The sequence below is a fragment of the Triticum aestivum genome, chromosome 1B, assembly GCF_018294505.1.
Source record: "Triticum aestivum cultivar Chinese Spring chromosome 1B, IWGSC CS RefSeq v2.1, whole genome shotgun sequence".
Taxonomy (NCBI): Eukaryota; Viridiplantae; Streptophyta; class Magnoliopsida; order Poales; family Poaceae; genus Triticum; species Triticum aestivum.
In genome coordinates this window covers 514,411,701-514,483,789 of record NC_057795.1, presented here as the reverse complement: position 1 = coordinate 514,483,789, position 72,089 = coordinate 514,411,701, and the positions used below count along the sequence as shown (strand labels likewise).

The window sequence follows — 72,089 nt, the reverse complement described above, 5'->3', positions numbered from 1 at the left end:
TTCTGTGTTGTTGTCACTTCTGATGTGCTTGATCTTGACGCCATAGTTCATCATGGCACGATTAGCGAAGCGTCTGAAGACATCCTACACTTCAATCTTATAGAGAATTATATGCACCCAGGTATATCTTGAGTAATCATCAACAATAACGAAACCATAGAGACAAGCAGTGGTAGTAAGAGTAGAGTAGTGAGTATGGCCTAATAAGTCCATGTGAAGTAGCTCGAAGGGTTGAGATGTCGTCATGATTGTCTTTGAAGGATGCTTGGCCCTAGTCATCTTCCCAGCTTTACAAGCACCACACAGATGGTCTTTCTAGAACTTGACGCCTTCAATGCCCACGACATGCTTCTTCTTTGCGAGAGTGTACAAGTTCCTCATGCCCGCATGTCCTAGCCTCCGATGCTAGAGCCAGCACTCTGAAGCTTTTGCTAGAAGACATACGGCAAGCTGTGGTCCTGCTGAGAAATCTACCATATACATATCATCTTTTCGATACCCTTCAAAGACTAGAGATTTGTCAGATTCCATAAGGACAAGGCAACGATATTTTCCAAATATCACAATCATGTTCAAATCGCATAGCATTGATACAGACATTAAGTTGAAACCAAGGGATTCAATAAGCATCACTTTATCCATGTGTTGATCCTTTGAGATTGCAACTCTACCAAGACCCAATACCTTACTTTTACTAGTGTCAGCAAATGTGATATGACTTTTATCAGACGGCCAAAGTGTTGAATCCCGACTTCGATCACGAGTCATGTGGTTGGTGCAGCCACTATCCATAATCCATTCTGAAGCTTGAGGTGTCATAGCCTATAATATAGTTTGGGGGATAGGCTTCACCAAGAGAGTTGTGAAGCAGAAACATTTGACGAACAAGCGGAACATAGAAGTTTAGATCTTGGTTAGGATAGATAGGATGAGTGTCAAGGAATCCTGGGACAAAATACATAGTAAGACCATTTGGACATTTTATCTTGCGTCCCACAAGATGTTTAAGGTCCCCAGCATAAGCATCAAATGCCTTTGACTTCCGGCTGGAGACCTTTCCCTGCAAAAGAGAGTTATGTTTTCTTAACCACCCTCATCTTCAGGGGTGGCTTAGAAGCAATGAGTCTAAGTGCAGCATCTGAAAACTTCCGCTTTGAAGCCCTAGCAAATAGCCTTGCAGGAGGAGAATAATACTCATAGGAATAAGCAGAAAAGTTCTTAGACTTATGAACATAGCGGTTTGATGAAACACGCTCATATTCAAAGGTCTGAGTGTGATTTCCTTGCAAAACATTGGAGTTAGGGTGACTCGGGTGAGTCCTCTGTCTGTATGAAGCCTTTGGACCATATGAAGCCTTTGGTATAGGGTTTGTCTTCTTCCCTGGTGGTGTCATGATGACATTTAAGGTAAGACTTTCTAGACAACGCTTGGGTACCCAGATCTTCTTAAGAGGTGGTCCATTCCTACAGTTAGTACCAATGTACCTGGCAAACACTTCACCATTCTGATTCCTGAACAGTTTATAGTTTGCATCAAAGGATTCATCAATGATAATTGGGTTAGCACTAGTGAAGCCAGATAAGGTAGATGGGTCCACTGAGGGTCCCTTAGCAACAACCCATGTGGTTTTGGGGTACTGCTCAGGCATCCAGTAAGAACCATCAACATTCATTTTCCTCTCGAACCCAACACCCTCTTTCCTAGGGTTTCGGTTCAGAATCTTCTTTTTTAGGACATCACATAGTGTCTGATGCCCTTTGAGACTTTTGTACATTCCTGTCTCAAGTAATGACTTCAACCTGGCATTCTCATCAGCAATAGTAGTGGTATCCTCAGCTGAGGGGTTAGTTACCACATTAGCAGTTGAAGATATTACAACAGTAGCAGCAGTTGAACATTCAGCAACAGAGACAGCATTATCACGCTCAATACATTTTAGACATGGTGGTTCAAATCCTTCCTGAACGGAACTGATTTGTTGAGAGCGTAGTGACTCGTTTTCCTTTTTAAGATCTTCTTGAGCCGATCTCAATTTCTCAAGTTCCTGCTTCCTTTGAAGATAATCATAGGAAAGCTTTTCATGAGAGGTTGAGAGCGATTCATGACGACTTTCAAGTTCTTCATACTTAACATGAAGATTTTTAATGTCTTCAATTAAGGACTGAGATCGGGTCATTTCCGCGTCCAACAGGTCATCACTTTTGTCTAACAATTGTTGAATATGTTTCATGGCATTCTGTTGTTCAGTTGCAATTTTAGCAAGTGTTTTGCAGCTAGGTTTAGATTCACATTTAGAGTCATCTTCACTTGATGTTTGAAAGTAAGCATCGCGTGAGTTTACCTTGGCACCACGTGCCATGAAGTAGTAGGTGGGAGCAGAGTCATCCTCATCCTTGGCATCAGCGTTGGTGATGAGGCCATTGTCTTTAGTGTTGAAGATGGACTTGGCGACGTATGCAGAAGCTAGAGCCAGGCTTGCTACTCCAGAATCAGATTCCTCTTCGGACTCCACCTCTGCCTCCTCAGATGCAGACTCCTCCTCTGAATCCATCTCCTTGCCAACAAAAGCACGAGCCTTGCTAGATGAGCTCTTCTTGTGTGATGAAGACTTGGAAGAAGACTTTGAGGATTTCTTCTTCTTCTTGTCATCAGAATCATATTCCTTGCTCTTCTTCTTCTTCTTTGTCTCATTGTCCCACTGTGTACACTCAGAGATGTAGTGACCAGGTTTCTTGCACTTGTGACAGGTTCTCTTCTTGTGATCACGAGAGGAAGCTTCATCATTCCTTGAGCTAGATCTTGAAGACTTTCTGGAGTCTTTCTTCTTGGTGAACTTTTGGAACTTCTTCACGAGCATAGCGAGCTCCTTTCCAATGTCTTCAGGATCACCAGAACTGCAGTCAGATTCTTCTTCAGACGAGGAGATGGTCTTTGCCTTCAAAGCACGAGTACGGCCATAGTTGGACCATAGATATCTCTTTTCTCAGATAGCTGGAACTCATGTGTGTTGAGCCTCTCAAGTATGTCAGACAGATCGATAGTCTTGAAGTCAGGGCGTTCTTGAATCATTAGGGCCAGGGTGTCAAATGAGCTGTCAAGAGATCTTAGAAATGTCTTGACGATTTCGTGCTTGGTGATCTTAGTGGCGCCGAGTGCACGAATCTCATTGGTGATATCAATGAGGCGATCAAATGTGAGCTGGACATTCTCATTGTCATTTCTCTTGAAGCGGATGAAGAGATTGCGAATTACACTGATCCTTGAATCTCTCTGTGTTGAGACGCCTTCATTGACCTTGGAGAGCCAGTCCCAGACTAGCTTCGCAGTTTCCAGAGCACTCACACGACCATACTGTCCCTTGGTCAGATGACCACAGATAATATTCTTGGCAGTTGAGTCCAGTTGTATGAACTTCTTGACATTAGCAGGAGTGACACCTTCACCAGTCTTGGGAATGTCATTCTTGATGACATACCAGAGATCAACATCAATGGCTTCAAGATGCATACACATCTTATTCTTCCAGTAGGGGTAATCAGTGCCATCGAAGACAGGGCATGTAGCAGAGACTTTGATTATCCCTGTAGTCGACATAGCTAAACTCCAGGTGGTTAAACCGAATCACGCAGAACAAGGGAGTACCTGGCTCTGATACCAATTGAAAGTGCTAGTAATCGACTAGAGGCGGGGTGAATAGGCGATTTTTATGAAAGTCTTCAAACCAGGGGTGTTTTGAAGACAAACAATAAAAATGAACCTATTGATATGCAGCGGATGGTAGACTACACTAGACAATCCATAGTCAAGTAAGCAATGTAGTGAAAGCACGAAGACTATGAGCAGCTAGGTAATATGGATTAGGATGGAAGAAGGTATGAAGCCAAACAGACAGCAGTGTTCACGCAGTGAAGTCAATCAGATCAGGCAAGTAGGCAAAGACTTCACAAAGACAAACTATAAGTAAGGTGAGAGAGGTAGGATAGAACCCGTTGCTCGGAGAGGACAAGGGGTTTGTTGGACCAGTTCTAGTTGCTGTGACAACTGTACGTCTGGTTAGGGAGGCTGAGATTCAACTCAGAAGACCGTGTATTCTCCTTATTCCCCTTGAGCTAAGAACACTTAGTCCTCGCCCAATCACTCTGGTAAGTCTTCAAGGGAGACTCCCAAACCTTCACAGACTTCGTCCACTGGCAATCCACAATGACTCTTGGATGCTCAGAACGCTACGCCTAACCGGCTGGAGGATTCACAATCCTCAAGTGTAATAAGTCTTCAGATCATGCGGAAAGAAAGACTTCAGTGATGCCTAACACTCTTTGTCTCTGGGTGTTTTGGGCTTTGTCCTTGCAAAGATTCTCTCTCAAAGGCTTCGGACGTGGGTTGCTCTCAAACGACAAAAGCCGTGCACTAACTCTGAGAAGCCACCAATTTATGGTGTAGGGGGTGGGCTATTTATAGCTAGGAGGCAACCCAACCTGATTTGTCCAAAATAACCCTGGGTCACTAAGGAACTGACACGTGTCCAACGGTTAGATTTCAAACACACGCGGCAGCTTAGCTTGGGCTATAAGCCAAGCTGACTCATCCAGCTATGGATAAGATTTGCTCTCATTGTCTTCGCTCGAATACATAGGTTTTGGTTGAGCATCACATCAATCACTCTAACTTTATTCACTTGGACCCCACTTAACAGTACGGTGGTTCCTATGACTCGACAAAGAAGAAAAGGAAACTACGAAACAACTATGTATTCGCACTCCATAGTCTTCAATGTGAATGTCTTCACAGACCACTATTGTCTTCACACATTTTTAGGGGTCATCTCTGGTAGGTAAACCGAATCAATATGGACTACTACCTGTGTTATCCTGCAATTCTCACAAACACATTAGTCCCTCAACCAAGTTTATCACCAATGCTCCAAAACCAACAAGGGGTGGCACTAGATGCACTTACACCCACGCTACTACTATGGCATGTCCCGGGGTGCACGGTGGAGACCACTTAGTAGTAGCGTGGGGCTTATAACCCGCGCTACTACTATTAACTTGGTAGTAGCGTGGGTTTATAACCCGTGCTACTACTATGGCTGGTCCTGGGAGGCCCGGTGGAAATCACTTAGTAGTAGCGAGGGGTAAAATCCCGCTCTACTACTATCAACTTAGTAGAAGCGAGGGGTAAAAACCCGCGCTACTAGTAAGTAGCAGTAGCTAGGGGTATAAACCCGCGCTACTAGTAAGTGTCTGCCTATAAGCTTTTCCCTAGTAGTGGGTCTACTGTCATGCCCAAGATGCGACCCTATCCTAAAGGAACTCGAAGGTCCCACCAAGGATAGAAGCGCATCTTGAAGACGCTTTTGCAAGGTGGATATCATTACATCGACATTACATAATAGATGGGGATACATACATAAGGCATACAATGCCACACGAATACAACATCATCTTACATAAAAGCACCATCCGACTACGGATGAAACACAAACAGAAACTCAAACGACATCCACCCTGCTAGCCCAGGCTGCCGACCTGCAACCTATCCCCTGATTGAAGAAGAAGCAGAAGAAGAACTCCAAAACAAGTAAACATCGCTCTCACGCCCTGTTCAAGAATTCATCCGATTAACCAGTTAGCTTGCCGATTAATCCCTACTTGTAGGGTCACCGAGTAGCCTATAAACCGATAAATCATCCGATTAATTGATTGAATGGCCGATTAACTTGCTGATTAGCCGATTAATCCCCTACTCACCAGCCAACCGAGCAGCTACCAGTTAACGATTTCCTCAACAATGCTCTCACGTCATGATCATCGCTTAACCTGCACCTGCAACTATTGTTGTAGTAATCTGTGAGCCACGAGGACTCAGCAATCCCATTACCATGGGTATCAAGACTAGCAAAGCTTAATGGGATAGGAAGGGGTAAAGTGGTGAGGTTGCGGCAGTGACTAAGCATATATATGGTGGCTAACATACGCAAATAAGAGCGAGCAGAGAAGCAACAGAATGGTCGTGAAGCTAGCAATGATCAAGAGGTGATCCTGAACTCCTACTTACATCAAACATAACCCAAAAACTGTGTTCACTTCCCGGACTCCGCCGAAAAGAGACCATCACGGCTACACACGCAGTTGATGCGTTTTAATTCGTATCTGGTGTCAAGTTATCTACAACCGGACATTAACAAATTCCCATCGGCTAAATAACCACGGGCACGGCTCTCAAAAGTTTATACCCTGCAGGGGTGTCCCAACTTAGCCCATCACAAGCTCTCACAATCAACAAAGGATATTCCTTCTCCCAGGAAGACCCGATCAGTCTCGGAATCCCGGTTTACAAGACATTTCGACAATGATAAAACAAGACCAGCAAAGCCGCCTGATGTGCCGATAAATCCCGATAGGAGCTACACATATCTCTTTCTCAGGGCACACCGGATGAGCAAGACGTCGGGTTAGCATAGACCCTGGTTGCCCAGGGGGCGCCGGACAGCGCTCGGTTTGGACCAGCACTTAGAGAAGCACTGGCCCGGGGGGCTAAAATAAATATGACCCTCGGGTTGGTCGACCCAAGGGAAGGGTATAGGTGGTAGTGAGGCAAATGGTAAAACCAAGGTTGGGCCTTGCTGGAGGAGTTTTATTCAAAGCGAACTGTCAAGGGGGTCCCATAAATCACCCAACCGCGTAACGAACGCAAAATCCGGGAACATAACACCGGTATGACGGAAACTAGGGCGGCAAGAGTGGAACAAAACACCAGGCATAAGGCCGAGCCTTCCACCCTTTACCAAGTATATAGATGCATTAATAATATAAGAGATATTGTGATATCCCAACATAATCCTGTCCATCATGGAGCAATCTTCAACTTCACCTACAACTAACAACGCTATAAGAGGGGCTGAGCAAAGTGGTAACATAGCCAAACAATGGTTTGCCAGGAAGAGTGTAAAGGTTAGAGGCTGACATGGCAATTTGGGAGGCTTGAAGAACAAGTGATAGGTAGCGCAGCATAGCGATAGAACGAAGCAACTAGCATAGCAATGATAGTAATGAGATCCAAAGTGACGGTCATCTTGCCTGAAATCCCGCTAGGAAAAAGAACGAGTCCATGAAGAAGACGAACGGGAGTAGTCGAACGAATCCTCACAATCGCAACATCACTGGAACTAAGAAGCAACACTGAAAAGAAACAAACAACATGGTAAATGCACAAGCATAAACATGGCACGATGCATGAACAAGTATGATGCATGTCCGGTTTAATGAGGCATGGCATGGCAAAATGCAACAAACAATACTACAAGTTAAGTGGAGCTCAATATGCAACGAGTTGCATATTGACAAAACACCACATGCGATTATTTAGTTTGATCTCGTTATAAGCTACTCAACAATATTAAATGTTGTTAAACGTGGCAAGAGGTGAAGCATAATGAAACTAACTATCTAGGCAATTTTAAATGAGGCTGGAAACAACAAACAACAATTCCAGAAAATCCCCATATGCATATTTTGGATTTGGTACTGTTCTGCCTTAAACCATATTTTATTGTTGTTAAGCAGTAAAATAAAGTGCACCAAGTTAATCTATGCATTTTTTCACCCCATTTACATATAAAGTTTATTAAATTCGGAGTTACGATTAATTAGTTATGAAATAAATCATTTTAACATGCTATTATGCAAAACAAATGCAAACAACAATTTAAACATTTTAAACATGGATGAAAGTGGCATATTATTAATCTACACAAAATTCTAAGTAATTTACATGTTTAAACCATTTTAATACGATGCACCGTTCATGAGTTATTATATGCATGATGCTTAGGGGTTTTTCTGCAAATCTGTAAAACCTGGATAATAGCTAAATTTGCAGCAGTAAAAAAACACGAAATGGGCCGAAACTACTGGGCGCAGGACATCAGCAGCAGTAGCAGAGTCGGGCCAAGCCCAAGTCGGAACAGAGGAGTGGCGTTGGGGATCTGGTCACCATGGGCCAAGGCCCGGTCGGTGGAGAGAGAGGCCGGCAGGGGCGACGCTGGGTCTTGGCGCTGATCTGGCCCAAGTGCGCGAGGCGCACGGTTAACGGGGATGAGCGGGTGAGCTACTGCTGCTTGTTCGTGAAGAACGGAAACAGCAGCAGGTTCAGGGCGACGGACGGCGGGAACGGCTGCCGGCGACGTGGGACTTGGCGCGACGCTGGAGAGGAGGCAGGCTGCGGACTCGCTATGGCTCGGACAGGGGAGGCAGAGAGGCCCGGTGGCGCTGGTGGCCTCAGGCGCGGTCGAGGACTTGGCGACGCGGACGCCGGGGTTGGGGTTCTCTACCATGGGGTGTGGTAGGAGGAGCTCGGGGAGGCCGCGGCATGGGGTCGGTGGAGATCGACGCTGGCGTGGCTCAGCTCCATCGGCTCCAGTCGGTGGTGAGCTCCTGTTCAGAGAAACAGAGAGGAGAGATCGTGAGGGAGAGAGGGAACCGGAGGGAAGGGGAAAACGGAAGAAGGACACGGCAGGGTGGTGCAGCCTGGTCCTAGACGCCGGTGGTGGTGCTCGGGCGGTTGGGGCCTCGGGCGCTCGCGGCTGCAAGAGCTCCTGCTCCTGCGGTCGCGGACGACAGCAGCTACAGTAGGTGGACGAGGGGATCCAGGGGAGGCGTTGGTTGGTGAGGAGAGATCGAGAGGTGGAGGGCTATGGATTGGAGGCCGAGAGGATTTTTGGATCAAGGGTGCGGCCATCTGGATCGATGAGGAGAGCAGGTGGGAATCGGGAGGGATCCCGAGGTGGGAGATGAGTGCGGCGGCGGCAGGGGCAAATCTCCTAGAATTTAGGGTTGGCAGGTAGGTAGGTGGTCTATTTATAGTTAAATGAGGGGAATTTTTGGGACATCTGATTTTAATCGGACGGACGGGAAAAACAGACTAGGGGAGTTCAATAAATAAACCGAAGATATTTTAGGAATATTTGGGGATGATCTGTATGCAACGGTGATGAATGAGCGGTACGGGTTCGGGCAATTTCGGACACGCGCGAGGGGTCTGACAAAGGGTCACAGAGACAAAGGGGTTTGATGGGCTAAGAGGAGAGATAGAAGAGAGTGGCCCGGTTGAACTGAGAGAAGGTCAACAGAGACAAGAAAGAAGTGGCAACTACAAGCAGATGCAAGTTTTATGAAAACATGCAGATGCAATGCGCATGATGCTATGAGATGAAATGCAAGACATGAACAAAATGCAAAACAAAGACAAAAACCCAACCACGAAGGAAATATCAAATCACATCTCCGGAAAAGGCAAGAGTTGGAGTTATGAATGTGGAAAGTTGTATCCGGGGCGTTACAACACTCCACCACTACGAGAGGATCTCGTCCCGAGATCTAGGATGGCACCAGAGGGAAAAGGAAGAGGAAGATAAGAGGTAAACTAAGTTGCTTCTTCGACAAACGAATGAAACCATGAACCTTGAGAGGTTGAGCAAAATGAAAGAAAGAAAACAACAAAGATGAAAAAAGTTGAAAACACTCCATTAGAAAAGAGGAACAAGGGATACCACGAGTACCAAGAGGTTTAGTGATAAGATAGATATTGAAACCCCTCCGGTTAAAACTATATAGAGAAGGAGTAAGATTGATATAATTTGGGCAGCACTCCGACTGATAGAAGAAGGAAAACTTGATAAGATGAAAAGAACTTGAAGAGAAGACACAACACTCCGGTTAAATGGATAAGCACGAAAAGAACACGATCCTCACAATTCGAGATGATGAGTGAAAAGAGCAACATCACAATGCCTCCAGAAGAAAGAATAGAAGATAGATCATTGGAATAACAGAATGTAGGAGAAAATGCCAACTTCTGCCACAAATGAGCTGGGAAAGCACCCTTCCAAGAAGGTTATAACAGAGTTGTTGGAAAACCCAACAACGAAAAGATTAAACTTGTAGTGGGCTTATGGAAACATCTCAACACTTGAGGTGAAATTCTGCCACTAACAAAAAACAATTGCTTGTTTGAGATCAAAGAAGAGATGAAAACTTCTTTCGCCGAGAGGATAGGAGAAAACTCGGATCATTGATAAGCACCACAAATAGCAACATTCCTTAGGGAAGGCTTTAGGTGAAATATGACACAAGATAACTCCAATGAAGAGATTAATGGATTTAAAATACCTCATTCTTGACGACATGTGAATCCCGAAACGCGAATGGAAATTGTCAAGAATGATATAACACGATATCAAAAGATAAGGTAGAAAGAATTGCACTTCTAAATGCAAGAAGAAGAATACTTGAACGCCTCAAAACAAAACATGTGTTGAGCACCATGTTTAATTTTGAGTATAGCTTGGCGGGTCATAACTTCGAGAGAAATCTTGAAGAACAATTGAAGAATGAAAAGAATCCTTAATGAACCACCATGTAGAGCCTCCATGAAGAACTCCAGTAATAAAAGGATGATAAAAAGAAAGAGAACTTGAAAACACAAGGTGAACGATGATTTAGAAGGAGCTTCGCAATGAGATAATGCGGAAAACATGGAACTCCGAAAAAGAAAATGATTATGAAGAAGAATTGGAGGTTGAAGAGAACCCGAATTGAAGCCTTGCAATGATTTAGATGGAGCTACGAAATGAGTAAACTTTGAACTTTGGGCAAGAAAGATGAATAACTTGGAACCAAGAATTACTTTCTGATGAACAAACTCCGGAAGAAGGAATTAATCACTTGGATGAAACAAGAATAAAATTATGTCATGCCTATCTTTCATAAATTTAAATTGATGGCAATCAACAGATTTGGCATACTACTTATTCTCGTAGACAGGATTAAGAGAGATATAGCGCTAACTTGAGAAGGTATTGATGGAACAACGGTGGGATTTGGAAACAATGAATATTTGATATGATAACGAAGGAACTGAAATCTTGAACGAACCACCGTAAGAATTGAAAATGAAAGTAGCAAAGGCACAATTCACCGGGAAGAACTGGAAAACGAATGAAGATACTTGAGGGGATTTAGATACATGAGAACGAAGAGATCATGAACTGATTAGAGGATATTTGAACGATGCACCGATAAGATTTGGAGAAGAGGGCTGAAAGCTGGAATGAATAATTATGAGGTGATGGGCTCTAGAGAATCAAACTGAAAAGACTCCTGAATTGCTCCAGATGGATGAAAAAAATTCTCACAATCGAAAACAATTATGACAGGATGGCATCAAGCTAGAACCATGAATCTTGAAGAGAATGGAGCAAGATTTAAGAGAAACTCTTCTTCAGTCTTCACATGTTGAGAATGATTATGAGAACCACCATGACAATTGTTGAGGCACTCCGGAATGAAGATTGGAAAGGTTGAACCAACGATGAAAAGCATTTGAAAGATCTTGGAGAAAGACATATGGTTGATGATAACCCATTCTTACGTCAAACTTTGAAAAGAATTTTAGAAGCTCCGGGAAAATTAGAAGAGTCAGGTAAGATCCTGGGAAAAGACCTGTGGGTTAGGGCCCACTCAAAAGAAACACCGTTGAACGATTTAAAAGAGAGATTGCACTGGTTGAATTAAATGACTTGAATGAGATAACAACCTCAAAAAAACTTGAACGGATTGAGAATGGAAGCACGAATCTTCTGAGATATCTTGAGCACTCCAGGACCAATGAATAGCGAGAAGTGAATGATTAAGAGGTGCATCGGCATGAGAAAGCATTAGAAACGAGGAAAGGAATATGATGAATATCTAAAGCTTGAATTGGATCCACCAGAGAAGAAACAACAATGAAGGATGATGAACTTGAAACTGTTGAGCATCTTCATGGGAAATCACCGGATAAGAACATCGAAAGAAAAGAATGAAGAGACTTCTCTCAAATAAAAGGATACATGATTAAGAAATCTGAGTCCTTGAAGAAAAAGGGTGGGAGAGCGGGAAAACATAGGCAACTTGGGACAGATGAAATAAACACCGTTGGGAAAACTTAGAATTGATCTTGCGGATGGGAAAATGATGGGATCCACTTGAAGAGAAGCACACCGGTTGGAAAAGAGTTGACATGACAACCTCAGTGATCAAGAAGGATTAGTACTCCCATAGAAATATGAGAACACCATTTAGAAAAGGTATGGAATCCACACTTGACATTGAAGCAACTCGAATACCACAAATAAAACAAAACAAAGGATTTGGCTTGCAGAATAAGCCGGAACAAACATATGATAGAGATTTACCCAATCCCATATCATGCATCTGTCGGAAAGATATTCTAGGAGCTACTTGAATTCCCACCTATAAAACTCCCGAAACTTTCTGGTTATGCAATCTGGTGTTGGGGATACAGGGGAAGCAATATATCTCACCCAAACTAACAATCCCTACATCCAAGTTGTATCCATCCGTCAACACATAACCAAGAAACCTTCGGAAATCATGTACCTCAATGTTCGAAAAGCATCCGTTATACGAGCTATGGCAATACTACAGAACTCCCCAGTACTGGGTGGCATCGAGGTTATCTCACCAACAATTGCATAAAAGAGATTTTCGATGTCGGCAAAACTCAGGTATTCCAGAACTGCAACGATAAAATTGTGACGACAACACCTTGGAGCTCAACTCCCCGGGACACTGCCACGACCCCTAAATATCAGGAGGCACCAAGAACAATGTTCTCGTCACAAGAATATCAGAACAATCCCAAGATACCCGCGTGATCCTAAAAAAATGTGAAAAATTGAGGAGAGGAAAGACAAAACATCTATGTCGAGAGTCCTCACCAGAGCGACGAAGGGGGGCTGAGTAGGAAAAAGAATCCTACTCTCCAATATATATAATCCTAAGACCCAAAATAGTTTTCTTCTAGACTCAACAACGGCCAACAATCAAGGGGGCTCCTATGGTCGGTCGAGGCTCTGATACCAACTTGTCACGCCCAAGATGCGACCCTATCCTAAAGGAACTCGAAGGTCCCACCAAGGATAGAAGCACATCTTGAAGACGCTTTTGCAAGGTGGATATCATTACATCAACATTACATAATAGATAGGGATACATACATAAGGCATACAATGCCACACGAATACAACACCATCTTACATAAGAGCACCATCCACCCTACTAGCCTAGGCTGCCGACCTGGAACCTATCCCCTGATCGAAGAAGAAGCAGAAGAAGAACTCCAAAACAAGAAAACATCGCTCTCACATCATGATCATCGCTTAACCTGCACCTGCAACTGTTGTTGTAGTAATCTGTGAGCCATGAGGACTCAGCAATCCCATTACCATGGGTATCAAGAATAGCAAAGCTTAATGGGAAGGGAAGGGGTAAAGTGGTGAGGTTGCAGCAGCGACTAAGCATATATATGGTGGCTAACATACGCAAATAAGAGCGAGAAGAGAAGCAACGGAACGGTCGTGAAGCTAGCAATGATCAAGAGGTGATCCTGAACTCCTACTTACGTCAAACATAACCCAAAAACCATGTTCACTTCCCGGACTCCGCGAAAAGAGACCATCACGGCTACACACGCGATTGATGCATTTTAGCTTGTATCTGGTGTCAAGTTATCTACAACCGGACATTAACAAATTCCCATCTGCCACATAACCGCGGGCACGACTCTCGAAAGTTTATACCCTACAGGGGTGTCCCAACTTAGCCCATCACAAGCTCTCATGGTCAACGAAGGATATTCCTTCTCCCAGGAAGACCCGATCAGTCTCAGAATCCCGGTTTACAAGACATTTCGACAATGGTAAAACAAGACCAACAAAGCCGCCCGATGTGCCGACAAATCCTGATAGGAGCTGCACATATCTTGTTCTCATGGCACACCGGATGAGCAAGACATCGGGTTGGCATAGACCCTAGTTGCCCAGGGGGTGCCGGACATCGCTCGGTTTGGACCAGCACTTAGAGAAGCACTGGCCCCGGGGGGCTAAAATAAAGATGACCCTAGGGTTGGCCGACCCAAGGGAAGGGTATAGGTGGTGGTGAGGCAAATGGTAAAACCAAGGTTGGGCCTTGCTGGAGGAGTTTTATTCAAAGCGAACTATCAAGGGGGTCCCATAAATCACCCAACCGCGTAAGGAACGCAAAATCCAGGAACATAACACCGGTATGACGGAAACTAGGGTGGCAAGAGTGGAACAAAACACCAGGCATAAGGCCGAGCCTTCCACCCTTTACCAAGTATATAGATGCATTAATAATATAAGAGATATTGTGATATCCCAACATAATCCTGTCCATCATGGAGCAATCTTCAACTTCACCTGCAACTAACAACGCTATAAGAGGGGCTGAGCAAAGCGGTAACATAGCCAAACAATGGTTTGCTAGGAAGGGTGTAAAGGTTAGAGGCTGACATGGCAATTTGGGAGGCTTGAAGAACAACTGATAGGTAGCGTAGCATAGTGATAGAACGAAGCAACTAGCATAGCAATGATAGTAATGAGATCCGAAGTGACGGTCATTATCGGTGTCAAAATCAGCGGATCTCTGGTAGGGGGTCCCGAACTGTGCGTCTAGGCGGATGGTAACAGGAGACAAGGGACACGATGTTTACCCAGGTTCGGGCCCTTTTGATGGAGGTAAAACCCTACGTCTGTCTTGATTAATATTGATGATGTGTGTTACAAGAGTGGATCTACCACGAGATCAAGGAGGCTAAACCCTAGAAGCTAGCCTATGGTATGATTGTTGTTCGTCCTATGGACTAAAGCCATCCGGTTTATATAGACACCGGAGAGGGCTAGGGTTACACAGAGTCGGTTACAATGGTAGGAGATCTACATATCCGTATCGCCAAGCTTGCCTTCCACGCCAAGGAAAGTCCCATCCGGACACGGGACGAAGTCTTCAATCTTCTATCTTCATAGTCTTGGAGTCCGGCCGATGATGATAGTTCGGCTATCCGGACACCCCATAGTCCGGAACTCCCTCAGTAGCCCCTGAACCAGGCTTCAATGACGACGAGTCCGGCGCGCATGTTGTCTTCGACATTGCAAGGCGGGTTCTTCCTCCGAATAATTTATAGAAGATTGTGAACACCAGGATAGTGTCCGGCTTTGCAAAATAACTTCCACATACCACTGTAGAGAGAATAATATTACACAAGTTCGATCTGCTGAAGTGTTTTGTGGCGTGACGTCACACCACTACCAAGCCTTTACTCAAATTGTTTTTATTGTTCCACCTCAGCGCGTTTAGCAAAGCGGTTTCCTTGGCACGTCTTGTCGAAGCAGAGATCATGTTCCCCTTATTCCGGGATTCCCATTAATACGGACGTGGGTAACCCAACCGCGCCATTGATTGTGACGCTTGGGAGATAAAAGAGTTTACCAGGCCGGTGGGGACACATGTTTTTGTCCGGCCATATAAGGGGATAAAGATCGAACCCTTTTTACCTGCGCCTTCTTCCTCCTTGGCTTATCCATCTCCGCGAACTCGAGCTCCAGCGCCCAAGTCCGCACTTCTCACCTCAACCTTCTCCAACTATGTCTGGAGCGGGAGGCAAGTGGATGGCCTCCTCCGTCACGGAGGGGCAGATCCAGAAGCTGCACGACGCCGGATATTTATCCAGCGACACGCGCACCAGCTCCCCGACGAGGGAGAGCTCATCCCCACCCCCAGGCCCCATGAGAGGGTAGTATTTCTTCCCCATTTCCTCCGCGGACTGGGCTTCCCACTTCATCCCTTTGTCCGGGGGCTCATGTTCTACTACGGCCTAGATTTCCATGATTTGGCCCCGAATTTTATCCTCAACATCTCGGCGTTTATCGTCGTGTGCGAGGCCTTCCTCTGTATCCAGCCCCACTTCGGCTTGTGGCTCAAGACCTTCAGTGTCAAGCCGAAGGTTGTGAAGGGCAGCCAAGCGGAGTGCGGAGGCGCCATGGTGGGCAGGATGTCCCACGTTACGTGGCTGGAGGGCACTTTCGTGGAAACCATCAAGGGGTGGCAATCGGGGTGGTTCTACATCACCGAGCCGCGTGACCCTAATTGGGCAGCGGCCCCCGAATTCAGATCCGGCATCCCTACACGGCTCACCTCCTGGAAAGAGAGTGGCCAGATCTGGGGGGATTCGGAGGAGCTGACCGGACTCCAAGCCTGTATCCAGAAGCTGGTGGATAAGAAGCTCAAGCTTGTCAACGTAGTCCAGGTCATGCTCATCCGCCGGATTCTCCTGTGCTAACAATGGGGCTTCAACATGTGGGAGTTCGATCCGGCGCAGCACCAGACCCTGAGCGGGCTCTTTGACACTACGTACGAAGATGTCTGGAAGGTGCTGTTCAAGGGCGCCGAGGCTCCCGCATCCGCTACTGAAGATCGCAGATTCCGCTCGCAGCGTCCAGCTGACGAGGTAAGTGATTTTGCCACTCATTTTCCATAGTTTGACTCTATGCGGGATCTAAACTCCCTTTACCTTTGACAAGACTAGCTGGCGAAGGCCAAACGAACTATCTGTCCAGCCCCATTGCCAGAGGACCCAGCGGACGCCCGCCTAACGGGGCTGCTGGCTCCGGCGAAGAAGGCCAAGAAGAAGGCCACAGGGACTTGGAAGAGTTCCCGTTTTCAGGTGCTATCGGATGATGAATCCGAGGCCAACTCCTCCCACCAAGGCGAGGAGGAGAAGAAGAAAGCCTCTCCCCCAGCGGGGGGAGGGAAGAAAAGGAAGGCCTCCCCAACAAGGGAGGCCGAGGGGTCCAAGAAGGGAAAAACTCTTCCCCCGGACTGCTCCGCCAATGCCAGTGACGACGACGAGGACTAGCCTCCAAGGGCCAAGCCCCTGGCGAGATCGTAAGTATCCGGACTCTCAAATAACTTCAAGGTTTTTCCTTTTCGCCACATAATGTCCTTTTAATGCCGCATACTACCCTGCAGTCCGCCCAAGGATGATCTTCCCGCTTCGTCGAGCGGGTCCTTAGGTGCGTCGGATATGGATTCCCTTCCGACTGCCTCCACCCCCCGCGCCGCGGACGATGCCGAGGTGGGACCCCAGGAAGGGACCCACCAGGAGGCGGAGGCCCCGGAGGTGTCACAGGACAACCTCCCAGACTTTGCACCGGACTCGACCCCGGAACACACAGTGGCTCCGGAGTCCAGTGGGCGACCCCTTCGCGAGAAGGGCAAGACCGTGACGTCGGCTGCCTCCGTCCAACCGGAGGTGCCGGATAATTTGCTGGAGGCGCTCAACGGCGCCTCCATTGAAGAGGAACACCGCACTGTTATGAGTGCGGTGATTCAGAAGGTGCAGCTCGCCAAGAGCGGGCTGACCGAAGCCTGCAGGAGCCTTCTAACGGGCTTTGAGGTAAGAATTTCAATATGTATAAAATGGTACTGCATAGACAGTAGCCCCTGATGCTCGGTTCGGTGTTTGGGAAGAAAAGCCGGACTGAGGATCTAAAGAGATATACGCAGGAGTCATAAAAAATATGTCAATATGGGATTGCAGGCTGCGCTGCTGACCTCTGCCGCACTGACTGCGGATGTCAATACTTTGAAGGAAAACCTCGAGCGATCCGAGAACGAGCTCGGCCATTCCAAGAAGCAGCTCGAGGACAAGGAAGGTGAGTGACACCTTATTAAAATTGTACCTTACAGAAAAGGATTTTGGTTGCAAAAAGAATGACAAGGATAACGTGGGTATTGCAGGGGCCACTAACGAGGTGGCGACCCTGAAAGAGGCGGTGGCCGTGGCCGAACGTAATGCGGCCGCGGAGCGCACCGAGCGAGAGAAGCGGGGGGCACGGGTGGCGGAGGTACAGCAAGAGCTCCAGGATCTCGTGAAAAAACATGAGAGCCTGGAGCGTGACTCGAAGACTCGAGAGTCTGAGCTTGCAACGGCTCTTGAGAATGCCAAAGCCGCTAAGGCCGAAGCCTACAAGGCCCTCCAGAAGATTGAGGCGGTGAAGAAAATAGCAGCGGGTAAGGCATTTTTCATGCAAAGTAAGCATGTGAGTGTTAATTACCTGTTTCTTACCCGAATTCGGAGCTCTCCAGGAGCGTTCGTAGATCTTCCTCGCTACGTGTCCGATGCTGCTACATTCTACCAGGACGAGGAGGGGAGCTCGACGGAGAAGGTCTTCTGGTCTTAGTATGCTGAGGCCGGACATCCGGTGCCCCATAGCGACCAGCTGAAGCAGCTGGTCGAGCTCCACAAGGCGGCCGAACAGGCCATGAAGGGCCTCATAGTTCGGCTGTGGCCTAAGGAGGCCATGCCTAGGAGCTACTTCGGCCTGGTGCAGCGGCTGGTGGATGCGTGCCCGTGGGTTGAAGTCATCAAGCACTCCGCCTGTATTGAGGGTGCCCGTCGGGCCCTTGCCCGCGCAGAGGTGCACTGGGGCAAGATGGATGCCCAGAAGCTTGTGACGGACCCGCCACCAGAGGGCAAGGATCATCGCACGCCCGAGATGTATTTTAAGAGTGTGATGAAGGGCGCCCGTACTATTGCGGGGGAGTGCTCCAAAGATGTAATTTTTGAGTAGAATCGCATTTTGTTATCCTGTGCGCTGAAAACTTAGTTCATATGCGCTAAGCAACGCTTTTTAATTTAAAATATTACCTTCTGTGCGGCTGTTTATCAAATCTGAGAGATGGCAAGTCGTCGGCTTCAGCCCCCATGCCACGAGTGTTGGGGTGTTCGGGATAAACTTGAGCACTCTTGTTCCCATTTTTGGGTCCATCTAGGGAGGCGCTCAACACAGCGAACAAGGCAACCGGACTTATAATGCTTGAACACTCTCACTTAGCCATAGAATTCTATAATTTTAAATTTCGGCGAAGCCCCTAGTCTTCGGAAGGCCGAATTTGGGGCGCTATCCACGCCTGGGCCGGACAAGATCCGGCTCCTCGCTCTAAGCGGCATAAGTCTTTAAGGACTCGCAAAAACCTCTCGAACAGCGACCGGCTCTCGCCTCATCATGACGGTCAGTTTTAGCTTTCTCCACTGAGGCGTTAACCCAGCTCAACTGGGGCGCAATCGCAGTGGTTCTCCCAGTGCTACCTTAGCCGATACAACGGAACGTAAGGTACCAAAACATGGGAGCCGGGCAAACCCAACTATTGACCCAAGACATGATTCGGAGCCGATGCATATAATGCTATAAGTTCGGGGTGCCGCACTTGTGAAAGTGTTCGGACTTATCACACCATGCTACGGGGAACATAAGCCCCTGGTGTGTTTTTGGTCGTACCAAAGTGTACGGATGCGACATGTCGTAAATGAACATATGTATGAAAAAGAAATGCAATTATAAGCAAAAAGGTGCTGCATTGTTTTATTCAATAAGTGTTGCTATGAATGCAGAACGATACAAATAGTGCGATAAGCAAGGGATGGGACTGTTAAACATGTCCCCCTCTAGGGGTAGGCTGCGGATTGGTGTATAAAAATGCTCATAATGGAGACCACTTGTATATTCGTTGTAGCCTTTATCCTTCTCTAGCTGTTGCATCGTGAGTTCGGCAGGTCTGCTGCCGGACAGGGCCTCTAACGAACGGAGTCCTGTGGGTAAAAAATAAAAGGTAAAAAGAAAAAAGAACGACAGACTTGAGAGCCCCTGGTGTGGTTGAGCCGCAGTCTGGGTTAATTGTGGTCGTGCCCCTCTCCCCATGCCCATGGTATCTTCAGAGCGTAATGGTGTACGCGAAGGACCTGTTTGGTCGTTTTGCAGGGGCTGGGGTTGGGGCCGCACTGCTACGCGTGCTCGGAACGTTCCAGGTGGTCTTGTTGTAGGTTACTCTGGGCGCGCTTAGCTATGTCCGGCCGCTTAACGGCCGGACTCGAGAATTGCCTTAAGAGGTTGCATTGTACTTCTGCCGCGAGAGCCGCTGTATGTTCCTCCGTTCGGAGAGAACGTTCAGTGTTTCCGTTGACCGTGATGACTCCTCTAGGGCCTGGCATCTTGAGCTTGAGGTATGCATAGTGCGGCACCGCGTTGAACTTTGCAAACGCGGTATGTCCGAGCAAGGCATGATAGCCACTGCGGAATGGGACTATGTCGAAGATTAACTCCTTGCTTCGGAAGTTATCCGGGGATCCGAAGACCACTTCCAGTGTAACTGAGCCTGTACAATTGGCTTCTACACCTGGTATGACGCCTTTAAAGGTCTTCTTGGTAGGTTTAATCCTTGAGGGGTCTATGCCCATTTTGCGCACTGTATCCTGATAGAGTAGGTTCAGGCTGCTGCCGCCGTCCATCAGGACTCTGGTGAGGTGAAATCCATCGACGATTGGGTCTAAGACCAATGCGGCGAATCCGCCGTGGCGGATGCTGGTGGGGTGGTCCCTCCGGTCAAAAGTGATCGGGCAGGAGGACCATGGATTGAACTTTGGGGCGACTGGCTCCATCGCGTATACATCCCTGAGTGCACGCTTCCGCTCCCTTTTGGGTATGTGCGTTGCGTATATCATGTTTACCGTCCGCACCTGTGGGGGGAAACCCTTCTGTCCTCTATTGTTCGGCGGTCGGGTCTCTTCCTCGTCATCACTATGCAACCCCTTGTCATTGTTTTCGGCAATTAACTTGCCTGCCTGCTTGAATACCCAACAGTCCCTATTGGTGTGGTTAGCTGGCTTTTCGGGGGTGCCGTGTATCTGGCACAAGCAGTCGAGTATTCAGTCCAAATTGGACGGACCCGGAGCAGTTCTTTTGAATGGCTTTTTCCGCTGACCGGGTTTAGAGCCTCTGAATCTGGCATTGACTGTCGTATCCTCACTATTGTCGCCGTTGATGCGGCGTTTGCTTTTGTTACGATGCGACCTGCCATTCCAGTCCTTGAAATCCGGACTGCTAGAATTTTTGCTGAGGTTGTTGCTGCGTGCTAGCCAGCTGTCCTCACCCGCGCAAAAGCGGGTCATGAGTGATGTAAGGGCTGCCATGGATTTCGGCTTTTCCTGTCCCAGGTGCCGGGCAAGCCACTCGTCGCGGATGTTATGCTTGAAAGTTGCAAGGGCCTCCGCATCCGGACAGTCGACGATTTGGTTTTTCTTGGTTAAGAACCATGTCCAGAATTGTCTAGCCGATTCGTCTGGCTGCTAAATTATGTGGCTTAGGTCATCAGCGTCTAGTGGTCGCACATACGTGCCTTGGAAGTTATCGAGGAATGCGGCTTCCAGGTCTTCCCAACTCCCAATTGACTCTGCTGGCAAGCTGTTAAGCCAATGCCGGGCTGGTCCTTTAAGCTTGAGGGGGAGATATTTGATGGTGTGAAGATCGTCGCCGCGGGCCATGTGGATGTGAAGAAGATAGTCTTCGATCCAAACCGCGGGGTCTGTTGTGCCATCATAAGATTCGATATTCACGGGTTTAAACCCTTCGGGGATTTGATGATCCATTACTTCATCTATGAAGCATAGTGGGTGTGCGGCGCCTCTGTACTGGGCGATATCACGACGGAGCTCAAAAGAGCTTTGTCTATTTTGTTCGGCCCGGCCGGACTTACTGTGTCCGGCGCGACGGTTGTCGTCACGTACCGTGGGGCGCCCACGCGATCCATAGATCGATCTTGATTGTCTTGCCTTATCCTCCAATATATCTCGCAGGTCCGGAGCGTTCCCCTGTGGTCTTGTGCTTTTCGAGCGGTGCCAGGGTACGGGTCTAGTGAAGGGCCTAGAGGCCTCTCTGTCGCGACCACGGGGTGGTCGGTCAGCCGTATTGTCTCCTGGTGATGCGGGTTCATACACTTCCTCCTCTAATCGGGGGAGCAGCTTGCGTTTAGGGTAGCTTTTGGAGGGGCGTTCGAGCTCATGCTCTTCGGCCGCGAGGACTTCAGTCCATCTGTCGGCTAGCAGATCTTGATCAGCTCTAAGCTGTTGCTGCTTTTTCTTGAGGTTGTTCGCCGTGTCCATAAGCCTGCGTTTAAAATGCTCTTGTTTGACGAGATCCTCAGGCACGACGAATTCATCGTCGTCGAGGCTTGCTTCATCTCCGGAGGGAGGCATATAATCCTCTACCTCTTCTTCTGCCGCTCTCTCATGAGGGCTGGCGTCTCCATCCTCCTGCGCTGGATCTTGCTGGAGTGGGTTGTCTTCGGCACTGTCCGGTGTATTGTTATCTCCGGTGCCGGAATCTTCATTCTTGCTGTGGTGGGATTTAGAGCGGCGCCGCTGACGCTGGCGCTTGGGCTGTTTCTTGGAGGGGTCATCCTCCTCTGTTCCTTCGCCATTCCCATCCTTTGGGATATCCACCATGTATATGTCATATGATGAGGTGGCTTTCCAGTGCCCGGTAGGCGCTGGTTCTTGTTCGTCTCCGGCATCCTCGTCCATACCGTCGATGTCTTCGGATTCGTAGTCTAGCATGTCGGTTAGATCATCGACAGTGGCTACCAAGTGGGTGGTGGGTGGGCTTTGAATTTCTTTGTCATCCGCATCCCAACCGTCTTGGCCGCTGTCCGGCCAGGGCTCTCCTGATAACGAGAGATACTTCAGCGAACTCAGGATGTCGCCGAAAGGTGAGTCTTGAAAGATTTCCGCTGCGGTGAACTCCATGATCGGCGCCCAATCGGATTCGATCGGAGGGGCGCGGGAGGTTCGGAGTCCGGCGAGGAGTCCGGCACCTCAGAGTCACGAGCTTTGTGAGGGACAAGGTCAATGTTCGGCTCTATCGCCGTAGAGGTTGCAACCCCCGAGGCGGTGTCTAGCCATCCGTCCTCGATCTGTGCAGCCGGCTCCGAATTGAAGATCGGAGCGAGTTCGAGTGCGGCCTCCAGGGTACTGTCCGGCTGCAGAGCTAAATCATGCCCGCCGTGACAGTACGGCACGCTCGGTTGTGGCTCGAATACATCAAGGATCAAGTCCCCGCGGATGTCAGCCGTGAAGTTCAAGCTTCCAAACCTGACCTGACGGCCAGGGGCGTAGCTTTTGACCTGCTCCAGATGGCCAAGCGAATTGGCCCGCAGTGCAAAGCCGCCGAATACGAAGATCTGTCTGGGGAGAAAGGTCTCACCCTGGACTGCGTCGTTGATGATGGTCGAAGAAGCCATCGAGCCTATCGGTGACGACACAAAGGAACTCTCAATGAAAGCACCAATGTCGGTGTCAAAACCGGCAGATCTCGGGTAGGGGGTCCCGAACTATGCGTCTAGGCGGATGGTAACAGGAGACAAGGGACACGATGTTTACCCAGGTTCGGGCCCTCTTGATGGAGGTAAAACCCTACATCCTGCTTGATTAATATTGATGATGTGTGTTACAAGAGTGGATCTACCACGAGATCAAGGAGGCTAAACCCTAGAAGCTAGCCTATGGTATGATTGTTGTTCGTCCTATGGACTAAAGCCATCCGGTTTATATAGACACCGGAGAGGGCTAGGGTTACACAGAGTCGGTTACAATGGTAGGAGATCTACATATCCGTATCGCCAAGCTTGCCTTCCACGCCAAGGAAAGTCCCATCCGGACACGGGACGAAGTCTTCAATCTTCTATCTTCATAGTCTTGGAGTCCGGCCGATGATGATAGTTCGGCTATCCGGACACCCCCTAGTCCGGAACTCCCTTAGTCATCTTGCCTGAAATCCCGCTAGGAAGGAGAACGAGTCCACGAAGAAGACGAACGGGAGTAGTTGAACGAATCCTCACAATCGCAACATTACCGGAACTAAGAAGAAACAACGAAAAAGAAACAAACAACATGGTAAATGCACAAGCATAAACATGGCACGATGCACGAACAAGTATGATGCATGTCTAGTTTGATGAGGCATGGCATGGCAAAATGCAACAAATATTACTACAAGTTAAGTGGAGCTCAATATGCAATGAGTTGCATATTGACAAAACACCACATGCAATTATTTAGTTTGATCTCGTTATAAGCTACTCAACAATATTAAATGTTGTTAAACGTGCCAAGAGGTGAAGCATAATGAAACTAACTATCTAGGCAATTTTAAATGAGGCCGGAAACAACAAACAACAATTCCAGAAAATCCCCATATGCATATTTTAGATTTGGTACTGTTCTGCCCTAAACCATATTTTATTGTTGTTAATAAGTTAAATGAAGTGCACCAAGTTAATCTATGCATTTTCCACCCCATTTACATATAAAGTTTATTAAATTCGGAGTTATGGTTAATTAGTTATGAAATAAATCATTTTAACATGCTATTATGCAAAACAAATGCAAACAACAATTTCAACATTTTAAACATGGATGAAAGTGGCATATTATTAATCTACACAAAATTCTAAGCAATTTACATGTTTAAACCATTTTAATCCGATGCACCATTCTTGAGTTATTATATGCATGATGCTTAGGGGTTTTTCTGCAAATCTATAAAACCTGGATAATAGCTAAATTCGCAGCAGTAAAAAAACACGAAATGGGCCGAAACTACTGGGCGCAGGACATTAGCAGCAATAGCAGAATCGGGCCAAGCCCAAGTAGGAACAGAGGAGTGGCGTTGGGGATCTGCTCACCATGGGCCAAGGCCCGGTCAGTGGAGAGAGAGGCCGGCAGGGGCGACGTTGGGTCTTGGCACTGATCTGGCCCAAGTGCGCGAGGCGCACGGTCAACGGGGACGAGCGGGCAAGCTGCTGCTGCTCGTTCCTGAAGAACGGAAACAGCAGCAGGTTCAGGGCGACAGACAGTGGGAACGGCTGCCGGCGACGTGGGACTTGGTGCGACGCTGGAGAGGAGGCAGGCTGCGGACTCGCTGTGGCTCGTACAAGGGCGACAGAGAGGCCCGGTGGCGCTAGTGGCCTCAGGCGTGGTCGAGGTACTTGGCGACGCAGACGCCAGGGTTGGGGTTCTCTGCCGCGGGGTGTGGAAGGAGGAGCTCGGGGAGGCCGTGGCATGGGGTCGGTGGAGATCGACGCCGGCGTGGCTCAGCTCCATCGGCTCCGGTCGGTGGTGAGCTCCTGTTCAGAGAAACAGAGAGGAGAGATCGTTAGGGAGAGAGGGAACCGGAGGGAAGGGGAAAACGGAAGAAGGACACGGCAGGGTGGTGCAGCCTGGTCCTAGACGCTGGTGGTGGTGCTCGGGCGGTTGGGGCCTCGGGCGCTCGCGGCTGCAAGAGCTCCTGCTCCTACGATCGCGGACGACAGCGGCTGCAGTAGGTGGACGAGGGGATCCAGGGGAGGCGCTGGTTGGTGAGGAGAGATCGAGAGGTGGAGGGCTATGGATTGGAGGCCGAGAGAATTTTTGGATCAAGGGTGCGGCCATCTGGATCGATGAGGAGAGAAGGTGGGAATCGGGAGGGATCCCGAGGTGGGAGATGAGTGCGGCGGCGGCAGGGACAAATCTCCTAGAATTTAGGGTTGGCAGGTAGGTAGGTGGTCTATTTATAGTTAAATGAGGGGAATTTTTGGGACATCCGATTTAAATCAGACGGACGGGAAAAACAGACTAGGGGAGTTCAATAAATAAACCGAAGATATTTTAGGAATATTTGGGGATGATCTGTATGCAATGGTGATGAATGAGCGGTACGGGTTCGGGCAGTTTCGGACGCGCGCGAGGGGTCTGACAAAGGGTCACAGAGACAAAGGGGTTTGATGGGCTGAGAGGAGAGAGAGAAGAGAGTGGCCCGGTTGAACTGAGAGAAGGTCAACAGAGACAAGAAAGAAGTGGCAACTACAAGCAGATGCAAGTTTTATGAAAACATGCAGATGCAATGCGCATGATGCTATGAGATGAAATGCAAGACATGAACAAAATGCAAAACAAAGACAAAAACCCAACCACAAAGGAAATATCAAATCGCATCTCCGGAAAAGGCAAGAGTTGGAGTTATGAATGTGGAAAGTTTTATCCGGGGCGTTACATCTACCTACACTATAATAAGACCGCACGCCAACTTTCATCCCATTCCAAGAATATTTTTATGCCACTTACAAAATAATATTCAGAGCTGCCGCGGGCGCGTGTGAGTGTGGTTGGACTCGGAACGGACAATGGAAAGAACTGGGAGACCCAGATGAATGCAAGTTTTGAAAAACATGCAGATGAAATGCACATGATGACATGGCAAAGTGCAACATGCAAGCGAATGACATGGCAACGACGGCGAATAACTGGAAGACACCTGGCGCATCGGTCTCGGGGCGTTACAGAAAATTAGAGACATTTGAAGTGTGCCTCTAAAAATACTCCATAAAAGTGTGTATTCAATATAGTAAATAATATAATTTATTCTTAAACCTAGCACCAACAACCGCACCATCCTCCGGGAGATTGGCCTCCATCATCTCTCCCAAGAATGTGGTGATCAGATGCTCTAAAGTATCGTGCCTTGGATCAAACGCTTACTTTTTGCGGATGATGGCTTAATCTTCATCGGCACAAAGATCCAAAGTGCTCACAGACTATTTGCGGATGATGGCTTTGATCTGTGTCGCAGCAATGACAAACTGAAGTCAAGGAGATGGTCTTGCGATGCAAGTTCGTCATTGTACTCATACTATCCCGATAGAGAATATGGTTGGTGTCGTGGAAATATCACGTCAGATGTCCTTGTGGAAGGACTTAGTCGTGGAGCCATCGCGACGGGTTAGCTTAAAGGGGTTAAACCGGACAAAGGACATGGGAGTTTTATACTAGTTCGGCCCCTTACGATGAAGGTAAAAGCCTACGTCTAGTTGTGATGGGATTATTGGGGTTTCGATTACCAGGGAGCAAACACGCTATGCCTGGCTTTCGAGTTGTTGTTTCTCGTCCCTGAACCGCCGTCGGGTCGTCCCTTTATATACACAGGTTGACGCCCGGCCGGTTTACAGAGTTCTGAGGCCGGCTCATACAAGTGTCCAGCTCGGTCTCTGCCTCCCTAACTTACAGTACAAGATATATGACTATGGTGGTTTACAGTTACGGGCCCTAATCCGCCCTTGGGCTTCAGGCCTCTAAGCTTCATTAGTAAAGCGTGTAGGACCTTGAGAAGAGGTGTCTAGAGGGGGTGATTAGACACTAAGTACCAAAGTTGCAGTTTTTAACCTTTTTAAGTTTAAGTGGAGTTTAGGCACAAGTTTAACATTCACAACACACATCAAGAAAGCATGCAAAGAGTATATGAGCAGCGGAAAGTAAAGCATGCAACTTGCAAGAATGTAAGGAGAAGGGTTTTGGAGGATTCAAACACAATTGGAGACACGGATGTTTTTGGCGTGGTTCCGATAGGTGGTGCTATCGTACATCCACGTTGATGGAGACTTCAACCCACGAAGGGTAACGGTTCCGCGAGTCCATGGAGGGCTCCACCCAAGAAGGCTCCACGAAGAAGCAACCTTGTCTATCCCACCATGGCCGTCACCCACGAAGGACTTGCCTCACTAGCGGTAGATCTTCACGAAGTAGGCGATCTCCTTGCCCTTACAAACTCCTTGGTTCAACTCCACAATCTTGTCGGAGGCTCCCAAGTGACACCTAGCCAATCTAGGAGACACCACTCTCCAAGAAGTAACAAATGGTGCGTTGATGATGAACTCCTTGCTCTTGTGCTTCAAATGATAGTCTTCCCAACACTCAACTCTCTCTCTCTCTCATAGGATTTGGATCTGGTGGAAAGAAGATTTGAGTGGAAAGCAACTTGGGGAAGGCTAGAGATCAAGATTCATATGGTAGGAATGGAATATCTTGGCCTCAACACATGAGTAGGTAGTTCTCTCTCAAAAATAGGATGCTGGAAGTGTAGGCTTGTTCTGATGGCTCTCTCTACGAATGAAGAGGAGGTGGAGGGGTATATATAGCCTCCACACAAAATCTAACCATTACACACAATTTACCAATCTCGGTGGGACCGAATCAACAAACTCGGTCAGACCGATTTAGAAAACCTAGTGACCGTTAGGATTTTCGATGGGACCGAAACGCAACTCGGTGAGACCGATATGGTTACGGTTAGGGCATAACGTAATCTCGGTGAGACCGATTACACAAACTCGGTAAGACCAATTTTGGTAATTAGCTAACCAGAGAGTTGGTCAGGCAAACTCGGTGGGACCGATTACTCAAACTCGGTGGGACCGATTTTGGTAATAAGTTAACCAGAGAGTTTGCATTGTAATCTCGGTAGTACCGATTACACAAACTCGGTAAGACCGATTTGGTAATGGACATACATAGAGAGATTGCAATCCCATCTCGGTGAGACCGAGATCCCTATCGGTAAGACCGATTTGCCTAGGGTTTGTGGCAGTGGCTAAGACATCCAAACTCGGTGGCGCCGGATAGAAAGAATCGGTATGGCTGATTTTGGCTTTGGGTTTAGGTCATTTGTGGATGTGAGAAAGTAGCTGAGGGTTTTGGAGCATATCACTAAGCACATGAAGCAAGAGGCTCATTAAGCAACACCTCATCCTTCCTTGATAGTATTGGCTTTTCCTATAGACTCAATGTGATCTTGGATCATTAAAATGTAAAAATAAGAGTCTTGAGCTTGAAGCTTGAGCCAATCCTTTGTCCTTAGCATCTTGAAGGAGTTCCCACATCCTTTAGTCCATGCCACTCCAATGTTGAACTTGTCTGAAATATACTATATAAAAGTGTTAGTCCAACAAGAGATATGTTGACATTAATTACCAAAACCACCTAGGGAGCACTTGTGCTTTCAAAGCACCATCTTCCTGGTATTCACGGGCTTCAATATAGTTGAGGGTGAACCGGCCCCTCGTAGGCGGTTTACACTCAGTAGTTATATCCCCACCATTAGGCCCCAGATTGATTTGAACCAGTTCATGTCAATCTTCAATATTTAGAAAAACTCTGTGAACATCTTCTTACACTTTTTGTAAACCGGCATGATGTCTTCTCCTATAAACTTTGTTAAACCGCCATGACGTCATCCTCTATACACAACAGCGGATCATCATGACATCATCTCTATATAAAAAGATTAAAAAGATTCCCTTCATTAATGGTATCCCGAAGATTGGGGAGACAGCTGCGCCCTCTTTCGCCGCTTCAAGCTCCTCGATTCTCGCGCCTGCCACTTATCCTCTTTCTTTATAAATAAGGCCGGGGGGTCTTTCCATTCTCTCCCCTTGCCTCTTCGTCTCGTCTTCCTCCTCGTGACCCGACGAACTCAAGCGTCGCCGCCGCCGTCGTCCTTCAACTCTGCACCGACCAGGCCGCTGCATCAACCTGAAACGCTCCAGAGATCCGCACTCTCCTCTGCTGCTCCTGAGAACCCGGTGAGTTTTCCTCCCTTAACCCTTGATCTCCATTAGGGCGTCCTGTTCATCTGTGTTCATCTATGTTCATCTGTGTTCGTCAGTGCTTCTCTGCCTTTCCCTTGGCCATTTTACTGAACTTAGCTAGACTTGATAGCTTCCTTTTGCGGCTAGATCTATAGTTTTAATCTGCCATACTGCAGTATCTTGTTGTTTCTGAAAAAATCCCGTATGGACCTTCTCTGTTCTGCTTAACGCCATTGTAGAACGAAGAAAGTCTTCTTTACTGAATCACGGTAGATCCAAAATTATATCATCATTGTGTGAAACTTGTTTCTGCAACACTTAGCGAATTTCAGCTCTATTGCTTCCCTCATAGGCGGTTTAACTCGTAGAAAATCATAATCCACCTGGTACCATTAGCCCTCACTTAAACCGCCATCTAACTTGAGTAGCAATAGTCGGTTTAACATGCATAATTACCCGGTTTAACTCTGGTTGGTATACATCAACTTTGAATCGTAAACCGGCCTTCGTGCTTTTTCAATTTACCTTCCAATATGACCAAGCAATTCGCCGCGTGCAACTGGGTTCCTTCCCGGATCACCAAAACGCAGCTCAATGGATATGTTTTGACTGGCGCTTTGGCCAAGAAAGATGTCCTCCATTGGCGAGTTCCTGGCCCTGAATGCCCTCCAGAACCTCAAGTCGGGGAAGTGATTGTGTTCATGCAGCATCTAGACCGAGGTTTTAACCCTCCCGGTTCAAAGTTTTTCCGGGATGTGCTTGCTAGCTTCTAACTCCATCCTCAAGACATTGGACCAAATTCTGTGTCCAATATATGTAACTTTCAAGTGTTTTGTGAAGTTTACCTTCAAGAACCACCAACTATTGAGCTCTTTAGAGACTTTTTCCATTTAAACCGCTGGACCGAATTCTCTGACGGCCCCAACACTGAACTTGGCGGCGTATCAATTCATAAAAGGAAAGAAGTTGACTTCCCTCATGCAAAACACCACATCCATCCAAAGGACTGGAATCAAACCTGGTTTACTGTCTGAACACTGCACCTGCTGATGAAAACCCTCTGCCGGGTTACCGTGCTCATCGGCTCAACAACAGCCATCCTCTGCCCTCACGGCTCACAGCCAGAGAACAACAATCTTACGCACCTCAACTTGCTAAGCTCCAGGCCCTTCTAGCCAATGGCTTAACTGGCATCGACCTTGTTCGATGCTGGGTTTCATGGGGTATCCTTCCCTTAAGCCGCCGCTCCGGTTTGATGTGTGAATATACCGGCAACGTCAAAGACCCTCAATGGTCTCATGAGATAGAAAAGACTGATGAGGAAGTTACTGAAGCCGTGAAGAAGATGTTGGATGAACCGATCGCTCAATGCAGCAAGACCTGATTGACTCCTTTTTATGCCTCCAACAAACCGCCAACAGTAAGAAATTTACCCTTTTGTACTTTTATTGATCCGTCTCTGCTTTAACATTGTTCTGATAATTCCTTGTTTGATTTTACAGGCCAAAGATTCTTTCTGGAAGAGAAAAACTTCAGACAAACCGGTGAAGGCTCCTCATCCAAAAAGCAAAGTTATAAAGAAACCGGCCAAGAATAAAACCGCCGAGTCTTCTGATCCGCCTGAAGATGTTGTGAGTCGGATCCAGAGGTAGAACTTGACTCCCTTGGTTCATTTTTCATACGCCTTATTACAATGATTATTCCTAGGATGACGCGAAGGCCAGCCGTGCAGACCATGTAGAGGTAATCTCTCTTTCCTACGATTCTGACCTTGTGTCGGTTCAAAGATTTCGCCGCGCCGTTCGGAAAGTAAAACACTCTCACCCTCTTGCTCATTTGGATCCACAATTTTCTTTGAAGACACAGCAAACTGAAGGTCATCGCAATACCCGGCACAGTGGTCAGCAAGTCACTTCCTCCGGTTTACCGGATACACCAACCCGGAAGCGTCGTCCAGAGGTTTCTTGTTCTCCCAAAAAAAATATCCCTTGAAGGGTTGCTTCTGATACCCACTTAATCTGTCTGATCTGAATTACCAGGCGTCTTCCAATTCATCATCTGGCGGCTCATCAACCACTCAAATGCCTCCCCTCAAGACCGTCCCTGGGTAAGTATATTGTCTTGAACTTTGTCTTCTTGTGCCGGTTTACCAACTGACTTCTTATTTTAATATCACAGTGCCAAATCTCGTCTGAGTAAGAAAGCAAAACCCAATGTCCCTACTGAAGAAGTTGAACCGGACAGAATTTCAGAAGGTGCTGACAAAGAAGCTGACATTGCCATTGATGATCCTGTACCTCAAAGTCAGGATACATATGTTGAAGCGCTAGAAGTTAATCTGGCCAGTCCGCATGCTGATCCTCCAAGCCCAGCCAAGGGCAACAACGTGCAAAGCCCGGCCAGGGATACTGTCAATCCGCCAACCCCCTCAAAAGGTGGCGATGATGATGTTGTTATCACTGGTCATGGTTACACTGCCCCTGGCAACCCAGTTGCCTTGTCAAAGCACACTGCCAAGGAGGAATTTGCTGCTATGGGCAAGGGAAAAGGGAAGGCTGATTTATCCAACTTCATTAACCTTAGCGCCAACGAGCTCCACTCCGGATTCTTAAACCGCCTCTACACAAGCCGGGATTATGAGGCCGGTTTAGTGAACTTAATGAAGGAACATTATGAGGTAATCTTCAAAACACTTTAAATTTGCCTGTAATGCATATCAACTCCTATTGTAGCCCCCAAGGGCCGGTTTATCTCCTGAAGACAAACCGGGTCTTGTAATATTTAAGAATACTTCAACTGAATAGTCCCCAATGGCCGGTTTATCTGAACAGGATGAACCGGGACTTTAAAGAGCAAGAACATTAGCCCCCAAGTGCCAAGCTTAATAATTTGTTTTGAGCCTTGGGACTTGAAGATCTCTGTTTTAAGAAGCAATCCGCATTAGCTCCCAAGTGCCAAGTGTATAACTTGTTATGTGCTTGGGACTTTGAGAGAAATTTAAACAGCTTCCTCTTCTGATTTTTGCAGACTGATATAAATACCAAAGAGTCTCAAATCGCTGATATTCAAGAAAACATCAAGTCCCAGCAAGAAGAGACCTCTAAAGCCAAAGAGGAGCTAAAGGGCGCTTTGACAGCCATGGAACAACTGAAAGATGGCTTCAAAACTGAACGCACCAACTGGGAAACCGAAAGGGTTGCTTTGTTGAAGCGGGCTGAAGACGCCGAAGAAGCTCTTAAACCAATGGAGGAAGAGCTGACTGGGCTAAAACATCAAGTGAATGCCATGACATCTGCAATTTTTGGTAAGTACCTCACAATAACCTGTTCTGAAGTATCTTCAACTCTGCCAGTTTAACATTTAAGTTTCAAAACCGTTTCAGGTAATTGCATTGCTCATCTAGGCGCAGATATGCAGATGAAGTTGAAGGCAGCATACAGATTGATTGAGCAATTGTATACTGGTGCACAATGAGTCATCTCTGCAGCTTCGTACAACAAACCGGCACCCACCTTGATCAAGGATACCTTGGCCAGGCTCTCAATGACTCCTTCTCAGATAGAGGAGTTGAAGCGATCGGCTGCCAGAGCGGGTGCTTTGCTAGTGCTGACTCGTGCCAAATCATGGATAGCTGACCTGGATCCAGTTGATATCGCCAAGGGCTATCCGGATAAACAAGAAAATGGATCAGCATTCGATAATGAAGCCCTCAAGGCCGTGACCAAGGAGATGCGTCCGGTAGCAAGTCAGTTGGCTGAAGAGGTGAATTTAACTTCGCATCGGTCCTTTTATGATGCCAACAACCATCGAGTTGATACTGCTATGAAGGAAGTGCAGAATCTTATTCCGCCAATTCGTAAGCACACTTATGCCCCTGACGTTGAACCGTCGAACCTTATAAGTGAAGAGGTTGTCTTTCAAGCTTTAACCCGGATTGACTGGACCACCGTTGACTTCCAGCCAGTGGGTGCAGAGGAGGAGGTTGAACCGACGCCTGAAGATCCATCAACATCACGTCAACCCGGCGATGAATCTTGATTCGGCAATCTAGTTATTGTCACAGACTTTGTTCTGTGTTAAACAATCTTTATTTTGGGCCTCAAAGCGGCTTGTAATAGGCTAGTTAAAATACTTTGATCTGTGGCACTGATGCATGACTTTGTTGATCCGCCATGATATTTGCTGTGCTTAAATATACTTTGATAATTTCATGCATTCCTGATATCTGCATAAAAAAGAAATGTTCGGGCGGTTTGCCGTCGGACGGGTCATAATGCCCAAGACAAAGCCTGGTTTATTACCAAGGCTGAATAGAAATATGAAATAAATCATACCTGTGATATTAAATCACTTAATTGGTTTACCAACTATGATTGGATGAAGGGTGAAAACCCAAATATTGAGTATTAATAACTCCCACCATGCAGTGCTGGTGTGTAATAAATCACGTCGGGTTAAGATGAACACCAGATGATCAAACTGGCGACGTGTAGTCAAAGCCAGACCGGGTTTTGTAACACCGGTTTGATAATGAATATGGTCATACAACTTGTAGTTGAAAGCCAAGCCGGGTTAACAAACATTGGTTTGATAATGAATATGGTCAAACAACTTGTAGTTGAAAGCCAAGCCGGGTTAACAAACACCGGGTTATTATGATGACTGAAAAGCCACACCGGGTCAATAGACACCGGTTCAAGATAAATTATCAAAGAGTAAAAACTTGGCAAAAAAGCAAATAAAAACCGTGTAGTCGAGGCTTTTCAAGGGATACCAGGCCCAAATTCGAGGCTTTTCATGGGCTGTCAGGCCACTGAGTTAAACCATTTTGCCAAGCCTTTTAAGATGGACCTCCAACTAACCAATCGTCGTTTTAACTTTGACAAGTTTAGAGTCTGTATAAGATTGACTTGTCAAACGTTCGGCGGGTCATGCCAGGATTACCTAGATAGGAGTGGCTTACTTGATGAAGGCAGGTTAGCCCGGGGTTTTAGGTGAATACACCAGGCTTCCAAGCCGTGCTTGATAGCAGTTTACAAGGGTCCTTTCAGACTCTTTGTTGCAGTGCACAAAGAGCCCCCAAGTAACTTTGTGAGTTGTGCTCAATGGGTGCCTATGTTTGAGTTGTGCATAGCATCCAGACTCTCTTTGGCCCCTTGGGTGTGAAGCTCCCAACCTGTAATGTGGCATGATAGTCGGTTTAATAGGTAGTACTCCGCTTTGTCAGCTGAAGCCCCCATGTAACTCAAAAGATATTTGAGAAAAAACAGCAGAGGCCCTGCTTATAGCAAGGATGCCGGTTTATTGATCATAATATATACATTGTCGAAATATGTACATAAGAGAAGCCTATGGCTCAAGTATAATAAGGCCGAAGGAGAGCTATGTTCCACGACCGCCGGGTCTCCTCCTCAGAACTGCGTGAGTTGTCTCGAACGTCAATGAGGTAGTATGATCCGTTGTGCAGATTCTTGCTGACCACAAAGGGTCCTTCCCAAGGTGGGGATAACCTGTGCATATCGGTCTGATCCTGGATGAGCCGGAGCACCAAGTCGCCTTCTTGAAAGGTTCTTGTTTTAACCCGGCGGCTGTGATAACACCGTAGGTCTTGCTGATAAACCGCCGAACAAGCCAAAGCCATGTCCCATTTTTCATCTAACAGGTCCAATGCCTTTTGGCGTGCTTACTCGTTGTCCGCTTCAACATAATTGGCAACCTGGGGCGAATCATGACGAATATCACTTGGGAGGACCGCCTCTGCCCCCTAAACCATGAAGAAAGGTGTATAACCTATTGATCTGTTGGGGGTGGTGTTAATGCTCCATAACACAGAAGGTAATTCCTCCACCCAACAACCCGGCGTCCGCTTTAAGGGAACCATGAGCCGGGGCTTGATACCCTTCAAAATTTCTTGATTAGCTCTCTCTGCTTGACCATTTGATTGGGGGTGAGCCACAGATGCTATATCAAGCCGGATGTGCTCTCTCTGACAGAAGTCCTCCGTCTCACCTTTAGAAAGGTTTGTGCCATTATCCGTGATGATGCTCTGTGGAAAGCCAAAGCGGAAGATGATCTTCTTGAGAAATTGAACTGCTGTAGCTGCATCACACTTGCTTACAGGCTCCGCTTCAACCCATTTAGTGAACTTGTCAACCGCCACCAACAGGTGGGTATTCTTATCCTTGGATCGCTTAAACGGTCCCACCATATCAAGCCCCCAAGTAGCAAACGGCCAAGTGATGGGAATCATCCATAGTTCCTGAGCCGGAACATGAGCTCGGCGTGAAAATTTCTGACAAGCATCACACCGCTTTACCAGATCCTCCGCATCAGCATGAGCTGTCAACCAGTAGAACCCATGACGAAAAGCTTTAGCCACCAGAGACTTTGAACCGGCATGGTGACCACAACCCCCTTCATGCATCTCATGTAGAATCTCTTGGCCTTCCTCGGGAGAGACACAACTCTGGAGTACGCCTGACACACTGCAATGGTGTAATTTTCCATTGTGAATAACCATAGACTTGGATCGCCGGACTATCTGTCGGGCTAAAACTTCATCATCTAGTAGCTCGCCCCGGTTCATATACGCCAGATATGGGACCGTCCAATCCGGAATGACATGTAAAGCGGCGACCAACTGGGCCTCCGAATCAGGAACAGCTAAATCCTCCTCTGTAGGCAACTTAACAGACGGGTTATGCAAGATATCTTAAAAGGTATTGGGTGGTACCGGTTTACACTGAGATCCTAGCCGGCTTAAAGCGTCCGCTGCTTCGGTTTTGTGTCGGTCAATGTGCTCAACTTGATAACCCTTAAAGTGACCCGCCACAATATCAACCTCGCATCTGTAAGCCGCCATGAGTGGATCCTTAGAATCCCAAGTGCCAGAAACTTGCTGGACCACCAGATCAGAATCTCCAAAGCATCGTACTCGGCTTAAATTCATTTCCTTGGCCACATGGAGACCATGGAGTAACTCCTCATATTCAGCTGCATTGTTAGTACAAGGAAACATTAAGCGGAGAACATAACGAATTTTATCACCTCGAGGGGAAGTAAGAAAAACTCCAGCCCCCGAGCCCTCCAATTGCCTGGATCCATCAAAGTGAGTAGTCCAGTATGTGTTATCCGGTTTGTCCTCTAGTGCCTGTAACTCGGTCCAATCATTGACAAAGTCAACAAGCGCCTGATATTTGATGGTTGTTCGAGGCACATACTTCAACCCATGGGGACCAAGCTCAATTGCCCACTTTGCAACCCGGCTAGTTGCCTCCCTGTTCTGAATTATATCACCCAAAGGAGCAGAACTGACCACTGTGATGGGATGGCCTAGAAAGTACTGCTTGAGCTTCCGACTTGCCATAAAAACCCCATATACCAGCTTCTGCCAATGAGGATATCTTTGTTTTGACTCGATAAGCACCTCGCTGATATAGTAAACCGGCCGTTGAACCGGATATTCCTTCCCAGCCTCCTTACGCTCAACCACAATGGCCACACTGACAGCACGGGCATTAGCAGCCACATACAATAACAAGGGCTCCTTGTCAACCGGAGCAGGAAGGACCGGCGGTTCAGCCAACTGCCGCTTCAAGTCTTCAAAAGCCGCATCAGCCGCATCACTCCAGACAAAAAGTGTCTGTTTTCTTCAACATCTGATATAGAGGGATCGCCTTCTCTCCCAAGCGGCTAATAAACCGGCTTAGGGCTACAATTCGACCCGCCAGACGCTGAACATCATTAATACAAGCCGGTTTAGCCAAAGATGTAATCGCCTTGATCTTTTCCGGATTAGCTTCAATGCCTATATTGGACACTAGAAAGCCTAAGAGCTTGCCTGTCGGAACACCGAAAACACACTTGTCCGGATTAAGCATCATCTTATAAACCCGAAGATTGTCAAAGGTGTCCTTGAGATCATCTATCAATGTCTCCTTCTTCCTGGATTTTACTACAATGTCATCCACATAGGCATGAACATTGCGCCCAATCTGAGTGTGAAGACAATTCTGCACACAACGCTAATAAGTGGCATGGGCACTCTTAAGCCCAAAAGGCATAGAAACATAGCAGAAGGCTCCAAAGGGAGTGATGAAGGCTATCTTCTCCTGGTCCTTATCTGCCATTTTTATTTGATGATATCCTGAATAGGCATCCAAGAAACTTAAACGCTCACAACCCGCCGTCGCATCAATGATCTGATCAATGCGTGGGAGAGCAAAAGGATTTGTTGGACAAGCTTTGTTCAAATCTGTGTAGTCCACACACATGCGCCAAGTGTCGTTTTTCTTAAGGACTAGCACCGGATTAGCCAACCACTCAGGGTGAAACACTTCGACGATAAACCCCGCCGCCAACAGTCGGGCTACCTCCTCATCAATAGCATTGTGTCTTTCCTCGTTAAAGCAGCGAAGAAACTGCTTGATTGGTTTAAACTTAGGGTCAATATTGAGAGTGTGCTCAGCGAGTTCCCTCAGTACACCTGGCATGTCAGAAGGCTTCCATGCGAAAATGCCCCGGTTTTCACGGATGAACTCAATGAGCGCGCTTTCCTATTTTCGGATCCAGATTGGTCTTGATGATAAACTGCTTTGATGAATCGCCAGGAACAAAGTCAACAAGTTTAGTCTCATCTGCCAGTTTGAACTTTAGGGTCGGGTCATGCTCAGTGGTGGGCTTCTTCAGAGGGGTCATGTCTGCCGGATCAACATTGTTCTTATAAAACTTCAACTCCTCTGTAGCACAAACCGACTCAGCATAGGTTGCATCACCTTCCTCACAATCCAAAGCAATATTGCGACTTCCGTGAACTGTGATGGTCCCCTTATGACCCGGCATCTTAAGCTGTAAATAAATGTAACAGGGCCTTGCCATGAACTACGTGTAAGCCGGCCGTCCAAACAGTGCATGATATGGGCTCTGGATTTTCACCACTTCAAAGGTCAGTGTTTCAGACCTGGGATCATGTTCATCCCCAAACACAACCTCCAAAGCGATCTTGCCAACAGGATATGTCGATTTACCTGGTACTACACCATGAAAAATAGTGTTTGACGGTTTAAGACTCTTGTCTGTCAACCCCATGCGACGGAAGGTCTCATAATACAGGATGTTGATACTGCTCCCTCCATCCATCAAAACCTTGGTAAATTTATAACCTCCCACCTGAGGCGTCACCACCAAAGCTAGATGACCCGGATTGTCAACCGGGGGCGGATGATCCTCTCTGCTCCACACAATGGGCTGCTCGGACCACCGCAAGTAACGGGGCACTGCCGGTTCAACAACATTAACTGCTCTCTTGTGAAGCTTCTGATCCCGCTTGCACAAACTAGTAGTGAACACATGATACTGCCCACCATTCAACTGCTTTGGGTGACTCTGATAACCTGACTGCTGCTGATTCCCTTGATTATTCTGTTGGTTATTGCCACCTTGGTTGTTATGGTTGCCCTGATTATTCTGAAAACAAGAGTTTGAACCGCCGCCACCATGAAAACTTGGACCTAAACTGCCCGATGGACCCTGATCATACCGGAAGAGATCAGAGTTTTTGAACTCCTTCATAGTGTGACAATCTTTCCAAAGATGTGTTGCTGGAACCTCCTTGGTCCCGTGCTCTGGGCAGGGCTGGTTTAACAAACGCTCCAGATTCATCCCTCCACCGCGCTAGGGCGGTTTACCTTTACGATGCTGCATATTGGTGTTAGCCACAAAATCTGAACTATCTGCTTTGCGCTTACCATTATTCCCATGGTTGCCTTGGTTGTGATGTTGTCCCTTCGCACCACCATTCTTCTTTCCCTTCTCCGGTTTCTCCTCATCAGAATCGGGGTCCTTGGTATTATCAGAATCGGCATACTTTACCAAGGCTGCCATAAGGGTTCCCATGTCATTGCAGTGGCGCTTGAGCCATCCCAACTTCATCTTCAGTGACTTAAACCGGCAATTACGCTCCAGCGTTATGATTGCTTGGCCAGCGTTAATGCGGTCTGACGAGTGCAAAACTTCCAAAACCTGGCGCACCCAATGAGTTGTTGACTCGTTCTCTCCTTGAACACAGGCATCCAGATCCATAATGGACATAGGCTGTTTGCATCTATCCTTGAAATTTGCTATAAACCGGGCCTTCAATTGGTCCCATGACTCGATGGAGTTAGCTAGCAGGTTCTTCAACCAGATGCGGGCTGTCCCTTCCAACATCATCGTAAAGTATTTTGCACAGGACGCTTCATCCACATCCAGCATCTCCATTGCCATCTCATAACTTTCAACCCACGCCTCAGGTGGCTGATCGGCGGTGTAATTAGGCACCTTATGTGGACCCTTGAAATGCTTAGGCAGCCGCACATTACGGAGAGCCGGAATGAGGCACGGTACTCCCCAGGAACTGAAGGCAAGACCGGTGCCTCGGTCTACTGACGCTGCTGGCTGAACCAGGGCGGGTTGATAACGACCCGCATATTGTGCTGCTAAAGCGGCCTCCCTTCATGCTCTGCCCTTATCCAACACGTCCTGAGCGTTCACTTCACCACGCGCCGGATTAGGTCCTTGAGGGACAATACGGCGCCAAGCACTGCTGGACACCTCCGTTCATCTATATGCCCGCTATAGCTTTTGCTCGGACATGGGGTCGTGTGAATCCTGTCTCGGCTATATGAGTAAGCTTGCTGCTGCACCATAGTAGTCTGAAGAAGATCCCTGGCCCGTTGTGTCTCAACCGCCGCCAGCGATTCACCCTCCATCGGAATAGCTGCCAGTCGGGATGCTGCTGCTTTCATATTATCCAAAGGGGTAGAGAAGTGACCCGGTGGGGGTGTGGTATACCGCGGAGGGTTGTCTGTTCGTCGAGGTGGACCCATCATCTGAGGTTGATCCGACGCTCCAGTCCTTGGCACAACAGTCCAGTTTACTGTTGTCGGGTTGCTGGTTCCGGCCCCTGGCGTACTGAAGAGGTTCATTGCATTATAATTTGTTGGCAGGCGGGACTGATGTCTCCTCCTCAACACTTCGTTCGAGGCATTTTGATCCAGCAAAAGTCGATAATTATTGGCTTGAATCCTTTGCATCTGGGCATCTAAAGCGGCCCGTTCCTCAGCCATCCTGGTCTCCTCAGCCGCCAAGTCCTCTTTGGCCTGAGTTATCTGATCCCGTAACTTAGTGACCTCTGCGTTATGCCGATCTTGAGTCTCCGGGGTAACTGTTGTGGCCAATAACGTCGTCCAGGCATCCAACAAACCGGACAGAACTTGAGTCGGCCGGCGCACGGGGCCTCCTGCCCCAGCTGCTGGTCCGGATGCCGCCGCAGTGGAATTTTGCAAAGTTGGCTGTGTTCCGGCCATGAAGACTGCGACTCGGTTTGGCGGTTCAAGAAATTCTGGAATACTGGTGCCATCGGAATACCCTTCAAACACACCGTCATGAACTTGGTACAGGGACTTGGTTTTGCCGTCGGAATAAGCGACCGTCTCACCCTCGGACACCAGTTCAGATCTGATCCCGTGGACACATCCTACGAACGCATGCTTCATGGCGGGCTGAATCCGGGCGGGGCTTGCACGCTGAGCCGTCTCGACGAGGTCGGTGCAGATGTCCGGCTCAGGGCCCGGTTCGCCGATCTTGCCGATGAAAACGTGAATTCCGCCAAAGGGGACCCGGTACCCGTACTCAATTGAGCCGGCCTCGGGCCCCATCCCGCGTCGTCGATGTAGAGCTTGCCGCGACGACTCTTGGTCATGCGGCCAACCGCGTACCCTTTGAGTCCCTCAAAGTTGCCCTTCAAGAACTCGAAACCATTGTGCGATAGCCCCATGATGGGCGCCAACTATCGTGGAAATATCACATCAGATGTCCTTGTGGAAGGACTTAGTCGTGGAGCCATCGCGACGGGTTAGCTTAAAGGGGTTAAACCGGACAAGGGACACGGGAGTTTTATACTAGTTCGGCCCCTTACGATGAAGGTAAAAGCCTACGTCTAGTTGTGATGGGATTATTGGGGTTTCAATTACCAGGGAGGAAACATGCTATGCCTGGCTTTCGAGTTGTTGTTTCTCGTCCCTGAACCGCCGCCGGGTCGTCCCTTTATATACACAGATTGACGCCCGGCTGGTTTACAGAGTTCCAAGGCCGGCTCATACAAGTGTCCGGCTCGGTCTCTGCCTCCCTAACTTACAATACAAGATATATGACTATGGCGGTTTACAATTACGGGCCCTAATCCGCCCTTGGGCTTCAGGCCTCTAAGCTTCATTAGTAAAGTGCCATCTTCCTGGTCTTCATGGGCTTCAATATAGTTGAGGGTGAATCGGCCCCTCCTGGGCGGTTAACACTCGGTAGTTATATCCCCAACAGTTGGCGTCTTCTAGCCAGCACGGGCTAGTATAAACATGGTTGGCGTCTTTTAGCTAGCACGGGATCTCTTTATGCCAGCATATTGAAGGGTAAATACTTCTCGCATATGAGCATTTTGCAAGATACTATGCCTCCCTAGATCTTTGACTACATGGAAGGCTATTTGTAGCGAGGCGTACTGCTTTACATGTGGGGATCATCAAACGTGTTAGTGATGGCTCATCTATTTTCCATATGAACGGATAAATGGATCTCAAATACTGACAGGTTGTTTCGCGTTCGCTCGAGCAACGCGGTGCCGTATTTGACTTGCCTGTAGCGATTTTTGGCGACTGGCACTATGTTGTTTCCGACTCTCCCGTGCTTAGTGTGGCCTCTTCTATCCCTTCCTTGTTTTTCTTCTGATTCCATGCACCTTCCCGATCCCCATCTACCTCCTCGTGCGATAGACATGCTCTGCTTCCTCTTTTTCCTCGATCATTGCCTTCATTCGCTCAGCTCACTCAAGCCCATCTTCTCCTCTAGAAGATTCAGTGCAAAGCAGCTGGATCTAGCGACCTCTCTTGCAACCCGACTGGATTCCGTGTTGGTGCCACTCTCTCTATGTCCAGGCATGTTTTGCTGGCTCTGCTTCTCTTGTAGAAGGGAGGATTTGGCTGCTTTCTCAAGAATCTTCTCAGATTGTTTGAGCAGAGGTCCCTTTGGACCACCTGTATTTCAAGATCTAGAGCTAGGGGATCCGTCGACACCCTCCAAGAATTGCTTGTCGTTGCAACTGATGCAGATTTTGTCAGTGACTCCTTTTAGTGATTTGTATGGCGTCAATCCATACCATTCCCCAGACAATCAGCTAATTCACGCCAAAGTTCCAGTGGCTATTCTCCTCGGTGGATTAGCTCTTGATTGCAACAACAACATGGAGATGGATGACCATTGTTGCAGAGACAACACCGGAACTATACTTGAGATTCAAGATCCCAATGAGTATAATTCCTCTAGCACTGGTGATATTCACGTACATCAATTGGGATTAGTTTCTGACCAAGTCCTACAAAGCAAACATGCTTTCTCATGCTACTAGACTAGAACTTATTCGATATGTCTTCTCTACCATCCCAATGTACTACATGTCTACCATTTTGTTCACAAAAAAAATCATTGCAAAACTAAATGTTGTAATCAAGAATTTCTGGTGGACAGGCATTAAAAAGGATAGCTCTTCTAGAAACCTTTGTGAGAGCTTGGAAGGATATCGACACTTCCAAACAAGAGGGAGGCTTGGGTATTAGAAATCTCCAGGCCATGAATTAGGGCCTTATCCTTTCTAATGCCTGGAGAATTGTTGTCTCTCCCGACTCTCATCTTCATATGATTCTAAAGTCCAAATATTTTGTTGATACTTCTCTCTGGAAAGTTGCTTCCAACTTGCCTAAGTCTGCTTTCTGGATTCCATTCTCATATTGCTCCCTAAGCTCAAAGCCCGTTCTCTATTTCAAATCACTCTAGGTAATATTTCTCTTTGGAGCACACCTTGGTGTTCTGCTTGGCAAGAGGTCTATAACCATCTCATCATCCAACCCTCTGGTTTCATTTATCCGACCAAGGTTAATGATCTTTGGATTCTATGTACTAAATGTTGAAATAATAATCTGATTAGCACTCCTTTTCAAGAACCTATAGCCTCTACCATCATTAGCATGTTGATTATTAATGATGATACTCCTAATCTTCTTTGCTGGGATCTCACACCCAATGGCAAATGCAATTCTAAAAGTGCTTATAAGCTTTGTTTGGAAGACATTCAGAATCACTCAAACAACACAGCTTCATAGGTTCCTTCTTTGGTTAAAGAAATTCTTAAGCAGGTTTGGAAGCAAAAACACATGGCACCACAGGTACAAACATTTTCTTGGAGGCTCTTGCGCAAGGCTCTTCCTACAGGTAAGAGGGTTGGTAGATTTTGTAAGTGCATTGAGCCCAATTATGACATGCATCTCTTCTTTGGCTGTACATTTGCTAGAGCAGCATGGTTTGCTCCTCCTTGACATGTTAGGATAGACAATCTTATTCAAAATAACAACTCTGTGCATGATCTCATTCGGGAGCTTCTCAATAGTAATCATATATATGCCACCATTCCAAATATTTTTAGTTTTCTTTGGTGCTTGTGGAAATCTAGATATGATTGTCTCTTCGAAAGGAAAAGGATATCCTATGCAGGTACATCAGGCGACTCTAGCACTTAATGCTTGTCAAGCTCTCTTGGATAAACAGAAAGACATACGCTTTCCGAATTTGCAAGATCATTCTACCCTGAATGCTAATCATCTACCTTTGTAGGGTTCTACTTTAAAGTCAGATCTACTACTTGCAGGTATTAAAGTATACTCAGATGCGGCCTTTAGATGTTCCAAGATCCCTAGAAAGGGGTCTTCTGCTAAATCTACATGAGTTGGCCTTTATATAGATATTCCAGATGGAAAATATGGCCAGCAGATTAAGATTCAAACATCAGCTCAGATGACTGATTCCCCTCTTCAGGCTCAAGCTCTTGCTCTAGTTCTTGCAGCAAAGATAGCACACATACTTCAGCTCAAGCAAGTTCTCACTGATTGTTTGCCTTTAGCCAAAGCTGTTGCAAGTAGAAGACTCGACTCTAATGACGTACATTGGACCACCACAGTGGCGGAGACAGGGGGACCAGCAGGGGCCCTGACCCCCCCTAACATCAGTGATTTAATACTAATTTGCTTATGTATAGTACATGTTTAGTGATCATTTGCTGTAAAAAGCTCATTTTTTTAGTGTTTGGCCCTCCCCAGCCTATGTTAGCCTCATTTGGCCCCCCTAATCAGATATTCCTGGCTCCGCCACTGGACCACCAGACGCTCGATAGCAGAATTTTTCTCCACTTCCGTTGAGTTGCAGCCATCTGTTTATAATATATCCAGGAAGCTAAATGGTATTGCAGACAATGTGTCTCATCAGGTTCTCAATTCCTCGGTGGAACCTGCCTTTGGATGTAATTCTTCAGCACTCTCCTTGTCCTTTTATTTCTAATCTCTCTCAAGTTCATCTACAGGACTTTGTAATCCATGTTTTACTTTGCATTTGAGCTAAATGAATGTGGCGCCGGTTGCCAAGCCTATCATTCAAGAAATAGGGGAGATAGCTCTTAGTTTTCCTTCTTTTCTGATTCAGCATATCAGCGGGGCTGCTAATGAATCCGCTTATCTGTGTGCCAGGGGTAATCAACCACTAGATGTTACAGAAAGTTGCCTCGATTCGAGTCATGATTTTCTTCTAAGCAACCGTTGACTGATTGTAATCGTTTGCTACTATTGTAATAAAGTTCCCCATATTGGATGCAAAAAATGCTCTAAAGTGTCTTCTATAGCCATAGATTTTTCTTTTCTTATGAAATTTCAAAAAAATTCCTTTCAGTTTTTCAATCATAAAATAGCTTACCGTTCTGTTACATCGTCTTTCGGGTTGCAATATCATTGTCTAGACCATTTACTTCATGATCCTCTAGGTGCCCCACAAACGGACAACACATAACAGTAATGTGGTGAGTGGCGTTGTGTCTACTCGTGCTTGCCATGACCGCAACTTGTTTTCAAGGTGGGTTCTTTTGATCTACGCGTCTCCTCATCGATGGTGGTTAATGTTTTCATGCGCTGGTCGTGTGTGGTCTTTGCACGACGATGCTACTACAACAAGTTTTGTCCGGCTTCGGCGAGGGAGAGACGATGACAGCAGCGCGCCTTCGGCTCGCTTCAGTGCTTGTAATCGTCGCTAGATGGTCTACTGGATGTAATTTCTATTATTTCTGATGTTCGTTGCACTATCACGATTAAAAATGAATAAATAAATAAATAATCTCAAAAAAGTTTGACATCATCAAAATTTTGTAATTCCTCGCAAAAAAAGTTTGTAATTATTTTCTCTACTGAAATAAGTAGATTTACTGAAGATTAAAAAACACCAGTACGGAGTACAACAAGTGGATTTACAGGTACTTCCTTCGTTCGGAATTACTTGTTTCGGAAATGGATGTATCTAAAACTAAAATGTGTCTATATACATTCATTTCTGCGACAGGAATTCCGAACGGAGGGAGTAGTTAAAAGATACTCCTCCTCGAGATGCGCCAAAAAGACACGACCCCACCGTATCCCACCGTCGCACTCGTCACTGCGCTCGCTTTCGCCCGCATCCATCCGCACTCCGCACCGCCCTCGCGATGCCGTCGCCCGCCACGGCCACGGCCGCGGCCGCGGGAGTGCCCCTCCATCGCCGCCCGTGCGCGCCACGCCTCCTCGTGCAAGCCTCCTGTTGCTCTCTGGCCTCCCGCGCGCTCGTGGAACCCGCGCGCCACGCCGCCCCGGCCCCGCTGCTCGTCCGCAGGCCCCGGCCGTCTCTGGCGGTGGCGAGGGCGGCGAGCCCCGACGCCGCCACCGGTTCATCGCGGTCTCCCGCCTCCGGCGGCCAGATGCTGGTGCGGATCTGGCTCCTCTCGACGGCGATGCCTCCGCCTGGCTCGGTTTATTCGTTTGCACGTGCGTGCGCGCGCGCTTAGTGGCGCTTGGTGTGTTTGTTTCGCAGGTGTTCGTCCCGCCGCACCCGCTGATAAAGCACTGGGTCTCCGTCCTGCGCAACGAGCAGACGCCCTGCGCCGTCTTCCGTGAGTGCCTCTGAAATGGCTTCCATGTTGCAATTGAACCCAACCTGCCGGCGGCAATTTGTTGTTGATTGACTTCCGTATAAGAAGCAGTTTGCTAAAGTTGCACGGCTGTAAATTGAGGTGGTTGCTGTAACTTGTTGTAGGGAGTGCTATGGCAGAGCTTGGTCGTCTCCTCATATATGAAGCCTGCAGGGATTGGCTGGTGAGTGGAAATATTGCATGGCTGGGAATTATCCGTTGATCACTCTCTTACATTTGTAAAGCACGACAATGAAAAATATTCCGTGAGAGTGACACCAGTGTCAGGCAGTTTTGAAATGGCATTGAATGTTGTTACCTGGTTGAATGATGAATGCCAGTAATACCTGAATTTATAGATCATAGTACGTAGCTCATAATATTTCCATCCCCACTTCTTATCCAACCTGTATTTTGCATGTATTTTTAAATATTTAACTGTGGGGAGAATTAATGATATGGTGCTAAACTGTTTGAAACACTTGCAGCCTACAATCACAGGAGAAATTCAAACACCCGTAGCTGTTTCAAGTGTTGAATTCATTGATCCAAGGGAGCCTGTTATGGTAAGTCTATTTCTTAGACTAGATATTGTATTTGGTTTGTAGTGTATATGAGTATATTTACTCTTTTTATTAGCGTGTCTAACAGGTTGTTCCAATTCTGAGAGCTGGTCTTGCTCTAGCTGAAAACGCTTCATCAATTCTGCCAGCCACCAAGACTTATCACCTCGGTAAGTTGTTTACATAAAATGCAGTCAAAATTGTTGTTTTATTGAAAAGGTCAATTAGCTTTATGTTAAATATTGCTTACATTGGCTGCAAGCTGCATGACCCAGTTCCAGCAATCTAAGCTGATTTGTTTTGTTTCTCTAAATACTGATGATGGATATTCTGGATTTAATGTGCGCAAGGTTTTGGTCAGATGCATAATGTTTGTTTCCAACAAAAAAAAGAAATACATTTCCTTAGAGCATGTGGAATTATAGTAAAGCTACACTTCGTGAATCCAATGCTTTAGTATTTTCTTTGCCAATTACGCCATGTACCTTGAGAGCTATGCACCATTATTCTTATCTGCCCATTTTATTGAAACATGAAGGACTTCGTAGGGATGAAGAAACACTTCAACCTTCAGTATATCTCAACAAGTATGTGCCAAGTTCTTTTTCATCTTGCGAGCTCTTATTTAAATATCTACATGGTACTTTTTAGTTTTTAATTAGGCATCAGGCAGACGCATGATTATGCTTGACCTTAGATATCTGAGTCCCTGCTGAACTACTTAAGTCAGTATTTTGTCTTGGAACTTGATATGAATTTACTTATCTATGCAAGTCTTCACAGTATGGCATGCAAGTATTACAAAACAGGGGTTCCATTGCTATTTAGTAGTGTTATGGTTAACTTGTGAAACTAACCTTACCTTGATAATACATACAGTTGTTTACTTTAATTTCATTTACTCCCTCCATTCCATAATTATTGTGGTGGAGCGGAGGGAGTAGTAACTATTTTCCAAGTTCTTCTATTTCTTCAACCCTTAGGGAATAACTTAATCACTATGTGAATTCGAGTAGTCTCATAGTCTTCCTTTCTTTTTCTTTTTCCTATTTAATGCAGCTTGCCAGAAAAGATTCCAGAGGGGACTCGTGTGCTAGTTATTGATCCAATGCTGGCCACTGGTAACAGTCAGCTTTACCTAAACAATACAGTTTCTGCCTAACACTCTTCATGTGTGATCCTCTTCGCTAATAAGTGAAAAGAAGTTCATTTTGAATACCATCCAATTTCAATATGTTTCTAGTTCTCCTTCATTTACATGTTAATTATCATGTCAAGTAACAGAACATTAATCTCCTAAAAGAAAGAAAGATAAAGAAAGAATGCTTATTTTCAGTAATGATAGAGACAATCTAAGTTATAGATTGGTTCATGTAAGCAGAATAGCTGGTATACTAAGTAACACATAAATAGAATGATTATACATTCAACTTGTATACCTTTAGGTGGGACAATCGTTGCTGCTATTGACTTGTTGGTTGACCGTGGAGTTACAAGCAAACAAATTAAAGTTGTAAGTTCATGGAATTTTTCTGTATTTATTTCTCAATTATTCGTTCAAATCGACCCAACACCTATTGTCCTTATGATGCAGGTATCAGCGGTTGCAGCATCTCCTGCGCTACAAAAGCTCAGCAACAAGTTCCCTGGGTAAGAATAGATCATAAGCCATGCTCATGTGTGTATGTCAAGCTCCTAATGTTTACTCTGTTTCCGGTCTCCAGGCTCCATGTGTACGCAGGGATGATCGATTCTGAAGTAGATGAGAGAGGGTACTGTTTTAAACTTCTAGCCATTCAATGCTCATTCTGTAAAATGTGTACATCGCATCTCCATTATTCAGTACGCATTACCAATCAAGCGGAGCAATGACTAAGGTTGTTGATTTGTACCCACAGGTACATAGTTCCCGGGTTGGGAGACGCTGGTGATAGAAGCTTCAATACATAATCGGACCATTCAGTTTTGACGCAGGCTCTGTTCTACCATTGGGAATCGTATATGCTAATTTTTGAGGATTGCCATATTGGGAGTACTTAAGATTGGTGCTGCCATATTCTGGACTTTTGTCCTTTGTAATATACTTCTATTCTTATCATTTTGTAATTATCCATTTTTGTATGGTTATATTGAAATGTATATGAACTCTCCACATTTCTCATGAAGAACAGTTTATTTTTTAAGTGAATATTTTTTTCTCTGTATACATGAAGTTATCTGTTCACAAAGTGTCTTTCAGATTTTTTTAGTGCGTATTTGTCAGTTAACACTCAGCAAAAAAGAATGACCTACTGTGCCCATTTCAATCAGACTAAAACAACGCTTGAAGCAATGCCAAAGCAAACTTGACAGGCCATGAAGGCTGTTTGGACGAGTGAAATTACTGTGGCCATCAGTATTTAGCTCGTTAAACAGGGCCCACGAGTAAAATGTATCGCTGCAAGAGCAGATGATACTGCTATATATGGGATAGATATTGCAAGCTAGGGCATGTACAATTGGGTGCTCTCATCGTAATATAAACGCGTACATCTTATGACAAGTCACTAGGATACTCTTAACGTCCTTTGAGATACACGGTGATGGCTAACAGAACCGATTCTAACGTATAACTGATCCACTGGATCCATCTAACATTCGAAAATATCAACATATTCAAGTCACGAGGAAGGCTAAATCGAAGCTTAGCTGATAATATATCCAGAACGGTTTTTCAAAGTATAGACAGAGCATGAAGCAGGCGTATCAACAAACAACATATGCTTTTTGTCTAGATTAGAATACTTTGTTTACATCCTTTACATGCTGTTCTTCCTCCAAAGCTTTGGTTATAGGGAGAGGTCCAAAGGAACAACTACTGTGATTCGGTGGACTGCGGAGCGAGACGTAGCATCACCTACAGTCAGTCCTGGTCCACCTCCAAATGAGCCAGTGATCACAACTGCATATCACCTTTGTTCATCTCCCAGAGACACAATGCACAGACAGCAGGGAAGCTTCAGCACTAAGCACATCTTATCACCTGAACATACATACATACATACACACAGGAAAATGAGTGCATGCAAATGGTTTTGGTATAAAAACAGACCTATGCTTGTCCTAAACAGGCATTAAGGAACTTACCTTGAAACTGAGGGAGCTCTAGAGCTCACTATAATTCCGCCAAACTGCTCGGAATTCCTCTCTGAACGTATTCAGGCGTGCTTTCAAATTAGGTGTTCTGAAGCTGGCATGAAGTACCGTTGCTGCCAACAGAAAGACAAATTAATAAGGACATTCCAAGAAAAAATATATCTCCAAAAATTAAATAAAGGACTCTACACCGTCCTTACTAAGCAGAGCAATGAGAAGTGCCCATAGAACTGTGAGGAGACTGCATGAGGTCAACCAGAGCATGCAGCTAACTGCAAACATGAAAAACGCTTAGTTCAAGTTTTTCGAAACTATGTGGTATGGTATGTTACATAGGGTTATACGATGGATGGTTAGTTCTGCTCACCTGCCGAAAATAAAAGGACAAACAACCAGCGAGGCCGCCCACAAATATGAATTGATCTCTTTGAGCTTGGTCGGCCACGAATAACAGGGCTGCAAAAGGTATTAACAACACTGTGATAGTAACCCATGATAAAATAAATAAAGAAATATTAGAAACTAGAGTAGTGCTCCTTACGTTATCGGTGGTCTCATCTTTGCAGCTAAATGTGGTGAGAACTGTCTGACAGTTCTTGTGACTTTCTCATTAAAAGTAACAGCAAAGCTGCATCATCACACATGATAGTTAGTTAATTAATCACCACTCGAACACTTTGTAAATCAATTATTAACAGTTTATAAATGGAGAAACTTATAATGATTTAAGAACTGTGAACCACAAATAGATACAAGGGGAAAACAACCCTAAAAGGCTACAACTACTTTATTTAATAATCCTTCATACTTGTGACGGTTGTATGCATTATTCCAATACAACTATGGCCCAATTCTGTAGAACCCAAGGTTTTCGAGTCGACAAGTTGTTCTGGGGTAGCGACTCTTGACGAGTCGTGCCTGGCCGATCGACTAGTCGACAAGTTGAGTCGACATCTGGCAGTGCGACTTGTCGACAACTAGTCGCGCGACTTGTCAATGACTAGTCACGCGACTCAAAAACAGTGGTAAAACCTAAGTTGCTTTATACCTGTATATATCATATATATTTTTATCCTACTCGGCTGCTGCATGTAATGGTCGCACATCACAAGGTAGATGAGACTAGGCTCAAGAGGCAAGAAGGAGGTGATGGGAGTAGATAAGGCAGCAAGAGATTAGGAACAAGACTTCTTTATTAATTGCTTGGCTCGTCATAGATGAGTACACACCCTCTCTTACATAAGAGGATCTAATCATAACTTTCTGAAGAGATCATATATTTGAATAATAACTAGGATGTCTGGCCCCTAACTAGTGCGTAAAAACACTGCAATCTAAGATGCTTGGCAGTTGACAAGCATATCATATGATGGTAGGAAGGAAATAACTTGATAAAAGCATGCCCCTGATTTGCTCCACTGTGTCAAAGGACACCACATTCTGAACAGTAAAGCAGTACTGCAATACTGTGCTATATTCTGTGAAATTTATACGAATATTGCATATAGCTTATGTTTCAAAAGGTAACATTTAGGTCTAGAGCAAAGGAACTATATGCAATGCAGCAACTGGTCAATTACCCAAGTCTAAGAATCTAATGATGTGCTCTCTGGTTCACTGGCCAAAATGGAGCACCCATAAATTGTTAGCATAATAACAAGCATGGAGCTAGCGTACAATTTGTTCCAACGTCCTACATAAACAATGGTGTACGATCGAATTAGGAAGCTGTTAAGGTTCCAATGTTAGCACCATGTACATGAAAATGTACCCTTGATTGATTTATCCTAAAATAAAATAAAATGCTAGCTGCCAAGTCCATTATAGCCAATAACTTGCATATTCACCTCTCCATAAGAGAAAAATAGCTTAATAACCCTGCAAACTGCAACTATTTATATAATGATTAATGAGCAAATTGTCCCTTTGGCTACATTTTTTTGTGCAGGTTTATGCAATTTTATACATAAAAAACAAGGGAGCATCTGGTGATCATGATAGATGACTAATCTGTTGTGACTGAAGCACATAGCATAATGTAATTTACAAAGGCCGTTCCCTCATGTACTATCTTAGTTAGTCATGCTAAAGAGCGCATTTTAACATAACAAACTGAAAAACGATCTCAACAGAACCAAGTTACAAGCGCAATGCAATTAAAAACTACTTCCTCCGTCCGGAATTACTTGTCGCTCAAACGGATGTATCTAGACGTATTTTAGTGCTAGATACAGAGCAACAAGTAATTCCTAATGAAGGGAGTATTAGTTAAGTACTTGCATACCTGTCATTAAGAAATGCAATGCTGAATCCGGTCATAAAAGCTGCAAGAATAGCAACTGGCTTCCAAAGGAAACCCAACCCTTCGTATACAAATGGCAGCATGTCAAAATCAACCAAAAAACAGGAAGATAAATAATCTTCAAATCTTTCATTGCTTACCAAGAATGAACATGATCAAGATGAAGTAGTTTGTCCTGTAGCTGCAGACCAAACAAAAAATTAAAAAAAGAACTTCAGTACACGACAAAAACGAAACCTTGCAAACCATGCCTTCAAAATGAACTTCACAATGCTAACTAGTTAATATTTATCAGAACAATTGTCCATTTTTTCAATCACCAGCTCACCTAAGTTGAATCGAGAACATATTTATATAACTGTGCATCTAGAATCAGAATTCCACATGTTTTAAGTGAAAAATTGGAGCCTTGCTCTCATCTCACAGATCCATGGCAGCAAGAAATATCCAACACGATGCCTTCAACGTAAGTAGTGAAACTACATGGGAACCAAGCTACCTGCTACTCCTGTGCACACTCTTAGCGACTAACATCACAGTATACAATTGACATGTACATCTGCGCTCATCGAATTCTCTATTCAAACCTCTTAGCACTGTTGATAAATATATTCTGAAGATCTTGAGAGATTTATCTACACTAACAGAAGGGCTATCAGGAGTCTGAAGCACACGCATGAGTCCTACGCTATTCCATTGCGAGGAAACACTGATGACCCTATCCGTTCACCAATCAACTCAAAACACGCACAGATCCCGTGGAGCCAGTCGAAACCTCGCCACACGAGCACAAATCCCTAGCGAATTCGCCCAAACTTGTATCGGCCAGCCGAGTTGGCAGACAAATCGTGGATGCGGCCGCCGGAAACGGTAAGACGAGTTAGAGCGGGGGAGGAGGCGGATCGTACTAGTAGAGGTTGCACTTGAGGCGGCTGGTCCACTTGGAGTAGGAGCGGGGGACGGTGAAGCGGGAGAAGAACTCGGGGACGGGGCGCGGCGGCGTGGACCAGTCCACCTCCCGCAGCGCGGCCACCAGGTCCTCCGCCGTCACCGCGCTCCAGTCCATCGCCGGCGATCCAATCCGCCCCGGGGCCTCGGCTAGCGGGGGAACCGAAACCTGGCGGGCGGGCGGGCGGGCGAGGCGGACGGCGGGTCGAGGCGGGGACGGGGGCTGTTGGGTCGTGCGGGGGAGAGTTTCCTCGGCTTCGCTTCGATTTGGGGATTTTGGGAAGGAAGCTTTGCCGTGTCCGGAGAGGAGGAGGAGAGGAGAGGTCAGAGGACAGCAGAGATGCGTTTGCCCTTTGGGAGCGCGTTAAGGGACTGTTGGGCTATGCTACTGGGCCACCATCCGTCGGCCCGACAGAGTGAGGTCTCGTTTCTTTTCCCCTAACAAAGAGCGTATAAAAAAAGAGCATATTTATCAACTGTAAAGGCAGCAGCATATTTATCTCCTCCTTCCTAAAAAAAAAGAGAGGCAAATACACCGATGATACATCAGGTTGAACAGGATGATCACTTTGGTGCTTAAAATTGAAAAATACGTGAAACTGATGCTTCAACCTGTCTCGCGATGCAAATACGGTGCAACTCCAGTTTGTATACGTAGGAAGCTTCTATGTGGCGTGCCAACATGGTACCACTGTTCGTGACTGAAGCATCACATGTTTGCAAAAGAAAAACTGAATCGGTACTAAATTTGGTGAAAAAAAAGTGAAACACCCTGCATCTCTATGACTATTCGGTCCCACACGTAGGAAAACGGCGAGAAGGATAATTCATGTGAAAAATACACAACACAGCGAATCAAGCCCATGTCCTCGAGTAGTCCCGCCTATGGCGCAAGCCACCAGCTAGTGAGAGTCATAGCCTTTTTTTTAGACAATCTCACGAAGCTTTATTTAACCAAAAATCAAGTTTACAGGCATGAAAGAAAGATCATCAGGGTGTCCTAACCAAACATGGCGGCCCACCCCCAAACGTAAAACATGCTTTGCTAAATTGTGAGCCTCGAAATTCGAGCTCCTAAACTCGTGAACAAAATTACATCTCTGAAAAGAGTGACTCTGATCTATGATTTCATGTAAAATTGCTCCATAACTCGACAAGTGCTTCTGCTTGATATCGTCAACCACCACCTTGCAGTCCGAGGCAACATGTATGCTCTGGATATTGAGGTCTTCGGCGAGTGCTAGTGCCTCTCGAATAGCTAAGGCTTCAATCGTGGGAGGATCAGCTATGTTCCTGAGGACAATGGCGGATGCCCCCTGGAAAACTCCTTCTTTGTTGCGGCAAATAGCTGCTGCTACTCCTCGGCCCCGTGCAACCGCAGCATCAACATTGATCTGGCGAAATCCAATGCGTAGGTCGGACCATAGGTTGACCCCTTGCGTTGTTGCTCGGCTTGTCCAGGGCGTAAATATCTGACAAATAAGACTAGACGAACAGGTTTGTTGTTATAGGACTCTAGAAGATATCCTCATAAATGGCCTTTTTCCTTGCTCGCCAAACAACCCAAAGTGTAACAACCAGCAAGACAAAATCCTTCGATGGTAGCTCGTCGTGCATCGAAAACAGCCAGTTTTTTGCATTAACCTCCAGGTTTTGGCTTACCTTCTCTGTCAGAGCCTCATTAGAAAGGGCCCAAATGCATCTACACATGGTACACTCCAGCAGGGCATGCCTCCATGAGTCCTCGCATCCGCATAATGCACACAAGTGTGTGTCCAACATGTGGCGGTGATGTAAAACCTCTGGCGTTGGCATCGAGTGTCGCTCCAGGTGCCACAGGAAAACCATGAGCTTGGACGGGACCTTTATGTGCCATAGCTCTGTCCATGCCTTGCTCATCATGCTCGTTGCTGAATTGCCTGCATTAACATCCATCCAATTCTCTCTGTGCTCATTTGTATTCATGATCATATGATAAGCCAATTTCACTGAGAAATGCCCATTTCTCTCGTTGGACCATGCCCAAAAATCCTCTACCACCCTCGTACACAAGGGTATCGACAAGATGGTGTCTGCGTCAAAGGGTAAAAACGTGGCCTAAATCACATCTTATTTACAGGATGCCGTTGTGTTGTCGATCAGCTCAAAAATCATTGTTGGAGGGTTTGGGACTAGTGAAGTGATCGGCTGCATTGGTCCAACCCTAGGCAACCAGTTGGTCTCCCATATGTTTGTTGTAGATCCATTCCCAATGCGCCTAATGATGCCATGTTTCAATATCTATCTGCCATGAATTATAGCACGCCATATCTGAGATGGTTTACCACCAAGGTCTGCATCTAGGAAATAATGAAGTGGGAAATAGACAGCTTTTAGTATTCTTGCACTAAGGGAGTTGGGCTCCTAAAGCATTCTCCATGCCTATCGTGCGAGCAATGATAGATTGAAGATCTCTATGTCTCTGAAACCCATGACACCAAGATATTTTGGTTTTGTCATAACGTCCCACGAGACCCAACATGGTTTCATCTTACCCTGCTTACTTCCCCACCAAAACTGTCTAATGATAGAGGTGATGTTGTCACACAAGCCTCTGGGTAATCTAAAGCAAGCCATGGAATAAACTGGGATGGCTTGAGCAACAGACTTAATCAAGACCTCTTTTCCTGCTGTTGACAATAGTTTCTCCATCCATCCCCTTACCTTCTCCCAAAGTCTATCTCTCAAATATTTGAAAGTACCCATCTTTGACTGGACGACATCTGTTGGCATTCCCAAATACCTATCACTCTGCTTGATATTATCTCTCATACTTTGGTTGCAGCCCTTACTAAAGAATATAGATGATTTCTCATGATTAATCCTCTGCCTAGAAGCCCTGCAATATACATCCAGTAAGTTTGATACCTTTGTAGCCCCTTCAACACTTGACTTAAAAAGCAACATGCTATCATCTGCAAAGAGGAGATGGTTAACAGATGGAGCTGTCGGTGCCACCTTGATCCCTTCAAATTCAGACGATTGAGAACTAGACTTCAAAAGGCACGAAAGGCCCTCTGCTGCAATAAAAAAAAGATAAGGGAAAATAGGACCTCCCTGCCGGATTCCATGTGTAGGTGTAAATTTCTCTATTTTTTCACCATCGAACAACACTGGGAAGGAAACAGATTGTACCATAGACATCACTATTTCAACCCAAGCATGTGTGAAGCTCAATTTCTCCATCATGGCACGGAGGTATGACCACTCCAATCTGTCATAGGATTTCATCATGTAAGCACAATAACTGTTTGACTTAGATCTGCTCCTCTTCACAAAATGCAGACACACATATGCGCAAAGGATGTTATCCGTAATCAACTGACCTGCTACGAAGGCCGATTGTGTTGGGGAACACATTAATTTCAAAAAAATTCCTACGATCACGCAAGATCTATCTAGGTGATGTATAGAAACGGGAGGGGAGAGTGTGTCCACATACCCTCGTAGACCGAAAGCGAAAGCGTTTAGTTAACGCGGTTAATGTAGTTACGGCGACGGTGATGATGATGCTACGACGCAGGGCTTCACCTAAGAACTACGATGGTATGACCGAGGTGTGTAACTGTGGAGGGGGGCACCGCACAAGGTTAAGAGAAACTTGTGTGTCCTTGGGGTGCTCCCCTCCCCCGTATATAAAGGAGGGAGGGAGGAGGCGGCCGGCCTAGGGGGCGCGCCAAGCATAGGGAGTCCTACTAGGACTCCCAAGTCCTAGTAGGATTCCCTTTCCTATTCGGAGTAGGAGAGAAGGAAAGAGAGGGAGAGGGAGAAGGAAAGGGGGGATGCGCCCCCACCCCTTGTCCAATTCGGTTTGGGCAGGGGGAGGCGCGCGCCACCTCTTGGCCCTTCTCCCCTCTCTCCACTAAAGCCCAATAAGGCCCATTACTTCTCCCGATGAATTCTCGTAACTCCCCGGTACTCTGAAAAATACCCGAATCACTCGGAACCTTTTTGATGTCCGAATATAGCCTTCCAATATACTTTACGTCTCGACCATTTCAAGACTCCTCGTCACGTCCGTGATCTCATCCGGGACTCCGAACAAACTTCGGTCATCAAATCACATAACTCATAAAACAATCGTCATCGAATGTTAAGCGTGCGGACCCTGCGGGTTCGAGAACTATGTAGACATGACCAAGACACATCTCTGGTCAATAACCAATAGCGGAACCTGGATGCTCATATTGGCTCCTACATATTCTACGAATATCTTTATCGGTCAAACCGCATAACAACATACATTGTTCCCTTTGTCATCGACATGTTACTTGCCCGAGATTCGATCGTCGCTATCATCATACCTAGTTCAATCTCGTTACCGGCAAGTCTCTTTACTCGTTCCGTAATGCTTCATCCCGCAACTAACTCATTATTCACATTTCTTGCAAGGCTTATAGTGATGAGCATTACCGAGAGGGCCCAGAGATACCTCTCTGAAACACGGAGTGACAAATCCTAATCTCGGTCTATGCCAACCCAACAAACACCTTTGGAGACACCTGTAGAGCATCTTTATAATCACCCAATTATGTTGTGACGTTTGATACCACACAAGGTGTTCCTCCGGTATTCAGGAGTTGCATAATCTCATAGTCCGAGGAACATGTATAAGTCATGAAGAAAGTAGTAGCAATGAAACTGTAATGATCACCGCTAAGCTAACGGATGGGTCATGTCCATCACATCATTCTCCTAATGATGTGATCCCATTCATCAAATTACAACACATGTCTATGGTTAGGAAACATAACCATCTTTGATTAACGAGCTAGTCTAGTAGAGGCATACTAGGGACACTATGTTTTGTCTATTTATTCACACATGTATTAAGTTTCCGATTAATACAATTCTAGCATGAATAATAAACATTTATCATGAAAAAAGAAAATAAATAATAACTTTATTATTGCCTCTTTAGTCCACCACTTGCACTGGAGTCAATAATCTAGTTCACATCGCCATGCGATTTAACACCAATAGTTCACATCTGTATGTGATTAACACCCATAGTTCACATCACCATGTGACCAACACCCAAAGGGTTTACTAGAGTCAATAATCTAGTTCACATCGCTATGTGATTAACACCCAAAGAGTACTAAGGTGTCATCATGTTTTGCTCATGAGAGAAGTTTAGTCAACGGGTCTGTCACATTCAGAGTTGTATGTATTTTGCAAATATTTTATGTCTACAATGCTCTGCATAGAACTACTCTAGCTAATTGCTCCCACTTTCAATATGTATCCAGATTGAGACTTAGAGTCATCTGTATCGGTGTAAAAGCTTGCATCGACATAACTCTTTACGACGAACTCTTTATCACCCCCATAACCGAGAAACATTTCCTTAGTCCTCACTAAGGATAATTGACCATTGTCTAGTGATCTACTCTTAGATCACTATTGTACCCCTTGCCAAACTTATGGCAAGGTACACAACAGGTCTGGTACACAGCATAGCATACTTTATAGAACCTATGAATGAGGCATAGGGAATGACTTTCATTCTCTTTCTATCTTCTGTCGTGGTTGGGCTTTGAGTCTTACTCAACTTTACACCTTGTAATATAGACAAGAACTCCTTCTTTGACTGATCCATTTTGAACTCTTTCAAAAACTTGTCAAGGTATATACTTATTGAAAAATCTTATCAAGCGTCTTGATCTATATCTATAGATCTTGATGCTCAATATGTAAGCAGCTTTACCGAGGTCTTTCTTTGATAATCTCCTTTCAAACTCTCCTTTATGCTTTCCAGAAAATTCTATATCATTTCCGATCAATATGTCATTCACATATACTCAGAAAGGCTGTAGTGCTCCCACTCACTTTCTTGTAAATACAAGCTTCTCCAAAAGTCTGTATAAAACCATATGCTTTGATCACACTATCAAAGCGTTATTCCAACTCCGAGAGGCTTGCACCAGTCCATAAATGGATCGCTGGAGCTTGCACACTTTGTTAGCACCCTTTGGATCGACAAAACCTTCTGGTTGCATCATATACAACTCTTCTTCCAGAAATCCATTCAGGAATGCAGTTTTTGACATTCATCTGCCAAATTTCATAATCATAAAATGCAGCAATTGCTAATATGATTCGGACAGACTTAAGCATTGCTACGGGTGAGAAAGTCTCATCTTAGTCAACTCCTTGAACTTGTCAAAAACCTTTTGCGACACGTCGAGCTTTGTAGATAGTAACACTACTATCAGCGTCTGTCTTCCTCTTGAAGATCCATTTATTCTTAATGGCTTGCTGATCATCGGGCAAGTCCACCAAAGTCCAACTTTGTCCTCATACATGGATCCCATCTCAGATTTCATGGCCTCAAGCCATTTCGCGGAATCTAGGCTCATCATCGCTTCCTCGTAGTTCGTAGGTTCATCATTGTCTAGTAACATGACTTCCATAATAGGATTACCATACCACTCTGGTGCGGATCATGTTCTGGTTGACCTACGAGGTTTGGTAGTAACTTGATCTTAAGTTTCATGATCATCAACATTAGCTTCCTCACTAATTGGTGTAGGAATCACTGGAACTGATTTATGTGATGAACTACTTTCCAATTCGGGAGAAGGTACAATTACCTCATCAAGTTCTACTTTCCTCCCACTCACTTCTTTGGAGAGAAACTCCTTCTCTAGAAAGGATCCATTTTTAGCAACGAATATGTTGCCTTCAGATCTGTGATAGAAGGTGTACCCAACAGTTTCCTTTGGGTATCCTATGAAGATGCACTTCTCCGATTTGGGTTCAAGCTTATCAGGTTGAAGCTTTTTCACATAAGCATCACAGCCCCAAATTTTAAGAAACGACAACTTTGGTTTCTTGCCAAACCACAGTTCATAAGGCGTCGTCTCAACGGATTTCAATGGTGCCTTTTTTTAATGTGAATGCAACTGTCTCTAATGCATAACCCCAAAATGATAGTGGTAGATCGGTAAGAGACATCATAGATTGCACCATATCTAATAAAGTGCGGTTACAACGTTCAGACACACCATTATGCTGTGGTGTTCCAGGTGGCGTGAGTTGTGAAACTATTCCACATTGTTTTTAAATGAAGGCCAAACTTGTAACTCAAATATTCTCCTCCATGATCATATCATAGAAACTTTATTTTCTTGTTACGATGATTCTCCGCTTCACTCTGAAATTCTTTGAACTTCTCAAATGTTTCAAACTTGTGTTTCATTAAGTAGATATACCCATATCTGCTCAAATCATCTGTGAAGGTCAGAAAATTTTGATACCCGCCATGAGCCTCAACACTCACTGGACCGCATACATCGGTATGCATTATTTTCAATAAGTCAATAGCTCGTTCCATTGCTCTGGAGAATGGAGTTTTAGTCATCTTGCCCATAAGGCATGGTTTGCAAGTATCAAGTGATTTCAAAAGTCCATCTTTATGTAGTTTCTTCATGCGCTTTACACCGATATGACCAAACGGCAGTGCCACAAATAAGCTGCACTATCATTATCAACTTTGCATCTTTTGGCATCAATATTATGAATATGTGTATTACAATGATCGAGATTCAATAAACCATCAACATTGGGTGTATGACCATAGAAGGTTTTATTCATGTAAACAGAATAACAATTATTCTCTGTCTTAAATGAATAACCATATTGCAATAAACATGATCTAATCATATTCATGCTCAACGCAAACACCAAATAACTTTTATTTAGGTTCAACGCTAATCCCGATAGTATAGGGAGTGTGCGATGATGATCATATCAATCTTGGAACCACTTCCAACATACGTCGTCACTTCATTCTTAACTAGTCTCTATTTATTCTGTAACTCCTGTTTCGAGTTACTAATCTTAGCAACCGAATAAGTATCGAATACCCAGGGGCTACTTTGAACACTAGCAAGGTACACATCAATAACCTGTATATCAAATATACCTTTGTTCACTTTGCCATCTTTCTTATCCGCCAAATATTTGGGGCACTTCCACTTCCAGTGACCATTTCCTTTCCAGTAGAAGCACTCAGTTTCAGGCTTAGGTCCAGCTTTGGGCTTCTTCACGGGAGTGACAACTTGCTTGCCATTCTTCTTGAAGTTCCCTTTATTTCCCTTTGCCTTTTTCTTGAAACTAGTGGTCTTGTTTAATCATCAACACTTGATGCTCTTTCTTGATTTCTACCTTTGTCGATTTCAGCATCATGAAGAGCTCGGGAATCGTTTTTGTCATCCCTTGCATACTATAGTTCATCACGAAGTTCCAGTAACTTGGTGATGGTGACTAGAGAACTCTATCAATCACTATCTTATCTGGAAGATTAACTCCCACTTGATTCAAGTGATTGTAGTACCCAGACATTCTGAGCACATGCTCACTAGTTGAGAAATTCGTCTCCATCTTTTAGGCAAAGTACTTGTCAGAGGTCTCATACCTCTTGACACGGGCATGAGCCTGAAATACCAATTTCAGCTCTTGGAACATATCATATGCTCCGTGACGTTTCAAAAACGTTTTTGAAGTCCCGGTTCTAAGCCGTAAAGCATGGTGCACTAAACTATCAAGTAATCATCATATTGAGCTAGCCAAACACTCGTAACATTTGCATCTGCTCCTGCAATAGGTCTATCACCTAGCGGTGCATCAAGGACATAATTCTTCTGTGCATCAATGAGGATACACCTCAGATCATAGACCCAATCCGCATCATTGCTACTATCATCTTTCAACTTAGTTTTCTCTAGGAACATATAAAAAACATAGGGAAGCTACAACGCGAGCTATTGATCTACAACATAATTTGCAAAATACTATCAGGACTAAGTTCATGATAAATTAAGGTTCACTTAATCATATTACTTAAGAACTCCCACTTAGATAGACATCCCTCTAGTCATCTAAATGATCACACGATCCAAATCAACTAAACCATGCCCGATCATCACGTGAGATAGAGTAGTTTTCAATGGTGAACATCACTATGCTGATCATATCTACTATATGATTCACGCTCGACCTTTCGGTCTCTAGTGTTCCGAGGCCATATCTGCATATGCTTGGCTCGTCAAGTTTAACCCGAGTATTCTGCGTGTGCAAAACTGGCTTGCACCCGTTGTATGTGAACGTAGAGCCTATCACACCTGATCATCACATGGTGTCTCAGCACGAAGAACTGTCGCGACGGTGCATACTCAGGGAGAACACTTATACCTTGAAATTTTAGTAAGGGGCCATCTTATAATGCTACCGCCGAACTAAGCAAAATAAGAATATAAAAGATAAACATCACATGCAATCAAAATATGTGACATGATATGGCCATCATCATCTTGTGCCTTTGATCTACATCTCCAAAGTACCATTATGATCTCCATCATCACCGGCATGACACCATGATCTCCATCATCTTGATCTTTATCAACGTGTCATCACATGGTCGTCTCACCAACTACTGCTTTTGCAACTATTGCTATCACATAGCGATAAAGTAAAACAATTACATGGTGATTGCATTGCATACAATAAAGCGACAACCATATGGTTCATGCCAGTTGCCGATAACTTTGTTACAAAACATGATCATCTCATACAACAATTTATATCACATCATGCCTTGACCATATCACATCACAACAAGCCCTGCAAAAACAAGTTAGACATCCTCTACTTTGTTGTTGCAAGTTTTACATGGCTGCTACGGGCTTCTAGCAAGAACCGTTCTTACCTATGGATCAAAACCACAACGATTTTTCGTCAAGTGTGCTGTTTTAACCTTCAACAAGGACCGGGCATAGCCACACTCAATTCAACTAAAGTTGGAGAAACAGACACCCGCCAGCCACCTATGTGCATAAGCACGTCGGTAGAACCAGTCTCATGAACGCGGTCATGTAATGTCGGTCCAGACCGCTTCATCCAACAATAGCGCCGAATCAAAATATGACATGCTGGTAAGCAGTATGACTATTATCGCCCACAACTCTTTGTGTTCTACTTGTGCATATAACATCTACGCATAAACCTGGCTCTGATACCACTGTTGGGGAACACAGTAATTTCAAAAAAAAATCCTACGATCACGCAAGATCTATCTAGGTGATGTATAGCAACCAGAGGGGAGAGTGTGTCCATGTACCCTCGTAGACCAAAAGCGAAAGTGTTTAGTTAACGCGGTTGATGTAGTCGAATGTCTTTGCGATCCAACCGATCAAATACTGAATGCACGGCACCTTCGTCATCTGCACATGTTCAGCTCAGTGACGTCCCTCGTGCTCTTGATCCAGTTGAGGACGGGGGCGAGTTCCGTCAGCACGACAATGTGGCGACGGTGATGATGATGCTACTGTCGTAGGGCTTCGACTAAGCACTATGATGGTATGATCAAGGTGTGTAACTGTGGAGGGGCCGGGGCACCACACACTGTTAAGAGAAACTTGTGTGTCCTTGGGGTGCTCCCGCCCCCTGTATATAACGGAGGGAGGGAGGAGGTGGCCGGCCTAGGGGGTGCGCCAAGCATAGGGAGTCCTACTAGGACTCCCAAGTCCTAGTAGGATTCCCTTTCCTATTCGGAGTAGGAGAGAAGGAAAGAGAGGGAGAGGGAGAAGGAAAGGGGGGCTACGCCCCCACCCCTTGTCCAATTCGGTTTGGGCAGGGGGGAGGGCGCACACCATCTCTTGGCCCTTCTCCCCTCTCTCCACTAAAGCCCAATAAGGCCCATTACTTCTCCTGGTGAATTCCCGTAACTCCTCGGTACTCCGAAAATACCCGAATCACTCGGAACCTTTCCGATGTCCGAATATAGCCTTCCAATATATCAATCTTTACGTCTCGGCCATTTTGAGACTCCTTGTCATGTCTGTGATTGCATCCGGGACTCTGAACAAACTTCGGTTATCAAATCACATAACTCATAATACAAATCGTCATCGAACATTAAGCGTGCGAACCCTACGGGTTCGAGAACTATGTAGACATGACCGAGAAACATATTTGGTCAATAAACCCATAGCAGAACCTGGATGCTCATATGGGCTCCTACATATTCTACAAAGATCTTTATCGGTCAAACCGCATAACAACATACATTGTTCCCTTTGTCATCGGTATGTTACTTGCCCGAGATTCGATCGTCGGTATCATCATACCTAGTTCAATCTCGTTATCGGCAAGTCTCTTTACTCGTTCCGTAATGCTTCATCCCGCAACTAACTCATAGTCACATTTCTTGCAAGGCTTATAGTGATGAGAATTACCGAGAGGGCCCAGAGATACCTCTCCAAAACACGGAGTGACAAATCCTAATCTCGATCTATGCTAACCCAACAAACACCTTCAGAGACACCTGTAGAGCATCTTTATAATCACCCAATTACATTGTGACGTTTGATAGCACACAAGGTGTTCCTCCGGTATTCAGGAGTTGCATAATCTCATAGTCCGAGGAACATGTATAAGTCATGAAGAAAGCAGTAGCAATGAAACTGTAACGATCATCGCTAAGCTAACAAATGGGTCATGTCCATCACATCATTCTCCTAATGATGTGATCCCATTCATCAAATGACAACACATATCTATGGTTAGGAAACATAACCATCTTTGATTAACGAGCTAGTCTAGTAGAGGCATACTAGGGACACTATGTTTTGTCTATTTATTCACACATGTATTAAGATTCCGGTTAATACAATTCTAGCATGAATAATAAACATTTATCATGAAATAAGGAAATAAATAATAACTTTATTATTGCCTCTAGGGCATATTTCCTTCAGATTGTTCCTCAGAGATGATGTCCGGAAGAATAACTTCGAGCCTGTTTGCCACCACCTTTGATGCGATTTTATAAATGACATTACACAAACTGATGGGATAGAACTGAGAAAGTTGGGTCGGATTCAGAACTTTAGGTATAAGAACCAGGACCATGTCATTAACACAATCAACTCCTTCCTCTCCTCTGACAATCCTTAGTACTGCTTTGGTCACTTCCTCACAACAAATATCCTAATGCCTTTGGTAGAAATGAGCTGGGAAACCGTATGGTCCCAGGGCCTTCATTGGGAACGGAAAAGAGCAGTTTTTACTTCCTCATTTGTGTATGGCGCTAGGAGCATAGCATTCATTCGGGAAGTAACTTTGATTGGGACCTTCGAAAGTACCTGATCCATGTCAGCAATGCCTTCTGATGTGTAAAGATTCTTATAGAAATCAGTTATGATCCTCTTCAGCTCCTCGAGGTCTTCTATAAGTGTGCCCAGAGAGTTCGCAAGTGCTTTTATCATGTTCTTCTTCCGTCGTTGGCTTTCTCGTAGATGAAAAAACGTGTGTTTTTGTCCCCCGCCGAGAGCCACTACAATCTAGCACGTTGCCTCCACATGAGTTATTCTCTATGGTACAACTCAATTAATTTTTCGTTGATTTTCAACTCTATATGAGTCGGCACCATCCGACTCGGATCACTCCTCAGGCGTTCTAGTTCTAGCTTCAACTGTTTGATCTCCTTACAGACAAACCCGAAAGTATTTCTATTCCATGTGACCAACTCCACCGAGATGTTTCGCAGGTTTTCCCTCAACTCCTCCATGCGCACGGCTGGGTCCCTCGCTGTCCAACTCGTCGTGATTGTGTCCCTCCATGTCTCGTGGGTCTCCCACATTACCTCATATTTGAAATCTCTCTTATGTATTGGCGGCATTATCCCATGGAAATTTAACAAAATAGGACTGTGATGTGATGTGGCTGTTGTCAGGTGTTTTACGTATGCATCTAGATACATTTCATCCAGGTTGGCGGTGGCTAAAGTCCGTTCTAGGCGCACCCGGGTGTAGCTTCCACCCGTCACTTTCTTCTCATACGTCCAGAAAGGGCCTTGAAAGACAATATCCATCAACATGCAGACATCGACGACATCTCGAAAACCCTGGATCTGAGCATTACTGCGTTCGCCTATCCCCACTTGTTCATCCAGACGTAGAACTTCATTTAAATCACCAATACACACCCATGGAAGCTCACTCAACGTGCTTATTCCTTTCAACACATCCCATGCTTGGTATCGCAAGTGTGTTTGTGCTTCTCCATAAAATAGTGTCATTCTCCATGGATCACTTCCCGGTTCCTCCACAGAGCAATCAATATGATACACTGAAAAACCAAGAATCTCAATCTTTATTGGATTATTCCAAAAAAATCCTAAACCACCACCTCTGCCTTGACTACTTACAGCATAGCTATTATCATAACCAATCGTTCCTACTAAATTTTATACCCTAGACGACCTTTCAATTTGTGTTTCAATGATGCACAACAGGGTAGGGGCAAAATTCCTCGCGAGGTCACGAAGTTCTCTCACTGTTATAGCTTTGCCCGCACCGCGACAGTTCCAACTTAAGATACTCATTGCGCCAGGCGGCGCTCCTCGAAGGAGCCCACTATTGAGGCATTAATATTATTTTTGTAGCAGTCTCTCTTATGTCACCATCCGACTCTGTCATCATTCCTTCTCCAGCATCATTGTTCCCCTTCTTGGGCCTCTTATATTCCTTTCTTGGCGACACATAGACAGGCGGGGGAGGAGGCACTAGAAGCTGGCTATCTCTGACCACCAATGCTTGCAAGGTCCCCGACTCTCCTTTGGAAAAACTTGTCTCCGACGGACTCACCAAATTTTTCAATAGAAGTGCGTTTATTTGACTGAATAACCTCTACCTTCTCCATTCCAACAGTGGCCATTTCCGTCGCTGAAGCTTCCTTTGCTCCCTCCTCCGAGGCCGACCTGCCATGAGTCTATTCTGCTGGGCATTAAAACACCAACTCTGGCTTGGATCAAAAGGTTCACAGCCTCTCCCACGGCCTCTTGCCCAATTTCCTCCTCTGCCTCACTGTGATGCAAAGTTACCACGGTTGGGTTGCCTGAAGCGTACATTGTCAGCCAAGAGAAAATCCCCCCATTCAAAACTTGACTCATCATGCTCCCCTTCTCCACATTCCTCATGGCAATGGCCAAATTCCCCACAATTATAGCAGAAGGTAGGCAACTTCTCATATTTCACCTAGTATTTGACCCTCTCCTCTCCCTTTCTGCCGGTGACAAAACGCTTAATCTTGGCATTGATGTCTATCTTCACCTTTACTCTCACAAACTCTCCAAAAAAGCCCGCTGGAAACTTGAGCTGAACCTCTTCTACCTCCCCGATGCGTGATGTCAGGCCTTTTACTGCTAGTTCAATCAAGAACTTGTCCGGGAGGCGATGGATTTGGGCCCAAACCGCTAGCTTGTCTAGCTTGAAAGTATCAGGATTTCTAAAACCATCATACTCCTCCATGATTACAACCTGCTCCCTAAACAACCATGGTCCATCGATCATAGCCTTCTTCCAATCTAGTAAGCATCCAAACGGCACTGTGAACATGTTTGCTTCGGTCCTCCTCCATACCACCTGTTTCGCAGGGTTCTAGGCCGCTCTCATCTCATTGTATAACGTGTTAGGGCTGAAAGTCCTTGTTGTATGGACCCGCGCGATCGCAAGCCACTTCGCCGATTCCATCATATCTGGCAATTCTTCCTCCCAGATGAAGTCATCCTCCTCCTCCTCCTCCTCCTGCAGGGTGAGCCTTGCCAGCAAATCCTCCACCGACTCTTTCCCCTGTTTATTCCGCGTTCTAGAACTATCCCCCATCACTATCAATCCGATCTTGGTGCCGCAAAACCATAGCTGACCCTTAGTCCAAGGCCAGGCAGGATCACAGGGATCCCCTTTGTTAGCCTGAGACCAGGGTAGTCGGATCCGGCCCGGAGTGGAGCTCAAGGTAAATTCCGGCGGCGGCCGCCGGAAGAGGCCGAAACCTTAAGTTTATCGCTTAGGGGAAAAAACTCTTTCAAGCCCTGGGTAGTGAGCATCACAATCAAGAATCAATTATCATTGATTGTTATTTTTTGTTGATGGCTTTTACCGAGCTGAGCGCTTGGTCGCCACCATGTGGATAATGCTTTATGTGCACTTAGGATGAAAATACGGTTAGTGCGGCCCTTTTTTGTGCATAAGGATAAACATGGCTAATCCCGCCCATTTTTTATATGCTAGATTTTTTTCCTTATTACTAGTTTTCAAAAAATATGTAAATTATAATAACAATAGTAAAAAATAAGTCAGAATATTTTGTTCTATACTAATATTACAATACTAAAACACCTAGTGTTTGGTTTTTCTGGGTTTTTTGATATGTACCACAACATCTGTAGGTTGGTTTACTCCATAAATCTTCCGATCCAGGCCCCACCACTTGCCGCATATCTCACTCGCATGCCACTCTTCGTGATACACCATCGACCGCTATCACCTCTTAAAGAAAAAATAGTTCTTCTCGATACCCCCCTCTCTCCTGACTATTTCTCCCGATCCCCTCTCACCGACACCCCTCTCCTCCCCTCTTCCTCCATTCCACCCTCTAATTTAGATCAAACTCCACCTAGAGGAGGCCTCAAGTCGGGGCCGGAGTTGGGCTATGTGTTGTTGAGGAGCATCACCGCATCTCGCGCCAAGGTGACGGTGCATGATTCCTTCGGTACCCTTGGTAGGGTACATAGCGTGGATGGAAGTCCCAGATAGGAGGTCACACATGGGTTTTACCCAGGTTTGGGCGTACGGCAAAGAGAAATACCCTACATCATGTTTGCTATTGGTGTTCGTGGTGGGTATAGCTCGTGCGAGGGATTACAATGATGTATTGAGTGCTACCAAGAGTCTAATCTATGAGATTATATGGGAATGTGATCCCCCTGCCTCCGCCTTATATAGGGTTAGGGTTTTACAAAGAGGAAGATGTGATCTAGGCCGCTGTCAGCATAGTTTTGGGGGTCAAGACGATTTGTGATGCTTATCTTCTCCTTCGGGCTCCTTCATGTTATCTGGTACGCGATGGGCCTCCTGGGCCCTTGGGCAGGCTTGCCACTAGGCTCTGTGTGTATGAGCCACCCCAGGTGTATTACAACATCAATAGCCCCCGAGCATGTCGGAGGTCGAAGTATTTAGTCTTCCAGATGTTTGGCACGCTCCTCGTTGGTTTGCCAGCCTTCAGGGCACATATTTGGTAGCTCGATTCTTTGGAAATTTTGTTCTAGTCTGACCTCCGTGACGGTGTCCTGAACTAGGGGGTGCTAATAAAATCAACCCCCAATAGCGGGCAGGGCCGAGGACCCCCGAATAATCAACAATTGGGCCAAGTTTACCATACCCCATGGCATGCTCAAGATGGAATCCTTCGAAGACTTGGCACATAGTTCAAGACACATTTAATCGTCGACATGTTTATCCCTAGATGCAAACGACCTACATGTAACCTGATACGTCCATTTTGCATCATGTTTTTCTACTGTTATTTATGTTGTTTTATTGTATAATAATGCTTTTTGGAGTAATTCTAATGCCTTTTCTCTCATAATATGCAAGGTATACACAAAGGGGGGAATTCTGGCAGCTGGAAATCTGAACCTGAAAAAGCTACGTCAAGCTACCTATTCTGCACAACTCCAAATGAGATGAAACTTCACGAGAATTTTTTATGGAATATTTAATAAATATTGGAGCAAATAAGTACCAGAGGTGGCCACCAGGTAGGCACAACCCACCTGGGCGTGCCTAGAGGCCCAGGCGCGCCCTGGTGGGTGCTGCCCTGATACGTCTCCAATGTATCTATAATTTTTGATTATTCCATGCAGTTTTATTATCAATCTTGGATGTTTTATAATCATTTTATAGTCATTTTATATCATTTTTTGGTACTAACCTATTGACATAGTGCCAAGTGCCAGTTGCTGTTTTCTGCATGTTTTTTACATTGCAGGAAATCAATATCAGACGGAGTCCAAATACCACGCCAATTTATGATGATTTTTTATGGACCAAAAGGAAGAAGATGGGCCCTGGTTGCACCTGGGGGGAGTCCCGAGGAGGGGAGAACCCACCAGGGCGCGCCAGGAGGCCCAGGCGCGCCCTGGTGGGTTGTGCCCACCTCGGGTGCCCCCTGGACCGACTCTTTGCTCTATAAATACACTAATATTCCAGAAACCCTAGGGGAGTCAATGAAATATTCATCCAGTCGTCACAGAGTCCAGAACCACCAGATCCAATCTAGACACCATCACGGAGGGGTTCACCACTTCCATTGGTGCCTCTTCGATGATGCGTGAGTAGTTCTTTGTAGACCTTCAGGTCCATAGGTAGTAGCTAGATGGCTTCCTCTCTCTCTCTCTCTCTTGATTATAAATACAATGGTCTCTTGGAGATCCATATGATGTAAGTCTTTTCGCGGTGTGTTTGTTGGGATCTGATGAACTTCGAGTTTATGATCAGTTATATCTTTTTATATCCATGGAAGTTATTTGAGTTTCTTTGATCTCTTATATGTGTGATCTCTTATAGCCTCGTATTTCTTCTCTATTTATCTTGCAATGGGAAGAGGTGCCCGGTAGTGGGTTCGATCTTACGGTGCTTGATCCCAGTGACAGAAAGGGAACCGACACATATGTATCATTGCTACTAAGGATACAAAGACGGGATCCATATTTGCCGCAATAGATAAACGGATCTTGTCTACATCATGTCATCATTCTTATTGCATTACTCCATTTTTCCATGAATTTAATACACTAGATGCATGATGGATAGCGGTCGATGTATGGAGTAATAGTAGTAGATGCAGGCAGGAGTCGGTCTACTAATCTTGGACGTGATGCCTATGTAATGATCATTGACTGGATATCGTCATAATTATTTGAAGTTCTATCAATTGCCCAACAGTAATTTGTTTACCCACCATTTGCTATCTTTCTCGAGAGAAGCCACTAGTGAAACCTACGCCCCCCGGGTCTTCTTTCTCATATATTTGCCTTGCGGTCTACTTTTTCCTTGCGTTTATTTTCAGATTTATTAAACCAAAAATACAAAAATACCTTGCTGCAATTTATTTGTTCCGCGATCTATTTATCCTATCTACAAATTTACCTCACGTATTTTGCCTATCTCGAGGCGTCGTACCCCAAAAGGGATTGGCAACCCCTTTAACACGTTGGGTTGTGAGGTGTTGTTATTTGCGTGCAGGGGCTGTTTATGTTGTGTTACTTGGTTCTACTACTGGTTCGATAACCTTGGTTTCATATCTGAGGGAAATACCTACCGCCGCTGTGCTGCATCATCCCTTCCTCTTTGGGGGAAATACCGACGTAGCTTCAAGAGACATCAAAAGGAATTTCTGGCGCCGTTGCCGGGGAGGATCTTCAACATAACCAGGTTCCTAATCACAAATCTCATCTCCTTGCAATTTACATTATTCGCATCTTGTTTTCCTCTCCCCCACTTCACAAAAAATTGCCGTTTTATTCGTCTCTCCTTTTCCGTTCGCCGTTTTCTTGCCGGATCTGTTTTTGTGTGTGTTCTTGTTTGCGTAGTCATGATGCCTCAAAGAAAATATTATGATGTTCCTTACCCAAATATCTTGCTTGAAATTGAGAAAAGTACCAAGGAATATACGACTACACAATTTGAGCATAATAAATATTTTACTGAAGAACTTAAGGAACACTCCATTGTGTTAGAAGCTATAACGAAACAACTTGATGATATTAGTACAGAAGTTTGCAATCTTCAATCTAAGTATGCTTTTGCTGAAAGTTTGTTGGAAAAAGTATCCGATGCACAAGCTACTTTAGTAAATCAAATGGTCGCTAAACCAATATGTTAGAAGATAAAAGTGATGAAAATCTTAAAATTATTAGTGTTTCTTCTATTGGTTCCCTGTTTAGTAAAATTAAGATGGATGAAAAAGGGACTGGAGAAGAGTCAACTTTAGGTAGAAGGCGTCCCAATATTTCGGAGGGTGAAAATCTTATTGAAAAAATTGATAA

General features: G+C 45.6%; 2 protein-coding genes across 2 annotated transcripts; one reads left to right on the top strand and one right to left on the bottom strand.

Moving 5' to 3' along the window:
• Positions 1–45,669: 45,669 nt before the first annotated feature.
• LOC123135740 (uracil phosphoribosyltransferase) lies at positions 45,670–48,884 on the top strand. The gene is made up of 11 exons (XM_044554936.1): positions 45,670–46,006; positions 46,114–46,192; positions 46,336–46,394; positions 46,699–46,776; positions 46,862–46,943; positions 47,312–47,360; positions 47,833–47,894; positions 48,219–48,286; positions 48,368–48,423; positions 48,498–48,545; positions 48,672–48,884. Exons 1-11 carry the CDS (start codon positions 45,752–45,754, stop codon positions 48,721–48,723), a joined length of 888 nt encoding a protein of 295 aa, XP_044410871.1. The 5' UTR covers positions 45,670–45,751; the 3' UTR covers positions 48,724–48,884.
• A 562-nt stretch (positions 48,885–49,446) lies between these two features.
• LOC123135747 (PRA1 family protein A1) lies at positions 49,447–53,485 on the bottom strand. The gene is made up of 8 exons (XM_044554950.1): positions 53,119–53,485; positions 52,351–52,391; positions 52,193–52,271; positions 50,450–50,536; positions 50,276–50,364; positions 50,109–50,180; positions 49,900–50,021; positions 49,447–49,795 (listed from the first exon to the last, which is right to left on the bottom strand). Exons 1-7 carry the CDS (start codon positions 53,274–53,276, stop codon positions 49,918–49,920), a joined length of 630 nt encoding a protein of 209 aa, XP_044410885.1. The 5' UTR covers positions 53,277–53,485; the 3' UTR covers positions 49,447–49,795; positions 49,900–49,917.
• Between the last annotated feature and the right edge of the window lie 18,604 nt (positions 53,486–72,089).

Coding starts and splice junctions, on each gene's coding strand:
- LOC123135740 (XM_044554936.1), top strand. CDS start 45,752: ATGCCGTCGCCCGCCACGGCCACGGCCGCGGCCGCGGGAGTGCCCCTC. Junction 48,287..48,367: donor CAAGCAAACAAATTAAAGTT/GTAAGTTCATGG, acceptor CTTATGATGCAG/GTATCAGCGGTTGCAGCATC. Junction 48,424..48,497: donor CTCAGCAACAAGTTCCCTGG/GTAAGAATAGAT, acceptor TCCGGTCTCCAG/GCTCCATGTGTACGCAGGGA.
- LOC123135747 (XM_044554950.1), bottom strand. CDS start 53,276: ATGGACTGGAGCGCGGTGACGGCGGAGGACCTGGTGGCCGCGCTGCGG. Junction 52,392..53,118: donor CTCAAGTGCAACCTCTACTA/GTACGATCCGCC, acceptor TTTGGTCTGCAG/CTACAGGACAAACTACTTCA. Junction 50,022..50,108: donor ACTTCTCATTGCTCTGCTTA/GTAAGGACGGTG, acceptor TTCTGTTGGCAG/CAACGGTACTTCATGCCAGC.